The sequence below is a fragment of the Arachis duranensis genome, chromosome 3, assembly GCF_000817695.3.
Source record: "Arachis duranensis cultivar V14167 chromosome 3, aradu.V14167.gnm2.J7QH, whole genome shotgun sequence".
NCBI lineage: Eukaryota > Viridiplantae > Streptophyta > Magnoliopsida > Fabales > Fabaceae > Arachis > Arachis duranensis.
In genome coordinates, this window is record NC_029774.3 from 43833895 (window position 1) to 43887413 (window position 53519).

The following is a 53519-nucleotide window of genomic DNA, read 5'->3' on the forward strand; positions in this document are numbered from 1 at the left end:
GTTAAGTATAACGTATATCTTGGAATAAGGATAGAAGAGAATTGAATAGAAAGTAATAGTAATTGTATTGAAACTTGAGGTACAGCAAAGCTCCACACCCTTAATCTATGGTGTGCAGAAATTCCACTGTTGAAAATACATAAGTAAAAGGTTCAGGCATGGCCAAATAGCCAGCCCTCTCCATGATCAAGAGACCGAATAGTCAAAAGATTAAACTGTCAAAAGATGTCTAATACAATAGTAACTTATCCTATTTATACTAGACTAGCTACTAGGGTTTACATGAGTAAGTAATTGATGCATAAATCCACTTCCGGGGCCCACTTGGTGTATGCTTGGGCTGAGCTTGATCTATCCACGAGCTGAGGCTTAACTTGGAGTTGGACTCCAAGTTATAACGTGTTTTGGGCGTTCAACTCCGGATCATGACGTGTTTCTGGCGTTTAACTCCAGACAGCAGCATGTACTTGGCGTTCAACGCCAAGTTACGTCATCAATTTCCGAATAAAGTATGGACTATTATATATTGCTGGAAAGATCTGGATGTCTACTTTCCAACACTATTGAGAGCGTGCCATTTGGAGTTCTGTAGCTCTAGAAAATTCATTTCGAGTGCAGGGAGGTCAGATTCCAACAGCATCAGCAGTCCTTTTGTCAGCCTTTTTCAGAGTTTTGCTCAAGTCCCTCAATTTCAACCAGAAATTACCTGAAATCACAGAAAAACACACAAACTCATAGTAAAGTCCAGAAATGTGAATTTAACATAAAAACTAACGAAAACATCCCTAAAAGTAGCTTGAACTTACTAAAAACTACCTAAAAACAATGCCAAAAAGCGTATAAATTATCCGCTCATCAGTTGCTCCTCGCTGCCATCTCCTTTGATTCTTGTGCTGCAGAAACTCCATCAAATTCCAACTGAATGCTACCTAAAATAGACAGTATTGCACAAAACTTAACATAACATCCGTAGTGGCTAAAATATAATTAAATCTTTATTAAACTCAACAATTTAGATGCAAATTCACTAGGAAAAGATAGGAAAGATGCTCACGCATCATAACACCAAACTTGAATTGTTGCTTGTCCTCAAGCAACCAAAACTAATATAAGCATAGAATGTCAATTTGCATGCGAATGAGAATTCGATTAAGCTCATGTCTCTTCTTATAGTGGGGTTTATACTGCAATCCTGAATAGTTTTGGCATCTCACTCTCCTTTGAATCAGAAGAATGTTACTGTCATCTGGAATTAGAATCCGGATAATATTGTGAATTCTCTGATCTTTTGTAATTCAATTTAATCCTTGAACACAGCAATTTTTCTTTGGTGCTTTGCACCTTGAGCCTAGCCATGACTTTAAATGTTTTGTCTCAAGGTTTACTTGACACAGAAATATCACAAGCACTTAATTGGGGAACTCTCTTTAAGTTCTAAATATTTTTTTATTATTTTATTTTATTTTATTTTTTTATCCCCAGACAGTGGTGCTCAAAGCCTTTGGCGTACTCTGCAATTGATTTAGACTCTAAATGTTTTGTCTCAAGGATTACTTGACACAGAAACACTACGAGCATATGACTAGGGAAACAACTCTTTAAGCTTTTAATCATGTGTGACCTCCCTAGTCATTGATGCTCAGAGCCTTGGACCTTGCTTTTATTTTTCTTTTGATGTTTCTTTTGCTTCAAGGATTAAACTTTTGTTAATTTCAGAGAAATCATAATTCTTTGATTAAAATTTAAATATGCACTGTTCATGTCATGCATTCAGAATTATAATTAATACCACCACATTTAAGTAAATAAGACTACTCTTAAAATTAACTCAATTTCTCATGCAATACATCACTTCTGTATTTTTTTATTTGAATTCAAGTTCAGTGAGTAATACATAAGACATCTTTTCAGAATTAAAGCAATTAAGAGAAAACTAAACTAGTCCCAAGATTCTAACTAATAAAGGATCATGCAACAAACAAAGTAAAATAGCAGAAAGCCAGAACATAATATAATAAAAGCGGGAGTGAATAAAAAATGAAAGGAACTCAACCACCTTAGTTATCCGAGCGGTCATTTTATTCTTCAGGTTGTGCTCCTTTGTGAAGATGATTCACCTCCCTTAGTGCCATAAAAATAAACAGAAAACCCTTAAACGAAGCGTCAACACCAAACTTAAAGGTTTGCTTGTCCTCAAGCAAAGAAGAACTGAAAATAAAAACAAATAGTAAGAGGAAAGAAGAGTAAAATGATAAAAGAACAAGAGAGAATTAGGATTGCGAGAGAGAGAGAGAGAAAGAAAAGTAAAAACTGTGCGGCGAACAAGTGTAGTTGTGCGGCGAAGGCGATGCGTACGCGTGCAGCACGCATACGCGTAGGTCGCGAATTTTCCTTAATGACGTGTCAGTGTCAGGCACACATCCGCGTGTCCTTGGTTTTGTGCGATTTGCGCGAATCCAGCCGCACGCACGTGCAACTCTCTGTTCGCATGGCTTGTTAACCAACAATTTCATACGACACGTACGCGTGAGTAAATTTGTGCCTCTAGCATGCTTCCATCCCCAAGGCAGCATAACTCTCTGCCCAAATACTCCTTTACGTCGATTTTGTAGGTCACGCGTACGCGTCAATAACGCGCACGCGTGGATGGCGATAATTGCAAACGACGCACACGCGTGGGGTACGCGTACGTGCGGTCATGTTTGTGCGCCAAGCATGGGACCAGTGCCACTCCTGTGCAACTCTCTGTCAAATTTTGTTTTTCACGCACACATGACTAACGCGTTCACGTCAGCGATGCTTGCACGTCGTGTGCTTTTTTTTTAGCTTGAGGTGTTCGATTCCTGGAATAACATAGCTGCATGATCAGAGAAACAGTAAAAACTCAATAAAAATCAAATAAAAAAAGGAAAACTACTACTACGAAAAATAGCTAAGGATACAAATTTATCGGGTTGCCTCCCAACAAGCACTTCTTTAACGTCACTAGCTTGACGGTCAGCTCCTCTAGGGAGGAGGATCATAGGGGCTTAGCTCTTCACCCCTTACTTTGAACTTCTTTCCTGTGTCTCCATAACGTAGCCCAATATGCTCCATAGAGAGGATTCTGATTACTGTATAAACCCACGTTGGATTGCTGGTCAACACCACCTTCATTCTTGGGGAGAAACCTTCAGTGGGGATCTTTTTGTTTTTCTATTCTCTGGGTACTTTCTTCTTTTTGGGAACCTCCTCCTTGGTAGATGATGCATTCCCAATACCAAACTTAGGTTTGATGTCAGGAGGAATTTTATTGATTGTTGCCAAGGGAGGTTTGAGCTGCAGATTCTGCTGTATATCATCACAGGGTTTTTGAAGGGTTGGATCAATAAGCTCAGTCTGCATGCACCTCTCTTCTTCACCTGTTGAATGTATATCTTTGAAAACATGGAAGACTAGTTGCTCATCATGTACTCTACGTACTAATTCGCCCACTTCTACATCAATCAGAGCTCTTCCAGTGGCTAGGAATGGTCTTCCTAGAGTTATAGAGGCATTCTCATCCTCCCCCGTGTCAAGAATCACAAAGTCTGCTGGGAGGAAGAACTTACCCACTTTGATTAAGATATTCTCTACTAATCCGTATGCAGGCTTCATAGATTTGTCTGCCATCTGTAATGCTATCTTTGTGCATTAGATTTATGCTTGCCCCCAAATCACATAGGACTTTCTCAAAGGTTGTGCTCCCAATGGTGCATGGAATTTGAAAGCTCCCTAGATCTGGCATCTTCCTTGCCAAGTTATTCTGAATTACAGCACTACATTCCTTAGTCAGGACTACTGTCTTATCTTCCTTTAAACACTTTTTCTTTGACAACAGCTCCTTCATGAACATGACATAGATAGGCATTTGCTCCAAAACCTCAGCAAAAGGAATATTTATTTGTAACTTTCTAAAGACTTCCAAGATCTTTGAAAACTGCTTGTCCTTGGACTCCTTTTGAAGTCTCTGAGGATACGGCATGTTAGGCTTGTACTCAGGAGCCTTTGGCAGTGTAGGATAAGTGTCAAGAGAGTCTGGGAATGGGTTGTCCACACGCTTTGGAGGGGCGTGCTCTACTTCTTCCTTCTTCTCCTCTAGAGCTTCTTTTTCAACTAACTCTTTATTGACCTTGGTCTCAAAGCTAGCTACTTTACCACTTCTCAGTTGAATAACCTTGCAATCTTTTTCAACTGGCTCCTCATCAACTTGTGCTTCCATACTTGCCACTTGTCTACTTATAAAGGTGATAGCCTTGCATTCCTCTCTTGGATTTGGAATTGTGTTACCAGGAAGGATATTAGTGGTCCTCTGATCAATTTCATTAACTTTGGTGACTATTTAACCCATCTGAATCTCCAAATTCTTGATCGATGCTTTGGTTTCCTGTGCAAAACTCTTCATCATTTTCCAATTAGAATCTTCTTGGGATTTAGAATTTGCCTGTGGAAGTGGTTGTTGTTGATGAGATTGAAATTGGCGGTTATTGTAATTGTTCTGTTGGAAGCAGCCCTAAGAATTATTGTTGAAGTTCTGAGGTCTCTGAGGTTGGTCTCTCCATCCAAAATTTGGGTGATTTCTCCACCCTTGGCTGTAGGTCTGAGAATAGGGATCATTATTGGGTTTTCTAGAAACACTCCCCATGTAATTGACCTGTTCAGAAGAGGGTTGAGCATAATCATAATTATCATTTTGCACAAAGTTACATGTCATGTCATAAGAGACCTCTTGAGGTAGATTTTGGGTGTTGATAGCTGAGACTTGTATGCCACCCATGTGTTGAGTAAGTAGACTTATTTGCTGAGACATAAGCTTGTTCTGAGCAAGAATAGCATTAAGAGCTTCTACTTCCATGACACCCTTCTTTTGAGGAGCCTTAGAATTCACAGGATTCCTATTAGATGAGTATAAATATTGGTTGCTAGCAACCAATTCAATAAGCTCAATAGTCTCCTCCGGTGTCTTCTTCTTGTGCAATGAACCTCCTGCAGAATTATCTAAGCACATCTTGGATATTTCACCCAAGCCTTCATAAAAGATATCTAGTTGAGTCTATTTGGAGAACATGTTCGGAGGGCATTGCCTAGTCAGTAGCTTGTATCTCTCCCAAGCTTCATACAGAGTTTCACCATCCTTCTGTCTGAAGGTCTGAAACCCCACCCTAAGCTTAGTCAGCTTCTTTGGTGGGAAAAATTTAGTGAGAAACTCAGTAACCACCTTGTTCCAAGTATCGAAACTCTCCTTGGGTTGAGAATCTAGCCATAGCTTTGCTCCATCCCTCAGGGCAAATGGGAAGAGCATGAGTTTGTACACCTCTGGGTTCACTCCATTTGTCTTCAAAGTATCACATATTTGCAGAAAATTAGAAATAAATTGATTTGGGTCTTCGTGTGGAAGACCGTGATACTGGCAGTTTTGTTGTACCAGGGTGACTAATTGTGGCTTCAACTCAAAGTTGTTTGCAGCTATAGGAGGCACCACAATGCTTTTTCCATAAAGATCTGCAGTAGGAGCAGAATAAGAGCCAAGCACTCTCCTTTGTTGCTCATCCCCATTCGGATTTGCCACACTGGCATTATCAGCATTATTAGGATCCATAGTGGGTTCTGCAGCCTTGTAAAGTCTTGCCTGTTGTAAACGTCACCTGAAAGTCCTTTCAGGTTCAGGATCAAAGTCTAAGAGATGTCCTTTGTCTCTGTTCCTGCACATAAACAAACAGAAAACAAGAAAAGATGAAAATTTCTACGTCAAAGTGTAGAGAATTCCTAGTGAGGTAACCTGTGTAAAGAGATAAAATAAAAATACTAATTAAAATAAATAAAAAAAAAAAGAAAATCGAGGACAAGGAGAATGGGAAAATTGCTAACGGAAAGACAATAAAGGGAAGAAAAAAAAAGAAATAAACAAAAAATAAATAAATAAAAATTAATAATAATAAAAAAATTAATCAAAAGAAAAATTATCTAATCTACGTAATCAAACAATGAATAATTGTCAATCACAATCAATTTCCGACAACGGCGCCAAAAATTTGATGCGGTATTTTTAACCACAGATTAACCGGCAAGTGCACCGGGTCGTACCAAGTAATACCTTACGTAAGTAAGGGTCGATCCCACGAGAATTGATGGATCAAGCAACAATGGTTGATTAAATTACTTAGTTAGATAAACAGAATAATATGTTGAGTGTTCAAAGAGTATTAAACAATTGTGCAGAAATTAAAATAGTAAAGTAATTGAGTTGGGAATGAAATATGGAGAAAGCAGTTAAGGTTTTAGAGTTATCTATTTTTCCAGATTAACTTTTATTACTAACTATTTTAATCATGCAAGATTTAATTCATGGCAAACTATATGTGACTAGACCCTAATTCCTTAAACCTTCCTAGTCTCCTCTAAAATTTATTAACTGCCAATTCTTTGGTCAATTAATTCCAATTAGAAGGTGATGATCAAATTCTAGTTTATATGCCACAAAAATCCCAATTATCCAAAAATAAGGGGATTATATGTCACGTATCCCGTTAAATACAAACAATTAGAAATTCAGGATAATATGTTTTCAAGCTGTTGTTCAAGTAAAGAGCTTTTTCAAGTTATACAAGAACTCAATTAGAACATGGGTCATACTTCCGTTCCACCCAAATTCATAAAATAAAGAACAAAAATGATTATTGAAATATAAATCAAAACATGAATTAAATTAGAAAGAGCAAATGAATCAATCCATACAAATAGACAGAGCTCCTAACCTTAACAATGAAGGATTAATTGCTCATGGTTCAGAGAAGAAAACTAGGATTGTAAATTGGAATGGAATAATGTTGTGTTGGAATCACCCTATTGGCATTCATTTTATAATTAATCCTAATTAATTTAAAATCTATCTAAAACTAAAATAATATATTTTCCTAGAAATAAGATTTGAATTTAAATTTGAATTAATTAACAAGTCTTCAGTTGATGGGTGTGACCACTTGTTTTGTCCATTCTGCAGCTTCTAATCTGTGTTTTCTGGGCTGGAAACTAGGTCAAAACAGCCCAGAAATCGCCTCCAGCGTTTTTCTGCATTTTCTACACGTGGCGCATGTCACGCGTATGCGTCAGTCACCCGTACGCGTCGTTGGTCTTCTTCGCAAGTCACGCGGACGCGTCAGGCACGTGTACGCGTCGCTGAGCAAATCTTCAAATCACGCGTACGCGTCAGTCACGCGCACGCGTCACCATGGAAAGCTCCAAATCACGCGTACACGTCAGTCATGCGTACGCGTCGCTTCTCGCTGCTATCTCCTTTGATTCTTTTGCTGTAGAAACTCCATCAAATTCCAGCCGAATGCTACCTAAAATAAATAGTATTGCACAAAACTCAAAATAGCTTCCATAGTGGCTAAATTATAATTAATTCTTTATTAAACTCAACAATTTAGATGCAAATTCACTAGGAAAAGATAGGAAAGATGCTCACACATCATCAGCCATTGTTTCTATGACATCTATGGCCTCTTCAATAGTTTTTTTCTTGTTGAGGGAACCTCCAGATGAATGGTCTACAGCTTTCTTTGATTCATGTGAGAACCCTTCATAAAAGATATGCAGTTGCACCCACTCATTGAACATATCTGGGGGTATTTCCTTGTCAAGTCCTTGAATCTTTCCCATGCTTCATACAAGGTTTCACCATCCTGCTGCCTAAATGTTTGAACCTCTGCTCTCAGCCTATTGATTCTTTGTGGGAGATGGAACCTTGCCAAGAATTTATTCACTACATCTTCCCAAGTTGTGAGGCTTTTCTTTGTAAATGATTCTAACCACTTGGATGCTTTATCTCTTAGAGAGACTGGGAACAGAAGCAATCTGTAGGCATCAGGATGAACTCCATTTGATTTTACTGTATCACAGATCCTTAGGAATGTAGTGAGATGCTGATTAGGGTCTTCTTGAGCACTTCCTCTGAAAGAACAATTGTTTTGGATGAGAGTGATGAGTTGAGGCTTCAATTTGAAGTTATTAACATGGATGGTTAGCTTTTAAATGCTGCTCCCACAATTCCTAGGATTGGGATTAATGTAGGAACCCAGCACTCTCCTCTCTTGTCCAGCAGGGTTAGCTGCACCTCCTCTCCCATGATTGTTTACCTCTCATTCGTGATGGTTTTTCATATCATCCTCCATGTTTATATCCAAGTCTTCCTCCTCTTCCTCAGTACCAATAGCCTTCTTTCCTCTTGATTCCCTCCTTAATCTAAGGAAGGTCCTCTCCGGTTCACTATCAAAGGAGGTTAAAGTTTTCCTTCTTCTACTTGTCATACAATGAACAAGTACACGAAATAGCAAGTGCAGAATCCACTAAAACAAAGTATAGTTAGCTTGGTTAGAGCATTTATCAAATGGTTAGTGGGTTAGCTTGCTAGAAAGTAAGGAAATATAAAGAGAAATAGCAAAAATTGTAGAAAGTAAAATTAAACAACTGAAATTAAAATTCAATTAACAAAAGAAAAGAAAAATTCTCAATCTAGTTATCCTCCAATTTAGTAATTGTCAATACAAAATCAATCCCCGGCAACGGCACCATAAACTTGATGCACAAAAATTTGTCTCTCAACAAATTTCCTACCGGCAAGTGCACCAGATTGTCGTCAAGTAAAAACTCACAATAGAGTGAGGTCAAATCCCACAGGGATTGGTTGGTTGATCAATTTTAATTAGAGAATTGTTCTAGTTGAACGAAATTAGAATTTGAATTTAGGTCGCAGAAAGTAAAATTGGCAGGAAACTTAAAGAGCAAGAAATGTAAATAGCTGAAATTACAAGGGAGAAGGGAAATTGCAGGGAATTAAAGTGCAGAAACTTAAATTGCAAAAAATTCAATGGGAATAGGAAAATTAAGCATCAAATTAAAGACAGAGTGTAAAAGAATGGGTAGATCAGAGATGGGGAAGCTCATTGGGGTCAAGAGATGTGATAATTCTCCGGATCAAATTCATTTTCATCTCTTCCTCAATTAATGCATTTATTAATCTCCTTGGCAATCTTAAGTGATTAGATCCCAATTCCTTGGCAATCTAATCTCTCTAAGCATGAACAATTGCCCAATTCCTTGATTTAAGTGCTCATGGGAAGAGATGAAGTATGGTCACTGATTATACCACACATATTCGTAGATCAAAGTGTTGGTAGGATTACATGTCACGGTGTCCATCCAAACCCCAATCTAATCCAATGTGAGAAAGCATTTCTAGCATGATCTCCTCATTCCTCTTCCAAGGTTCAGAGGAGATCCAATTATGAATAGCTTCTTTTCCAAGATAACTATCCAATTGGATGAAGACTGAAAGCTTTCTAGAAAAATCAAGAGAAAAGAAAGAAGAAGAAGAATGAAAACTAATATTGATCCATTGAATTATACAGAGCTCCCTAACCCAATGAAAGGGGTTTAGTTGTTTATAGCTCTCAGAATGGAAAACAAAATTAAAAAATACATTGCAGAAGATAAAGTTACAGAGAAAGGGAAATTGGGCAAAGTTTCAGTATCAGTGTCTTCAGCCCCCTTTTTAACTTAAACTCTAAGCTATTTATACACTTTCTTCAATTGATCTTCAAGTCATTTAGATTGGGCTTTTTGGTCTTGTTGAAGCAAGCAAGAATGGGTCTTAGTGATGTTGAAGAGTGGCAATTGGCAAATCACATTTTTGATCTGCATAGGTGCTAACTTCTACTGTTGCTGTTGTCAATGTTGGCCTCAACATTTGCAAGAAAACGTTGAGTGTTGGCTTGAGAAAGGATTTCTAAAGGAATAAGCGTTGGCGCCAACGTTTAACTTAACGTTGGTGTACCAACGTTTTTCCACCAACGCGTGCGCGTCGCCCACGCGTACGCGTCAAAACAGCATTTTGCGCGTGTGCGTCGCTCACGCGTTTGCATGTCTGGCCAAAATCTGCATCCACGCGTACGTGCCGATGCAATTTTTCCAAATCCAATTTTGGGTTGCTCGTTGGTGCACGAAATTGTGATCTCAATGGCGCCAACAACTTGGTACGCACAATTGTAATCTCAACTCTTTTTCACAACTTCACACAACTAACCAGCAAGTGCACTGGGTCGTCCAAGTAATAAACCTTACGTGAGTAAGGGTCGATCCCACGGAGATTGTCGGCTTGAAGCAAGCTATGGTCATCTTGTAAATCTCAGTCAAGCGGATTCAAATGGTTATGAAGTTTTGATAATTAAAAGGTAAATCAACATAAAATAAAGATAGAGATACTTATGTAATTCATTGGTAGGAATTTCAGATAAGCGTATGGAGATGCATTGTAGACTTTCCGGATCTCAAGAATGTTGCCAATTGATTCTAGCTTATACCACGAAGACTCTGATCTCATGGAATGGAAGGCTCTGTTGTCAGGAGAGACAACCATGCATCATGGACCAGGAATCCAAGAGATATACATTCAAGCTTTTCTCATGTAGAACGGAGTGGTTGTCAAGCACGCGTTCATAGGTTGAGAATGGTGATGAGTGTCACATAATCATCACATTCATCATGTTCTTGGGTACGAATGAATATCTTAGAATAAGAATAAGCGTAAATTGAATAGAAGAACAATAGTACTTTGCATTAATAGTCGAGGAATAGCAGAGCTCCACACCTTAATTTATGAGATGTAGAAACTCCACCATTGAATATACATAAGTGACGAAGGTCCAGGCATGGCCGTGAGGCCAGCCCCTAATGTCTAAGGACTAAAAATGATCCAAAGATGTTCCAAAAGTCCAAAGATGATCTAAGGATAATCCAAAGATGTCTAATACAATAGTAAAAGGTCCTATTTATATTAGACTAGTTACTAGGGTTTACAGAAATAAGTAAATAATGCAGAAATCCACTTCCGAGCCCACTTGGTGTGTGCTTGGACTGAGCATTGAAGCTTTCATGTGTAAAGACTTTTCTTAGAGTTAAACGCCAGCTTTTATGCTAGTTTGGGTGTTTAACTCCAGCTTGTATCCTGTTTCTGGCATTTAACGCGAGAATAGGGCAGGAAGTTGGAGTTTGAACGCCAGTTTTCATCGCCAAAACTTGAGCAAAGTATGAACTATTATATATTGCTGAAAAGCCCTGGATATCTACTTTCCAACGCAATTGAGAGCGCGCCATTTGGAGTGCAGGGAGGTCAGAATCCAACAACATCAGCAGTCCTTTTTCAGCCTCTAAATCATATTTTTGCTCAGGTCCCTCAATTTCAACCAGAAAATACCTGAAATCATAGAAAAATACACAAAATCATAGTAAAGTCCAGAATTATGAATTTTACTTAAAAACTAATAAAAATATACTAAAAAGTAGCTAAATCCTATTAAAAACTATCTAAAAATAATGCCAAAAAGCGTATAAATTATCCGCTCATCACTCGTTGCGGATGTTGGAGGTAGCATTTGGTCAACAACACGTACGCATCGAAGGTGAATTTTGCCAATCTACACGTGCGCACAGCTCATGCGTGCTGGAGGTTTACATATCCACGCGTACGCGTCATCGACGCATACGCATCACCCAAAATTTCTCTAGCTCTAGTTTTTGAAAACATTCGAAGACGTTGGAGGTAACGATGGCTCACCAATGTTCCCTCCAACGTTGGCACTAGAATTATGCAGCAAACTTTACTATCATTCATCCAACGTTTGAGGCACCGTTGGTGGTCCAACTTTGGCCAGCAACATTGCTTCTCCTCCTTCTTTCTATGGCCATTCTTCAACTTCTTTCCATGCCTTTCTTCACCTATCATCAAGCAATACATGCATCAAAGTATTGCTAATATCTTGAGAGATTGAATCATTCTTAGCATACAAGTAATTATGGCATAAATCTCATGAAAAAGCATCAAATTAACTATGTTTGAATGAATTAAGGTGTGTATGAACTTTTAATCCAAATGCTTATTTATGGCACAAGAAAGTGCATAAAACTACTAAAAACAAAAGAAAAAGGCTAGCGAAACTAGCCTAAGATCCCTTGGCATCAAGCGCAAGAGATTCGACCTTAACTAGGATCTCATTCTTAGGGTCATTGCACAACCCGGAAGCGAGTGGATCCCTCGAAGAGCCAAGGCTCAACCCAAAGGCATCTCAGCACAGGGGCTCACTATGGAGGCTTGAGTGCAGGCACAGATCATATCCCACTATATCTTGCCGAGCACTCATAAATCCACCATCACTGCAGACATGGCCATTCTTATTTGGTGCATCCTCACAGAGAAACCTCTCAACTTTCCACGACTTATCCGACAAGCCATGGGGTGGGTGCAAATAGTTGGCAACCAACCTTTTTTCGCATTGGTTATGGACTTGGTGTCTGCGGTGGGAGTTTTCTACCAGGTTCGGGATGTGAAGACCATGATTCCTAGGGATGACGAATTCGTCCCGAATAGAAAATATATCAGGCCTCCAGCATCACCTGTGAGCCGGAATGAAGACCCATCTTTCGAAGCTCCTTCATCCTTTGCTGCACCTTCATCGACACCACATGCACCACCACCATGCACCCACCAGTTGTTACTTGAGCTCATCGAGAAGGTAGCCCAGCAAGGCTGGAGAATTGAGCAGATGGAGCGACGCAACAAGCGCTGCTATGACTACTTGAAGAAGCTCATTGGGTTTACTAACCCACCTATGGAGGAACCCGACATCTCAGACTCTACTTCCATTAATGGCGATGCGAGCGATCAAGATATGGACATGGAGGCGCCCCTGTCCCCCCATCATTTGACCATTAGAAGTGGCGATCCCAGATCCACCTTGTGGATCACTGATGGCAGTATAACCGTGCTAGGCATTAAGTGTGAGGAGGTCGGTAACTGACTTCCGAAGGTAGCAACTCTCTTTTCTCTCAACACCAATATTTTTATTTTTTTTTTTGTTAGATAGGTGGTGCACGAATCCCACACGTTCATACAGCTGTACCAGCAAGTGCACTGGGTCGTCCAAGTAATACCTGAGTGAGTCAGGGTCGATCTTACGAGGATTGTGGTTTGAAGCAAGCTATGATTATCTTGGAGATCTTAGTTAGGCAAATCAGAATTCAGTTGGATTGATGCAAGGGCAATATTGTATAAATTAAAATTAATAATAGGAATATAGTTAAGGATTAGAGTTGCTTTGTCTTTCTGAATTAACTCTGATATTACTGTTTTCTTTGCTTGTGAGTGATTTTCTTCAATGGAAGGCTATATGTGATCAACGTCTTTATTGTGAGGTCATCAATACTCCTCCAGATCTGAACTCCAGCATTAGTGTGGATCCATTCTGATTGAGGGTGAAGCTCGTACAATCCATTCTCCTTAACGATCCTACTCAAAGCGCCACAGACAAGGTCAGATCTTCCGGATCAGAGAATGCTGTATCTTTGGGTTCTAGCTTCTACCATAGAGACCCTAATCTCCTCAGAAATCAGCCGAACTGGTGTCTCGAGAAGTCCCCAATGAAGTCGTGGATTAGCCATCTGAGAGATGTATAATCAAGTTGGCAGTTCAATGCTTTCCACCGAAGTATTCACACGAACCCAAGTAGACACGGGTGTTTGTCAGGCACGTTTGTCTTAGTATGATGAACAGAGCTGATTGTCACTGATCATCCTATTCACCATGTTGAAGAACAAATATACATCTTAGAATTAATCAAACACAGATCGAAGAGAAACAGTAACACTTTTATTAATTTATAGGACTCAACAGGACTCCTCCCCTCAACTTAGGAGGTTTAGAAACTCATATTGAAAGGAAAATACAATGATAAAAATGTGTAAAGTGGCTGAAGATCCTTAACAAAAAGTGATTTTCTACTTTAAATACTAAACTAATGACTAGTACGGGTAAAACAATCTTTTTAGTGCTAAAATTTATTTCTGGGGCCCACTTGGTGAGTGTTTGGGCTGATCTTTGATGAGATCCACGTGCTATGAGGCTCCTAGGGTGTTGAACACTGGCTAGGAGATCCTCTCTGGGCGTTTGGACACTGGGCTCTGCTTTGTGGGCGCTGGACGCCTGGAAGGGGGCAGGAAGCTGGCGTTGGACGCCAGTTTTGGGCCTTCTAATCTGAAACAAAGTATAAACTATTATACATTTATAGAAAGCTCTGGAAGTCAGCTTTCCATAACAGTTGAGAATGCTTCATTTGGACTTCTATTACTCCAGAAAAGCTCTTCTGAGTGCAAGGAGGTCAGATCCAGACAACATCTGCAGTGCTTTCTTTGTCTCTGAATCACACTTCTGCTCCAGCTCCTCAATTTCAGCCAGAAATTACCTGAAATTGTAGAAAAACACAAAAACTCATAGAAGAATCCAAAAATGTGAATTTAAAACTAAAACCTATAAAAACTTAATAAAAACTAAACAAAACACACTAAAAACTATATGAAAATGATGCCAAAAAGCGTATAAAATATTCGCTCATCAATAGGATAACTTGCATGTGTAGTTAGTTACTTGCATTTAGGTACTACTTGGTTTAAGTGATGAATTCTTTTCCAATAAACTTTTTTAGGGTATTTCACTAATTTGAATTAAAATTTTGTTGAACTTGCCTGAAGAAATTTAATTTGGAACATGGTTTTAGAGTTTGAACACACAAGCCTAGTGAGCTTTTTGAACATATTTGATTGGTTGCATCTTATCAACCAATGTTTTATTTTGGTGTGTGTTTTTCTCTCTAAGACTGTGATCTTTGTCTTGCTTGATTCTATATTTTCATTGTTGGATGTATGCATGAACTTATGTGATTGAGGCCTTTGTTTCACTATAGCTTACATACTCATATGGCCTTACCATTTCATCATCCCTTGCAAACCAATGTTGACCCTATTTTATCCCATTTATTCTTTATTTTAGCACATCACTCACTCTAAGCAGAAAATAATGAATGTCCTTAATTTGAATCCTTGGTTAGCTTAGATTAGTGAGAATATGCACAATTTAAGTGTGGAAAATTTGGGTTTGGAGAATTTTTAATTTGGGAATTGGGTATTTTATATTCTTATATGCTATATTCCCCACCATATATGCATATCAAAAAAAAAAGAGAAAAGAAGAGAAAAAAAGAAAGAAATAAAAAGGGGACAAAATGCCCCAAGGTAAATAATTGAATCAATACATATGATTTGTACTCAAAAGATATTAAGGTCCATGAATTTGTGGAGAAATAGTCAATGGGTAGTTAGGATTTGCATTGTAATTACATGGAGTGTCTTAGGTTAGGTGGGAAGTTTAGGCTAATCAAGGATTTGAATTTTAGTCCACATAACCAAATACATTCCTCCCTTAACCCCATTACAACCCTTGAAAAGACCTCTTGATATGTGTATTCGTGCATTAAATTTTTGTTGATTTGTAGAAGAAGAGCAAGCCTTAAAAAGAAAGATTAGTAGAGAACTGAGAGAATGGACCCTAAAACAATAGAGTGATCAGAGTGTATACACTTCCGGTGAAGGTTCGGTGCTCGATTCTTTGTTCCTGGCTTTCACAAGCTTTCTTCTTACAAGTCTACTTGTACTTCATTTTGATATTTGAATTAGTGGAATCTAGTTTATGTTTGTTCTTGGAGAATTTATTTACTTTTAACCAAGTAGGTAGAAGCATTTCTCATGTAGTTGCATTTATATAGATAAGTTGCATTGCATAAGTCTCAATATTTTTCCTTCACTCTTTTGTTTCCCTTGAGCTTAGCATGAGGACATTCTAATATTTAAGTATGGAGAGATTGATAAATCACTATTTTATGGTATATTTGGATTGAATTGAATGGATTTTATCAATTATTCTCACACTTATTCATGTAAATTGCATGTTTTTAAGTTTCCTTCCTAATTTCGTGCTATAATTGAAAACATGCTTCCTAGGCCTTTAAATCGCTAATTTTTAATCCTCTGTTATTATCATCCGATGCCGTGATATGTGCAGTAAGTGATTACAGGATTTATAGAGTATGAATGGTATAAAGGATGATGAGGAAGCATGCTAAAGTGGAAGGAACACAAGAATTTGAATATTTGAGAAGCTGGAGGCGACACGCGCGCATGGTTGAAGTGTACACGTGATCAAGCCATTTTCCAAGCAATGCGTATGCGTGACTAATGCATACACGTGGCTGACGCATACGCGTGACGAGCGTCACGTGCTGCAATTAAAGGAATACGCTGGGGGCGATTTCTGGGCTAATTTTGGCCTAGTTTCAAGCCCGAAAATGTAAACTAGAGGCTGGGATGGAGTTGAGACTGAAGGCACTTTTCACTTTAGCTTAGTTTTTGAGTTTTGAATTCTAGTGAGAGAAACTCCCACTTCTCTCTAAGGTTTTTGGTTTTTCTTAGTTTACTTGCGATTAGATCTGGAGAGAAGTTGTGGTTACCTTCATTTCTAGTCATTTTTCTTATAATTTCTTCTTTAATTTCTCTAGTATTCGTTTCTATTTGGTTACTTGAATTTATGTTTGGATCTTGTTACTATTGGATTTTGTTAATGCATTGAGTTATTTCCATGTTTATTGTGATTGCTTGTTTTGTTCTTGTTGATTACTCTTAGTGGTAATTTGAATTGGATTATTTTCTAGTTTTTATCATGTCTTTTATTTTTGCTCAGCAAGTTTTTGAGGAAATGTCATCCAATATCATGGAGTTGATTTCCTTACTTAATTTGGGGTTGAGTAATTGGAGCCACTTGAATTGTTATATTCAAGTGTTGAAGGGTAATACTTGAATATTGTTAATTAGCTTGAAACTCACCAACTCTAGTTCCTCTTTATGAAGTGACTAGGACTTGTAAGCTAAAGTTAATCATTTCACTTGACTTTCCTTCAATCGCTAGAGGATAACTAAGTGAGAGCAATGAGCTTTTACAATCACATTTGAGCAAGACAATAAGGATAGAAATTCTGGTTCTCACCCTGAACCAAGGCTTTTTACATTGATTAATTACCAACTCTTGATAGTTAACTGTTGCTTTAATATTCTAGTTATTTATTTTTCTTGTTCTCAGCTTCAAAAATCTCCAGAAAAATCACAACCAATAATTTCATGTTGTGTCAACTCTTAGGGAAACGACTCGGGATTCTACACCCGGTTATTGAATTTAATTGTGACACATTTTTTACCTCTGATTAACGAAAATCTCGTCGATTAAGACTATACTTGCGACTTTGATTTGGAAATTTATTTTTGGTAATCTTGACCGACATTTATCCGCTCGTCATGGATGCGAACACCCAAAAATTCTGAGGCAAGATATATCTGGTATTTTATTATACAAAATTTGATAAAGGGAAAGATTGTGTAAAATAATGTTGGAAATTCTTTTTATCAAATGAACTGAACGTGCCATAGCATAATTCCAAAATTTCTTTGGTAATAAGTTGGAGTGAAACATCAGTGCTCTAGTGATTTTCAAAATGTGCTGATATTTTTTCTCAAATATACCATTTTGTTGAGGTGTTTAAACATATGATTTTTTATGTATGATCCCTTTTAAAGCATAGAAAGAATTTAGTTTAAATCAAGCCCATTATCTATTCTAATCTTCTTGTTGATGGCGCCAAATTGAGTTTCAATCAGTTTGACAAAATTTTGAACGAATACAACAGCTTCACCTTTTCCTTTCATGATATAGGTCCAAGTGAACCTGCTTTTATTTTCTATTACAATCAAGAAGTACTTAAAACCAAAAATTAAAATAGTATTTATTGGGCTCCAAATGTCAATGTGTACAATGTCAAATATGTGTTTGCTTTGAGTAATTCTTAGTACAAAGGAACTTCTCTTTTGCTTGGCATAATGACAAGAATCACATGGCTTATTACAGTATTAAAATTGTAAATCAGTGTATGTCTTTGATAAACCCAAATTTTGTGGTTTATCTTGTGCTTATTTTGGGAGATTTTATTACCTTTTCTCACATTTATTTAATGAAATAGCATGGTTTTGTAATTCTCCCTAGATTTGTGCTTAAGTGTGAAAACATGTTTTTTAAGCCTTAAAATAGCTAAATTTAACTCACTTTATTTTCATTCGATGCCTTGCTACGTTTGTTGAGTGATTTCAGGTTCATGAGGCAAGTATTGGATGGAAGAAGTGAGGAGAAAAGCACGCAAAGTGGGAGAACTCATAAAGAAATGAAGGAACCGTAAAGCTGTCAAGCCTGACCTTCTGGCACTCAATCAACCATAACTTGATCTACAAAGGTCCAAATGAGGCGGTTTCAGTTGCGTTGGAAAGCTAACATCTGGGGCTTCGAAATGATATAAAATTTGCCATAGTTTCATCGCGTATAGGAACGCGCACGCGCCATGTACGCATGCGTGCCGATGCTACACGTGGGTCCACTTTAAGCAATTCGTGGCCAGCGATTTCTATAGCATTTTGGGCCCAATCCAACTCATTTTCAATGTTATTTCATGAAGAATTCAAGCTTGGGCAAGGGGGGAGCAATTGTTTTGTTTTTTAGGCATCATGTAGGTTAGTTTCTAGAGAGAGAGGCTCCCTTTTCTCTCTAGAATTAGGTTAGGTTAGGTTAGGTTAATCCATCTTAGATCTAGATATGATTTCTTGATTTCATCTTGTTTCCTTTACAATTTCTTGTTACTACTACTCTATTCCTCTTAGTTTTCTTGTCAATTTTACTTTTATGTCTCTTTTATGTTTATGAATGCTTATGTTGAATTTGATTTACATTTAATGAAATTTAATGTTTGATGTTCTTTTAATTGTTGATTTGAGTTGTGAATTTACTTTTTTTACAATTGGTAGTTGATAGATTTACTATTCTTGCACTTTACCATGCTTTCCTTTTGTACCCACCAAGTGTTTGACAAAATGCTTGGTTGGGCTTTAGAATAGAATTTTATGCTCTTGGCTTGGGAAGGTAATTTAGGAACTCTTGAGTTGCTAATGTCCAAGTGATTGATGATTGGGAGCCATTAACCCTAGATCTCACTAATTGAACTGGTGGAGACCTAGGACTTATGGACTTGGATTGACATAGCTCATTTGACTTTCCTTTATTAGTTAGAGGATGACTTAATGAGGTTGATTCTTGCCAATTCTCATGTTGTGGTTAGTGATAAGGATAGAGATCCTTGACCACCAACCTTTGCCAAGACCTTTTAGCTGTTAGTTTACTTCCTTGTCATTTATCTTTCATGTCTCTTATAAAAAAAACCCCAAAACATACTTTATAGCCAATAATTGAGCACTTCATTGCAATTTCTTGTGAGACGACCCAAAGTCTAAATACTTCGGTTAATTCTTATTTTAGATTTGTTACTTGTGACAACCAAATTTAATTTGATGTGAGAGTTGTTTGTTAGTTTGGAGCTATGCTTAAACGAAATTCTAATTTCTATAAGAGAAATTCTAGACCGACAACAATTTTTGTGTCAGTCTTTTGCATTTCTTTTGTTCTATGATTTTGCAAATTCCCTAACCTAATATGCCATAATGCAGAATGATCAAGAGATGATGACTGAGGTGTTATTACATTGATGCATGCTGAATATGATGTAGCTTGAACAGGTTAAAGATTCTGAAATGCATATAGTCTACTTCTCTATTCAGCTACACCAATTGTCTTCAAGGTTTTCTTTTTCTAAATTGCACAACCATTTTCATCAAAAAAGTAGTTGACATTTAGAGTCTGGGGTTAATTTTGAAACAGAAATCAAATTGAATTTAAAAGTTGGAATATAGAAAACATAAAACAGTTGTAAATTGTTAAGAAAAATGATGGTTCCTGCCAGGTTTGCAACTATTTTTGTTCCATCTGGCATGTTGATAATGACAGGGTTAATTTTGTAGATTCTTTGGAAAGACTTGTGTGAATAGGCTGCATGATTTGTAGCTCCTGAGTCAATGACCTAGAAGGTTGGGCTAAAAACTGATAATGATATGATGTATTATATACCTTTGTTGGATGGGTAAGGTAGTGTTGCTTATCTAATCAATGCTATGTCTAGGTGTCTGAAACATCACCCATGTTCAATTGTCTTTCTTGTTGTAAGACAGAGACAATGATATCTTATAGTGGAGAATCGATCACTCAAACCTCTTAAGAATCTTACCACTTTGGATTCCTCTCTGTAACCCCTCATGATGCTAAGCCCACAAGTACAGATATCCATGCATCTTGAGCAGCTTGGCAAAGGTCGAAAATTTTCTATTTCTTCCCAAATCGTCTTCAATTATGTATAGCAGTCCATCACAGATATCTCTCCTTGCTTGCTTGCAAACATTTCCTCTTCAAGTTCAGCAATTTTGTACATATCTCCTTGGCACTAGCGTTGGTTCAGTTCTTTCCATAGTTCCTCTGCTGAGTTGATCCAAATGACACTTTTTGCTATGTTAAGACTCAATGAATGATTGATCCATGATACCACGTATGTATTGCATCTTTTCCATATGTTATACAAGGGATCTTCTTCACCTGGTCGCTATAGTGAACCATCAATGAACTTGATCTTGTTTTTTCTTCTTAATGCTCTCCACATTACTCTCTCCCATACTTGGTAGTTATTTTGTTCCAACATAATAGGAATTAAAGTTGTGCCTGAGCTTTCTCTTGAATGCAAGAAAAAATAGCTTACTGGATCTAACAACGAATTTTGCTGATTCCTATTCGAATTTGTCTGCATCTGATTTAGATGACTTAGGAGACTCGCCAGTGTCTGCAAATTAATCATTGGATTTTTCTCTGATGCTATTCTTCAATCGGATTGGATCTTCTTCCCAAAATTTGCTAATCGAAAATGTTCACTTAAAATTTTGATTCTTGTTCAAGTGACACAAATCTCATTACTCACTATTGTGTGAATCTCGAAGGAAAAGAACATAAAAATAGAAGAAAGAAGATTTAAGAAAGAAAGTTGAGAGAGAAAGTGGAATCAAGAAAGAAGGAAAAATTGAGAAATCGATGAAACTCGTTAGAATCAAGAAATGACGTGAATCACTCTAATTTCTGTTGATTCAACTTTCGAAGCTCAATTCCTTCCGATTCTTCTCTTCATGTTCACCACACTATATTAAAGTAGTAAAAATTTAAGGAGAGAAATTAAAAAAACGTCACACTCAAAAATTATGACAAAAAAATTACAAACTTTCTTTCTCAGTTTGAAAATAAAATCATATTAACATTCTAACTAACTAATACAATTACAAGCTTAACTATAAATACAACTTAACTACTACTGCATAACAACCTCATAACTAAGTGTGCCATATTAACATTAGTAAACTAACTAATTCTACTAATATAGCTTATTCATCATCCTAACTAATTTCACCCTCTCTCAAATAACACTATATATTTTCCATATTATAAATTATACTAAAACATCATAAAATAAACGAAAATTACCGATAATATTTCAATATAAAAAAAATTAGCCTCAATTTTGACCACCTCCCATAATTCATGTGATATACACAATTTGAAATTACGTTTACAATTTCACGGTGAGCTGCTAGTTTGCTACGTGTCTTTGTAAACGTTGTGTTATTGAGTTATGACATGATTTTGTCGTACTTTTTGACTTTTTCGTTCTCTAAGACCAAGACTCAGACTTTTTTCTTGTCAGATTTACAAAATTGTGACTTCAAATACTTATATTATAAAATACATTTCTTTCCTCTTCCTATAAATGAATACATCACTAATTCACTATTCCTTAATAAATAAATATTTAAATTAATCAACATTTCAAATGTAAATATATCAACCACTGTAAAACAAGACAACCACAATTTCGCTGTTTATTATTTCGTGTATTTTCATTTTGCATGTCATTAAATGCCTAGCCCATGCCATCTCACAATCACAACAAATTGATGTAATTTTTTTGTTTTCAAAATAAAATAATTAAATAAATAATGATTTAAAATAAAAGAAAATTATAAAGATAGCAAAGGAGAAAGACGAAGCGGCAGCAACAAAACAGAGGCTGCAGAAGCTTGAAGTCTTAAAACTTTTGCGAGTGTGTTCCAGTGACCAAATTATGACCGAATTAAAAAACTGACATAAAAACTAGACTCTCTCTGATACCCTTTCTCTTTCTATAACCTTGGGTATATCCCTCTGATTAATTATTAATTATATTATTATTTACTCGTTATTGTTATCGTATAGTTCCACCGCTTCAAAATTTTCACCTTCTTCTCCTTCTCTCTCAATTCGATTCCCTTCACTTCTCCGATCTGACTCGCCGAGTTCCGTTTCTCAGCTGGATTCGGTTCGGCCTCGGATGAGTTGACTCGGAAGATCGCTCCGCGTTTATCGCCATGGTAACTCGTCTTTTTTCTTCTGATCACGTGCCGAATATTTTGATTGGTTGTTGAATTTGCTTTGACTATTGGAGCTGCGTCGTTGAAAATCTTGGACCCGCAGATTATATTTAATTTTGAACTGTTCTTTTTATTATTATTATTATTTTATTTTTATATGTGTGTGCTTGGGATATGTGTGTGATTCTGTTTCATAACTAGCTGCTTTGACATTCGCGTGTTTCCGGCGAATTTTTGAACTTTTTTTTTTTTAATTGAAGAAATGAAGGAAAATTGTGATACTGGATAATTGGATATATTTGCATTGCTAAGTGATCGATGATCGTGTGCGATGTTAGATTGTAGTGACTGGTGAATACATATAGATATGAGAGATGTTACTTTTTGTATATAGTTGAGTATTGTTAGAAAGATTAGTAATTGGAAATAGAATTGAGAGTTCGAAACCTGAGCTTAGACTTTTCCACCAAATCCTACTAATCCAAATGAAGTCGTTGGAGTTGGAGGGAAACTAAAACTTAAAGTAAACAAGTTATATTCACAATTTCACCAACAAGAAGTAACCATTTGAAATGAACTAGTGTTTCATGTGTGATATGGATATAATTTGATGATCAAGATGCAGTTTCAATTTTCCTGAAAGTTACACGTATAAAGCCATAAAGGTGGGCAATAAATTTTATATCTTATATTCCAGTCAGACTAAATTTTAAAAGCTAGTTCGTGTTAGAATGAAATCCTAATCACTTATGAAATATAAAGGTTATCTAGGACTCAAAGGGCAATATTGGATTTTATCATCCTTGCCCCCCAGTGCTCAGGATTAGACAACTACTTAATCCATACAAATTTATGTAGGTCTTCTAGGAATATTAAGCTTAACAGGAAATAATATTATATTATTATATAATGTTTTAAATTTTTCAATATCTAATTTATAGCTTGTATCTAATTCTTTTGAAATTAGTATGTTTCTACTGGTTGATGCTGTCGAACGGCAGCACTGGTTCTCTTGATTTATATGTCCGCTTGCAATGTCTAATGTGTTTGCTGTTGCAGTCTGCATCAGTGAACATCATTGTAGGGTCTCATGTCTGGGTTGAAGATCCCACAGAAGCATGGATTGATGGAGAAGTTTCTAAGATCAGTGGCGAAGAAGTGCATGTTCGCTTGACAAATGGGAAAACGGTTAGTCAAATCACCTATACTCGGTGTGTGAAAATTGTCTAGCAGATTTTTTACTTTATAATTTTATATACTGTTTTTATGTTATTGTATCTTTATATTCAGTACTAATCTGGCTGGGTTAGATAGATCCCTTTCAGGATTTGTGTTTTACACAAGGGCTTTCTTGAATTGCTTAAATGTCTCATTTGCTATATCATCTAATCAATTGTGCCTTGGCTATTTACTTTATTTCTTTATTTCTTTAGTTACAGAAATCCTAACTTATCCGTATATAATTAATATGACTATGTTTTTGTTGTTTAACCCTGTAAATAGAGAAATCAGCATACGGCTTACAATGACAATTTAAAATACCGAAAATCTGGTTTCAGGCTATCAAAACTATCTCCAAGGTTTTTCCCAAGGATAATGAAGCTCCTCCTGGAGGTGTAGATGACATGACAAAACTCTCATACTTGCATGAGCCAGGAGTTCTACATAACTTGGCAACCAGATACGAACTCAATGAAATCTATGTAAGATACACATATTTCCATTATTCTGTTTAGTGCTGAAATAGTTTGTATAACCAACCAACCTGCTTCTCCTCTAACATTGTTGTAGACTTATACTGGCAATATCTTGATTGCGGTGAACCCATTTCAAAGGTTACCGCATCTATATGATACACATATGATGGAACAATATAAAGGTGCTACATTTGGAGAGTTGAGTCCCCATGTTTTTGCAGTTGCAGAAGTTGCATACAGGTAACTAAAGATGCTTGTGTCATTGGCTTTCTGTTACATGGTTTACTTATTTCATATTTAAATTTGTTAGGGCGATGATCAATGAAGGAAAAAGTAACTCAATCCTGGTTAGTGGTGAGAGTGGCGCTGGTAAGACAGAGACAACAAAGATGCTTATGCGATATCTTGCTTACCTTGGGGGCCGTTCTGGAGTAGAAGGGCGTACAGTTGAACAACAAGTTCTAGAAGTATGATGAAGCCTCAGTTTTCTCTGATACTCCATCTTTTGCATGTCTTTCAGGATGTTCAACCTGAATTATATTTCCTTCTTGCAAACTTTATTAGTTATATAGGGATTCTTGCAAGCACGGAAGCTGTTTCATTACCTTTGTTTCTGTATTTTGTTTACTGGCAGTCTAATCCAGTTCTTGAAGCATTTGGCAATGCAAAAACAGTTAGGAACAATAATTCAAGGTGAGACTATTTAACACTGCGTGGTATTTTCAAATAAAACTATGTAAAAAAAAAAAGAATTTATGGGAGGCGATTCTGATTGTTTTACTTTAACAAGTGAAGAGACATTGTATATTTTTCATAATTTTTTACTCTGTTCAAACCATGGTCACTAATGGTAGGCGAATAAGATGGTTCGGATAAGTTCATCAGTAGTTTATATTAGAATTTAGGGTTCTGCTTGTTAGTATTATGTTGCACAATACTATACAGTTGCATAGGGCAGGCAGCCTCATGCTTTAGCTCCCACAATGTGCTGTGTGCAGGGAAGGTTTTGACCTATTATGTGGGTGAAATAGGCATCCTTACCTTGCACTGTTTGGAAACCATGTGAAATATAATAATATAAGTAAAAGTGGATTATATATTTTTTCTTGTTCATAAATCATATTCTATATAACATCCCTGATATTGACATGCAGTCGTTTTGGTAAATTTGTTGAGATCCAATTTGACAACAAGGGAAGGATATCCGGTGCAGCTATAAGAACTTACTTGCTCGAAAGGTCCCGTGTTTGTCAAATCTCAGATCCTGAGAGAAACTACCATTGCTTTTATCTTCTTTGTGCAGCTCCAACTGAGGTTAAAATCCTTTTGCTCGATGCTGAAACATGCTCCCTTTTGCGTTTTCCCCAGTGATTGGATCATATCTTTTTAGGAGTCCTATTTAGTGATTTAACTCTTTTTTTGTAGGTAAAAGAGAAGTATAAGTTGGGAAATCCTAGTTCATTCCATTACTTAAATCAATCCAAATGCTATGAACTGGATGGAGTTGATGATACCAATGAGTATATTGCAACTCGTAGGGCAATGGATGTTGTTGGAATAAGTGAGGAAGAGCAAGTTAGTCCTCTTGAACCAATTTTGTTAATGCAATGAAAAATTTCCATTGGAGGTTGATTTATTGTTGTTAGCTATATGTTTCAGGAGGCAATTTTTAGGGTTGTTGCAGCAATACTGCACCTTGGAAATGTTGAATTTTCAAAAGGAGAGGAGATTGATTCTTCTGTCATCAAAGATGAGAAGTCTAGGTTCCATCTTAGTACAACTGCCGAACTTCTCCAGTACGCCTCCAATATACTAATTTTGTGAATTTTATATTCATTTATGTACTGTGGACTCATTGATATATTCTGGACAGTTTAACATATATAATTATTGTAGGTGTGATGCTAAGAGCTTGGAGGATGCACTGATCAAGCGTGTCATGATAACACCTGAGGAAGTCATTACGAGAACCCTGGATCCTGTTGCAGCTGTTGGTAGCAGGGATGCATTAGCTAAAACCATTTATTCCCGTTTGTTTGATTGGTAATGAAACTGTGAAGACTGTTTCTATTTGTCTGTGTGCAATGTAGTCTCATATAGATCCAGTCTCTGTGTGCAAGAAATAGGGAATTTTTTTTAATTATTTAATGTGAGAGAACTACTACAATTAGCTATAACTCAAGTCATTACATTTTCTAGTCTTTAAACAGTTCTTTTCTTGCATAAGGACTAAATTTTCCTGAATGTGTTTGAATAGAGTATTTAAAATTTTGAAGAATTTAAAATATTATGTAGTTAAATTGTCATAATTCAATTACATGCAATTTTAAAATGGTGACTTCTAGTATGCATATGTTTATGATGGCTATAGTGCCTATGCAAGTATTTTAAAAAATTAAAGTCACATTTTTTTTCCATTTTGGTAACACTTTTTTTTAGAAACACTTTTTAAAAAGCGTTGCTAAATAATAAAAAATGTAACTTTAATTTTGGCAACACTTTTTAAAACATTATAGCCATTATAGCATAGACATACTAGAATCACCCTTTTAAAATATCTTGTTTGTATGTGCAACAAGAAAATGTGAAATGGGATATACATGTGGCAAGTTTCAGAACAATTATCTCCTTCTTACAACCAATCAAATGTTAAAGGAAGAGAAAATAAACAAAATAAAAAATTTTGAGAATTCCCTCTCTTATGAGGGTGCCTTATGTTCTTTGTTTTGAACTAAACAAAATACCTCATAAAAATGCTTGGGATTTGTAAAATTCTTTTTATCAACATCTAAACAAATGATATCCTGTTAAAGGATTTAAAATACTCTTAATAAATACATTCCCTCCTTTAAATGCTTTATCCGAATGCACTCTCATTTTAAATTTGTTTATCTATTATGAATATGGCTGATTAGATACAAGTGTAACGTAAAAGAATGAAATAATTTATCTAATTGTTGGAATAAACTCGCAATAGCTCATTGAACTTTTTTGTTATTGGTTGTTCATGAGGAACATAAGGTTATGTGAATGGATCAATGCTATCTTTGTATTTTATTAAACAAAAAAATCAATGGCTTCTCTAAATTTCACTTCTTCTAGATTCTTATTTGACTTCTCACTGTTGTTTTTAGGCTTGTGGAGAAGATTAATAATTCAATTGGGCAAGATCCAATTTCAAAGTCTATCATTGGAGTTCTTGATATCTATGGGTTTGAAAGTTTTAAGTTCAATAGGTAAGCTAGCTTTCATCTGGGCGTATATTGTTTGTATATGGTCTTGCATCTGATAAGTTTGTTCCCTTGAAGTTTTGAGCAGTTCTGTATCAATTTTACTAATGAAAAGCTGCAACAACATTTTAATCAGGTTTGGCATTCTCAAACCTATTATGTTATGCAATGCAATTCATTCCTTCTCTCGATATATCTCCCCCTGACTTAATGTTGCAGCATGTCTTTAAAATGGAACAAGAAGAATACAGCAAGGAAGAGATTGACTGGAGCTACATAGAGTTTGTTGACAACCAAGATGTTTTGGATCTAATTGAGAAGGTATTTTACATTTTACCACTGCTTACTGCACTGTTATTTTCTTTTATACTGTTTGAAGTATGTAGTTTTTTTATTACCAGTTAACATATGAGTAATAATGTATTTTTTTGAAAAAAAAATATATTGTAAATTCATGGCATATCAAATATTACATAAGTGTTTCTGTAATTTTTCCTCAATGGCATACTTCACGTAAATACCATCTATGTTACTCCCTCACAGGAAGTTCATGCAATGATGCTTGCATTTTTTAATCTTTGCAGAAACCTGGAGGAATAATTGCACTCCTCGATGAGGCCTGGTATGTGGCTGATAGTAATATCTTTGGTTTTCTAAATATACTTTCTGTACTTACTTCATTTAGTATCTTAGTTTTATACTTCAGTGCTATTCCCAATTTGTTTTCACTAGGATATGTAGGGAACATGCATCAGGTATTGCCTGGACATTGTAGTTTTGTTGGACTCATATCAGTTTGGCTTTGACACAGTATGTTCCCTAAGTCCACACATGAAACATTTGCTCAGAAGTTGTACCAGACATTCAACAAAAACAAGCGTTTTATCAAACCAAAACTTTCAAGGACTAGTTTTACCATATCTCATTATGCAGGAGAGGTATGTAAGCTTGTCCTTTTTCTTGATAAACTTTGTGACATGTATTTGTAACTTTTGGTTCAACATCTTTTCTCCTTCAAATTTTTTACTTCTATTTTTATTTTCCAGGTGACATATCTGGCTGATATGTTTCTTGACAAAAACAAGGATTATGTGGTTGCAGAACATCAGGATCTGCTGACAGCCTCAAGATGCTCATTTGTGGCAGGTCTATTCCCCCCTTCTTCACAGGAGTCTTCAAAATCATCCAAGTTCTCCTCAATCGGGTCTCGCTTTAAGGTATTGTTTTACTTGTTACTTCCTTTTTTTGAGATCTTTCTTGAAGCAAGTAAAGTTTAACTTATTTCAGCATTTGCCACTTACTTTTGGAGAAACTCTATTCCCACATTTGGTAATTGTTGTAGAAGGACACAGATAGAGAAATAAGCAAAATGTCTTTGTCATGAGACAATGTTTGCCAATTTTTCATTCACCCAAAGACTAGGAATAGAGACAAGGACGGAGACTCGATTTTTTTCTTGTCTCTGTTTCTCGTCTTCGTAGTTTCTATCCAGAGACACTTATCAAATATGAACTATGATTCCCTTGCATTAGGATGAAAGAATAAATAGATAGGGATCTTATGTTCAGTGTCACGGCCATGTTCATCTAGAATAGATTAAAACTTACGTAGTTAGTAGAAAAACATAGAAAGAAGGATTAGAAGATATCTTAAAATGAGCACAAATATTGTTGACACTAGAACATCTCAATGAAGGGGATTTTAATCTCTTTGACTAGATGCACTAAGTTATTTATGTGAAACACCAGGAGTGATGCCATAGTAAAAAAACTATATCCTAAAGTATGTACGTTGGCTTGATTTTAAGCAAATGCTTGAAACTTGAGCAAATATTGCATTTTACTATCAATCTTTTGCTTTTATGTTGGCAAAATGTATTAATTTAATTTTCACATGATCTCCATAGATGCAGTTGGCCCTCCCTTATTATAACAATGATCATGAAATAAACATGTCATTGCAGTCCTAACAGTTTAATCTTTTAAGTCAACTCAGTTTCTATAACTGCAATTCTGACAGAGAACTGAGAGATCATATTCCAATATTAACTACCAGTCCAAGATATTCATGATTGGAACTTAGATGGTGGATTTTATTTCTGTTGGTTGTCTGAAGTTTCATTAGCACGTACTGAGATCAAACTTTGATTCTACATGCCGTCAACTCTGTATTTTAATTTTTATTTTTAAAGTTCTGGTTTCCCTCATTAAAGAAAGTAACCATGATGATGTAGGGTAGGTGTGCATTCCAATGTTAACCTCATCTGAGTCATGATAATAAAATCCTTGACATCCCTGTTGTAAGTATCTGGAAAATTTTGCTCTTATGTTCTGTGACAAGTGACACATGTTCCTGGAAAGTGCAGCTACAACTTCAGTCATTGATGGAAACCCTAAGTTCAACCGAACCTCACTATATCAGATGTGTGAAGCCAAACAATGTCCTCAAGCCTGCTATTTTTGAAAATCTCAACATTATTCAACAATTACGCTGTGGTGTGAGTATATGGTGTATATTTGTCAATATTAGCTTTCCTTTTAATTAACATGCAAGGAGAAACTTCAGTGGCAGCCATTTACAGTTGGTGTTTGTTTATTTGTTATTTGCTTTAGGGTGTCCTCGAGGCTATTAGAATCAGCTGTGCAGGATATCCTACTAGACGGACCTTTTATGAGTTTCTTAATCGATTTGGTGTTCTTGCCCCTGAAGTTCTAGATGGAAAGTAAATTACACCTCCTAGTTTCTCTCTTTTTTTTTTTCTATCTCCAAATTGGCAAATGATTTCTACATTGTATTTCAAGAAACTTGTCTTATTTTTCTATTTCTAATTTTTCTTTTTCAGCTTTGATGACAAGGTTGCATGTCAAAAGATCCTTGATAAAATGGGTATGAAAGGTTATCAGGTGATTAACTACTACTTGAAAAATGAGTTTCTTAGCCAAGCTATACTATGCTACATAAATGATAATATTCACATATATGTCGATCATTGATTGATCTATAACCAATACATGGTAGTTTGGGTTCCCAGGAAAACTTTTCTGGATAACATCTGGAGTGCCCAAATGTTTTGATATTCTTATGGAACCCGTTGGAATAACTTTCCACTATATCATGTTGTATACTTGTCCAGGGTTGATGGTTGGATAGAGATGTATAAAGTTAATTGCATGATAGAACAGTTCTTATGTCATCTACTAAATTGAAAGTTTTGGTTCGGATATTTCTCCATAATTTCTCACTTTATTAATATCTTATGGGCACTTGAATTTCTAATTGAATTTTTTTTGTTATCCTTATTTCTTGAAGATTAATTTTTGTATCTGGTAAGTTAGTGAACACAAGGAAGTTTATATAGGCAAATGGATTTGTAAACTCCAAAATCACGCAAGAGTTACTGTGGTCTGACAGATAGGCAAGACCAAGGTTTTCCTGAGAGCTGGTCAAATGGCTGAGTTGGATGCAAGAAGAGCAGAAGTTCTTGGAAATGCAGCCAGAATCATTCAGAGACAAATAAGAACTCATGTTGCACGGAAGGAATTCTTTGAATTGCGTCAAGCTGCAGTTTGTTTGCAATCTAATTTGCGAGGTATCATTGAGTTGTCATGCATGTACAATATTAATGCTGTGAATTATGTAAATGTGTTTAGTGTCATTAGGTTCTTTAATCCTTTATTCTTAAAATTGATTCTCCTTTCTTACTCGGTGAACCTACATTTCATATTTCATCTTTCATCAAATCATCATGAATATTCTCTTTGTGGCTTTCAAGAAGTTATCCTGCATTTGAATATTTGGGTTTTCCCCCTAAAGCATATTCCTTTCAGCATATGGGTTTATCTATATGAATATTATGAATATACTTCTATTTCAATATATTCTCATGGTTATTTTCAATAACAAATAGGTATATTGTCTCGGAAGCTATATGAGCAGTTGCGTCGCAACGCAGCAGCTTTGAAAATAGAGAAGAACTTTAAAGGATTCCTTGCCAGGAAATCTTACATAACAGCCCGATCATCCGCAATCACATTGCAGACAGGTTTAAGGGCTATGAAGGCTCGCAAGGAGTTTAGATTTCGGAAGCAAACTAAGGCTGCTATTCTTATCCAGGTGTTCTTGCTGACCTTTGGCATTGTTTATAGACTAAAATTATCATGCAACTTTTTTATTTGTCCTTGCCTTAGTGGTCTCTTGCGATATCTCTTCAGTCTCATTTCATTTTTTTTCCTTTTTATTCTGGTGATGAAAAATCTCTTCAGGCTCATTTAAGAGGGCATATTGCACATTCTTACTATAAAGGACTGCAAAAGGCAGCAATTGTTACCCAATGTGGTTGGAGAAGAAGGGTTGCTAGGAGGGAACTTAGAAAGCTTAAAATGGTTTGAATTGTGCTCTTGTTTTTTATGGTGGTTGATTAGTCCTATACATTGTTTTACAAGATGTTACTGTGGTGAATAACAATTTACATAACTTCATTTAGGCTGCAAGAGAAACAGGCGCCCTTCAAGATGCAAAGAACAAACTAGAAAAGCGTGTTGAAGAACTCACATGGCGTTTACAAATTGAGAAGCGATTAAGGGTAACCACATTATATGATATAATAATGAAATTGTGATTTTTGTCACCCATAAGAACGTGTCAATCTTGTTTTATTTGATAACAGACTGATTTGGAGGAGGAAAAAGCACAAGACATTGCCAAGTTAAAAGATGCTGTGCGTTCAATGCAAATACAAGTAGAAGAAGCAAATGCCATGGTCCTCAAAGAGCGTGAGGCAGCTTGGAAAGCCATTGAAGAAGCGCCTCCAGTTATTAAGGAGACTCCTGTTATAATTCAAGATACTCTGAAGATGAATTCCTTGATAGCTGAAGTCAGTAAGTTGAAGGTAACCAATCTTTGATTATGCAATTAACACTTATATACTTATCATTTTACTTGTCATAAGTGTCCAGAATGTTCCTCATGAGTTTCTTTTTTTAAAGGAAAATGGATGCTTTCTTTAAGAAAGCCAGCAATCTATCAATTGTTAATTGCTTTTCCTCCATGCTGCTAACTTTTTTCTCTGATTGATCGTCTTGTTTTTCCTGAATTCCTTGATCTCATTCACCTCCCACCAAATTTATTGATTATAGTCAGATGGTTCATCCTGCAATGGGTGAATTCAACTAAAATTGGAATCATCTAGCTTCTATTGTTACACTTAGTTTCTATTTGCTTGGGATGCGATGGATTTAAACTCTTGAGCTAGAGAAAAGGGACAGAAGCTGTTATCACTGATTTATATTAGGAACCTTAAAATTTATTATATTGGCCAGAAATGACTGGGAATGTATTCAGTGTCCTGATATAATCTCTTTATATTTCATACAGGAATCACTGCTATTGGAGAGGAAGGATAAAGAAGAGGCAAGAAAGGCTCAGTCTGAAGCTGAAACTAGAAACATCGAGCTGGTTAAGAAAGTTGATGATTACCAGGGCAAGGTGGTTCAACTCCAAGAAATGATTCAAAGGTTAGTAAAATTCTTTAGCTGTAAAGTTCTATACAGTTACTATTGCTTCTTTACTAATTACTTGCAGCTTACACTTCTTCCTGAGAAGAAAAGCTCATTTGGTTGTGCAAAGTTCCCATTCTATATTTCCATAAATTGCATTGAAAATTCGGAGATGGATTTCCATTGTCTAGCTGGGTCAAGATAAGCATCTTGGCGCCTGGTTTCTTATGTCATCACATTTCTTCCATGATAATATCATTCATTGGCCTCTAGAGTTAAGAAAGTAAAAGAGAAAGGGGAAGTCATCTTTCCATTTACTTTTGGCCTTTTAGGGGTGTATACATTTTTGGTGGCATGAAGGTTCATCATTATTCCCTGTCCAATTTCATAGTTATCAGTTCTCAATTCTAGAAATCCCAATGGGCAAACTGCATCTCATTTTTCCAAAGAGTGACTGTTCTAAAAATTATTACTTGCATGTTTAGGATTTTGTTTGTTGTAGATCTTTGCTTTTATCTACTTCTTTCTTGGTATGTCTCTGGATGCATTATGCCCTTCTAGCTCTTTCCATTCACAATAATCCTCCAAGGAGTAGTCTTGTACATGCATTTAAGTTTTCTTCAAAAACACACTCTATGATATAGGTTGGAGGACAAAATCTCCAATGCAGAGTCAGAAAATCAAGTGCTTCGTCAGCAAGCTCTAGCTGCATCTCCAACTGGAAAAGCTCTATCTGCAAGACCAAAGACAACAATTATTCAAGTAAGAAACAAAATGATGTCATTTTGCTTGCGATATGAAGATTTAATATTTTTGTGCACAATATGCAGAGGACACCAGAAAATGGGAAAGCCATAAATGGTGGTGGAAAAATTGGATCGGTGAGATGAACTGTTTGCTTTGATGGATATATCTTTGTCTTCTTTTTTTCTCCTTTTTTTCCTTCTCTCTTTCTTTGGTAACTTGTAACATGTTTTCCATGTGTTTCAGGATTTGACTCTTGTATCAAATATACGTGAACCTGAATCTGAGGGAAAACCACAAAAACATCTAAATGAGAAACAGCAAGTGAGTGGCTAGCTAGATACAACTAAAAATATGTACATGTGATATCTATATAAGATTATCTTTGCAAATTTCAGTCCATTTCTCCATTGTGTCTCCATACTTCTTAAAATTTGACTTTCTTTTTCATGTGATATCTATATAAGATTATCTTTGCAAATTTCAGTCCATTTCTCCCTTGTGTCTCCATACTTCTTAAAATTTGACTTTCTTTTTCAGGAAAACCAGGAGCTGTTGATCAAATGTATTTCACAAGATTTGGGATTTTCTAGGGGCAAACCTGTTGCTGCTTGTCTTATATATAAATGTCTTCTTCACTGGAGATCATTTGAAGCTGAACGGACAAGTGTCTTTGACCGTATCATTCAATCAATTGCTTCAGTTGTTGAGGTAGCTTGCTCATTTCTTGAATGATATAGTACCTTTGCAAGTACTTCTATCTATTTCTGGAAACACTTGAAATATTTAACTAACAGTAGCTTCTGCATTATTGAAGGCTCAGGATGATAATAACATAATAATAGCATATTGGTTGTCTAATACATCTACTTTGTTGTCACTACTTCAACGCACTCTCAAAGCAAGTGGAGCAGCTAGCTTAACACCCCAACGGCGGAGAACGGCATCGTCTTCTATGTTCGGAAGAATGTCTCAAGTATGAAGTAACGGCATATCCTTTGTGGAACTACTTTTGCCTGAATATTTAATTTGGTCATCTTTTCTCTTTTTGTTATTCTTTTCTCCTCCACAATTACAGGGGCTAAGAGCATCTCCCCAAAGTGCCGTGTCAGTTCAAAATAATAGAGGGATTGGCAGATTGGATGATTTGCGGCAAGTGGAAGCAAAATATCCAGCACTTCTGTTTAAGCAACAGCTTACTGCTTTCCTGGAAAAAGTATATGGAATGATAAGAGACAATCTGAAAAAAGAGATATCGCCGTTACTTGGATTGTGCATCCAGGTAGATTGTTAGTAATAATTTATATGAAACATGAAAACAACTACCAGTCAGTTATTGTTACATTTATAATCAAACTTCATTAATGATATAATCAAAACTAGATTCACACCTATAATCAGCAATATGATCATACTTGTTTAACATATATATAATCAAACTTCATAAACAATATAACCAAGCTAAATTCATATTTATAATCAAAATACCAATAAATATTCTAAAATAGTAGTGGCTGATTGTTTATCATGGAAATGGTTGATTATTCCACTTTGAAAATGTTTATTTACTCAGATGCTAAAACTTTGATACTTCTGTTGTGAAAGTTTGATTTTTTTTTTAATTATTTATTATTCTACTAGAAAAATATGGGTGAAACGTGAATATATACAAATATGGGTGATACTTCTTCTTCTTCATCATCTTCATCTTCATCTTCTCTGGTTACTATTTGTAGCAATATGAAATCAAATGAAGTGGACAATTGAATATCATGTTATTTGACTTCTAGTGGTAATCCAAACATGAGAAAAGAAAATTCAATCCTAGACTGACTTCTTTGCATATCTTGAAAACGAAAATTTATTTTATAATGCTTAAAGTATTAGTTACATGCATGCAATGCAAGTAGTGAAAGATGTGGCTAATATTTCCAATTATTTGAGTAACTTATCCAGGTTATTTATTTATCTTTTTATCATGATGAAAACAACTGTAGGCTCCAAGGACTTCACGGCAAAGTTTAGTGAAAGGACGTGCACGTGCTAATGCAGTTGCTCAACAAGCTTTAATTGCTCACTGGCAAAGTATTGTGAACGGCTTAAACAATGCTCTAAAGATAATGAAAGAAAATTATGTGGGTTCTAAAGCTTGGTGATTAAATTACACAGTTTCATTGCCCGAGTAAAATCCTAATTAATCAAGTTTTGGCTTTATAGGTGCCCCCTTTCTTGGTCCGTAAGGTGTTCACTCAGATATTCTCTTTCATTAATGTTCAATTATTCAACAGGTAAGCTCCCTCCGCTGTATATGTATGTGTATCTTCATATTACATGTCAAATTGCTGCAACAAGAATGCTAACATTTTGATGTATTTAATTTGATCACTGCCAGTCTTTTGTTGCGTCGTGAGTGTTGTTCATTCAGCAATGGAGAGTATGTAAAGGCAGGATTGGGTGAATTAGAGAGATGGTGTATTGAGGCCACTGATGAGGTGTGCACCAATCAACCATTTGAGACCATTCCTTCTATTCTATATTTATATCATAACCTGAATTTGTCATGCACAGTATGTTGGCTCAGCCTGGGAGGAACTGAAACATATTGGGCAGGCTGTCGGATTCCTAGTAAGTCAGTTTTACAGAATCTTGAATTCAGATTCAAACAGACAAATAAACAAACAAACAAAAATCAATATTGCTCATCTTCCATTCAATTCTTAATCTCAGGTGTTGCATCAGAAACCCAAAAAGACATTTAATGAAGTAACAAAGGAGCTCTGCCCAGTGAGTGTCCCCTTTCCAATTTATAGCTACCTGTAAATTGATATACCGCAATTTGATTCTCTTCCTACTTATGATATTTTGGTCTTGCAGGTTCTCAGTATACAACAGTTATACAGAATCAGTACTATGTACTGGGACGACAAATACGGCACACATAGTGTGTCTTCAGAAGTAAGTTAAGATTGAGTTTAGTAAGACTGGCATGTTTATAACATTTTAATTTCTAGCTGAATGCACAACTTTTCCCCAATTCATAAGTAGAAACTAGAAACACAACTGAATGCGATAAATATCAACGCGGAGCAGCTCACCTTGTTATGCAGGTTATTACGAACATGAGAGCCATCATGTCTGAGGACACCAACAATGCTGTCAGCAGTTCTTTCCTATTAGATGATGATTCCAGGTATGACATAGAACATAACAATTTACCATTTCATTGCCTATCTTGTTATTGGTAATAACTTTTATCTCAAACCATTGAATACGTGGATGCAGCATTCCATTTTCAGTGGATGACATTTCCAAATCAATGCAGCAAATAGAAGTAGCAGATGTGGAGCCACCTCCAATGATCCGTGATAACTCAGGATTTGGGTTCTTACTGGCACGCTCCAAGTGAAATACAAAAAGCCAGTTATTCTTATTGCCTCTGGTGCTCTAGCTAGTGGCTGTTGTCCTACAATGCACTATACAAAATTTGCAAGTGCTAATACTTTTGTGCATACATATATATAGTATTGTTGTGTGTAAAATTATATTTATTTCACCAACCCTGGCTTCTATTATTGGTTTGTTGCCGGGGTTGATTCTTTTTTTTTTTTAAAAAAAATACCTGCATGTTTCGTCAACAGCAGGTTTATTTTTTATTTTATTATTTTATTTTTGAGAAGGCCATGTCACAATTGAGGTGACATGGCTACATAAGTAGAGGCTGGTCTGGGATACCTGCCTAATTTCTAATTCTTGATGGTATTTCAAGTTATAAGTGAGTGTAACTAGTTACTCTAATAATTTTGGAGGGCATTTTTGTTTATCATTACTTTTCTGCACAGGTGCAATTTTTTTTATTAACTATTTTTATGGCCGAGTTAAATCATAGTTGACTCTGGAACTGTACAGATGATATATCTTGTTGAAGGATTTTGGAGAAGCAACATTCAGGGGACTACGGACTACCACTCTTTTCAGTTTCAAATTTTGCTATTTTCACATGTGACTTATAGTTTGTCTGTATTTATGTCTTGGTGAGTTTTTTTCTTCATGCTTTACCTAATTATCTCATTTGTCAGTTTCCCTTTGCAATTTTACTTCCGGTACATACCAATGAATACCTGTAAGTATCCCAAAATTACACTTCATTCTATTATGGGATTTTTTTATTATTATTTTTTGTGAAATTACATTAATCTCGAAAGATTAAATGATATTTATATGTGAGAATAATGTCATTAGTGGCTAGTTAGAATGGTAGTTCTCTGGGTCGAATAGATGAAAGTAATTAGTTTTTCAGTTAGTGCTAAGCTGGAAAGTTTGTTGCGTTGCAATTTTGGGAGGGCATTTCAGTTAGAAGCTAGACATTACTTTATAGATATTTAAACATTAATGAGAATAGAGTTTTTCCATAGGCAGTATATAAAATAGAGGTGACTTGTAAGCTTTCTTAGGCTTAGAAGTAGCTCGAAGAAAGAGGGGAATGGTGTTAAAGTATTGCCTCTATCTACTTAAGGAGTATGGATTACTTGAAGTAAAATCAGTACCAACTCCAATGGATTACACAACTCGGCATTAAAAGAATTCAGGACTTCTTTATCATCAACATTTGAAGATAGAAGGTTGGAAGACTCTTGTTATTTGACCAATACTAGACCTAAGATTGGATATACAGTTAGAAGATTAAGTCAATTCCTTGACTATTCCATAACAAAAATGCTATTTGTACACCAAAATCAGCCACTAAAATCAGCCACTAGTGTATTTGTGTATAAATACATGTGGTTTAATTTATTTTCAATGTGTATTTGTATTCTAACATGTATTTTATACTAGTGACTGATTTTAGTGTACACGTAGCATAACTCATTCAACAAACAAGCATTTTAGAGCTGCAATTAAACTGTTAAGGTACCTCAAAGGGGCACTGGCTCTTGGATTGATATTTTCATTTCAAAGACCCAAACAGATTTAGAGCCAACTGGTTTTTCAGATAGTGATCGGGAAATATGCCCAAATAATATAAAGTCTTTATCATGTTATTTTTTCTTCTTAGGAGCCTCAGTTGTTTCTTGGAGTAAGAAACAAAACATTGTAGCAAGCTCAGCGTGTAAAGCATAATACGAGGCATCAGTTATAAGAGAAGCTCAATGGATCATCCATATTCTGCAAGAAGTAAACATCAAGCTGGAGAAGCCGACTGCTATATACTGTGACAGCCAGTGTACACTACATATTGACGCCCATCCAGTTTTGTACGAAAGAAAAAATAGAGATGGACTGCCACATAAGTGAGGGATAAATGGCAAGAGTAGGTCAGAAAGCTTTTGCCAGTTTCAATGGTTAATCAAACCACAGACATGCTAACCAAAGCATTGGCCCCAAGTATGTTTGAGCAGTGTCATAGCAAACTGGGAATGGTGAATGGATGTATCTGATTCCAGCTTGAGACGGGGGTATCGCATTATTGGCTTGTTAGAATGATCGTTCTATGGTTACAATAGATGAAAGTGGCTAGTTATTTAGTTAGTGCCCGAGCTGACAAGTTCGTCACATTGCAGCTTTGGACGGGATTTTTGTTAGAAACTAGAAGTTGGTTAGTAGATACGTACATATAGTAGTATGAGAATAGATTGCTATGAAGTATATATAGGATACGTTTCAGTGTCCCACTTGATTAGAGAGAAAAGAGACCAGAAACTTTGAACACCCTCACATCTTCTCATCCCTTCCGTCATATCATCTAAAGATTCAATTTGGTTCCTCATTCTCAGCACCATTTAATTTGTCATGTTTTGCACTAATTTTTATCTATTATATTCTTTCCAAAGCCACATTTCACAAAAGATAGGAGATTAATGTTACATTTTGATGAAATAGAGAGTATCGAGTGGAGTGTTTTCTAAGCTTTATGAAAGGTTAGCATATATTTTTTTAACCTAAAGTTGATTGTCGATCAGCAGAAGAGGGTACGAGAAAATGCCATGTAAACAATTCACTTTGACAATTATACAATAAAGAGATAAATATCAAATGCATATCCGAAAGATTCTAACGCTGATAAATTGGTACTTTTTGTTATTAACAAAATGATTCCTGAAAGATTTTAAAATTTGGCAAAAAGTGATCAATCGTCAATTAAGTTACCTGAAGTTAAGGTTTAGGAGTGGTGTATCAGTTAACAATTATCATAATTACAAAAATTACTTATTTTCAATTTTTACAATTTAAGAAACATTCTAATTTCAATTTTCTAAAAATTCTAGTTTTCTTTTTTCTCTTCTTTCCTAATTCCCTCATTGCACATCCCTAGCAATTTCCTTTTCCTTTTCCCTTCATCACTCATTCTGGTTTCTTTCCCTTCGGTCCCTTTAGGTTTATCTCCATCTCTTTCTGTTGCTACATCCTCGGCTGAGATCTGAGCAATCGGACTCTGGATGAGTAGGATGATGCCTTCGGAACGAGAGCTCCTGGTTCTTCACTTGCTTGTTTTGGTTTTAATTTTAACTCCTTAGACTTTGGAATTGATAATTGTTATTACCACTGTTGTGGATCCCTATTAAAATTCCAAGCAGAACCTTCTGCGTGGCCAAGGATGGCAAATTTGAAGGCAGAGTTGGGGATCACTGTGGAGAAATCAGCGGTGGTTCCATTAGAGAGTTGAGGGGTAAAGTTAAGATCTTTGCATGATTGTATGGACATTCATTTGAAGGAGTTGTTAAGGTGTTAATTTTGGTGCTATTAAGGTAAGGAATTTGAAAAGAACATGAATTCCATATTTTCATGGTTTTCTGAAACTTTAGAGAATTAGGGAGAGATAACTAAGGAAATAATAACAATATAACAGGGAGCAAGTTTTGATTTTTGAGAAAGGGATTGATTGAGTTTGCGTGAAAGAATGAGGATGGAAGTGGATTTTGGCCTTTCAAGATTGGAAGATGCAGAAAGTTTGAGGTGGCGGGGGAGGGGGGTTTGATTAGGGTTTTCATTGACACGTCACTTCCTAAATTTTAACTTCAGGTAACTCAATTAACGATTGTCACTTTTGTCAAATTTTAAAATCTTTTGAGGAGCATTTTGTCAATAACAAAGATTAAGTATCATTTTGTCAGTGTCAGAATCTTTTGGATATCGATTTGGTATATATCTCTAAAATAAAATGATTGAAATTAATAATAGGAAAAGTCCAGGGGCCAGCAGATTTATTAAAATCTGGCCAGCATTTAGTCAGCAAAACAAAAATGAGTGATTCTCCACTGTTGGATGAAATCTCACACCATTAAATATACTATTGATGGCTAATTGATGGCTACAACTCACCAAAACTGCTGGCCCCCTAACACTCCTCTTCATAATAATTTCAAGATACATCTCTCATATTTTCAAAGTAGCTATTGCTATAATTGTCAAAATAAGTTCTTCGTATATATTTAATATGAAAAAAGAGAAAACTTTAGACTAGATAGAAAAAATCTGTCGTTTAGGTCAAAATGCTCTGCTAAGGTTCTGTTTTCTTAATAGTGTCTGTGTCGTTTAGGTCAACGCTTCATTATTAATTTGGTGAACTGTAATTATGGTTAATCTCTCTACCACGTCTCTCATACCTTGCATGGTAAAAAAAAAGAAGCACAATGCAGGAAAGTCCTATAGAGAGTGACAAAAAGAGGGAAGGGCTGATCTCGTTGGAGAAAGAAGACATAAGGAAGGGAGCTATTGCATGTGCGATAGCCTGATGGCAAACTATTTGTAGCAAAATTATTCTCTACGGGGACAATGAAGGGTGCTTTGAAAGACATTTGAGGGAGACCAGAAGGTTTCAGGGTAACGAAATAACCAATTTCACTTTTTTTTATAAGAATTTGGACGTCACGAGGATCAAGGAGTGGTCTCCATGGCTATTCAAGGATTATGCTTTGCATGTTCGGCACTGGAGAAAAGGAGTAATGATGAAAGACCACGAATTCAATAGCATCTTGGTGTGGGTGCAATTTTAGGGCATCCAAGAGAACTTCAAAACTCTGGAGGTTGCCAAGAAGCTGAGGAGGGATTCGCAAGGTGGTGGAAGTGGACTTTTTCAATGTGATGGGAAGGGAGACATGGAGAACGAAGGATAGGGTGAAGGTGCATGATGACAGAATTGTTAGACTCCCTAAGGGTTGCGGGTTCGGATAAAACCATGTTGGATATGATTGTTAGGTATGAAAGGCTAGGGACTGTTTGTACTATAGTGCACAAGTAGGCCATGATTACAAGACTTGTCCTACTTTCATGGAAGACTCTAAGGAGAATCAGATGAGAAAAGATAAAATCGGTAAGTGGGTAAGAGCAGATTAAATTGGTGTAAAGGTTGAGCCAAATGACAATAGCAGAAACATGGGAGAGACTATAGACCAAGTGATAAGAAAATAAGAATGAAGAATGAAAAGATAAAAAAAGATACAGACGAATTAAAAGGAATAACAAAAGACACAGACGAAATTGGAAGGAATAAGAAAAGACACAGCGAAAACACAAAGATAGATAAAGAAGTTTTTCTACTAGAACTTTAAAAAATCTGTTCTTAACAACATAGGTAACAGGAAGGGTTTTTTCTACTAGACTTTCAAAGAACCTATTCTTGACAACTTAGATCAGAGGGCTGAAAATTGTAAGAACTAACACTATAGAATTACCTTAGGTTGGATCCTTTAAATTTCTTCATGTAAAGTAAAACAAATAATTCACGTCATTTGAATACACATTGAAATACTTGCATAAAGCAACCATAAAATTTTATTCATAAAAATTTGTTTAAATTGTCTCAAAAAAAGTGTTTAAATAGGCCTTTAACAGATTAACCTAAAAGATAAAGTAACTTAATTTGAATTTTCTAAAAATAAGATAATTAATTTAAATCAAATTTGATTTTATTGAATTAGATTAGATTTAATTTAAATTTAAAATTTTAAAGATATGATAACCAATTTAAATCATATGCGATCTTATTAGATTAGATCAGATTTGATTTAAATTTAAAACACTTAAAAATACTACTAAACAAAACAAAACCAAATCAAATCTTTTGATAACCCTAACAACAAATCAAATTTAATTCTAATAAACTAAATTCGAATTTATGTCTTCCCAATGAACTTGAAAGAAATTTTTGAGCTTTTCGTTGTCCTCCCTTACCTCAATGGGCCTTATAATTGTTGTTATTTCAGTACTATTATTTTTTAGACGAATTCTTGATCTTCTTGATGTCCAAGGCTGACATGATATAATTCTTCTAGTATTTAGATCTTTGAACGTGACAAGATTACCATTCTACCCTTTAGCTCTAAAATGCCAAAAATACTTTTTTTGAACAGATATCATTCTCTCCCTCTTCAAAAAGATTCATCCTCCAATCTACATATATATCAAAAGGAGACAAATTAGATACACTAAACAGAATTAGACTGTAATACCTACCAAAAATAATTATTTTTGCTGGAATTATCCTTGATAATCTCCGTCACTTGGAATGGACCATCTTCTCTAGCAAGTGTTGTTTTCCTGAATGAGAAGCTCTTCTTCCGTCCAAAAAATTCAAATTAATCTTTGGGTTCAAATATCATGATTTGATGGCTCTTCTTTAACCACTAAATTGTGGCTATGTCCTTCATGTGTATAAATTCAATATTTTCAACTTTTTTTTACCATCTAAAGTAACACCATTACTTAAGGACAAAAACAATAATACTAAAATAGTAAAAAACTTAAAAACATTTAGAGATTCACAAAGATCACAACGAATAGAGTTATAAATATCAGAGTTATGAAAATATTCAATGTCTTGCGCAAAATTATCCAAAATAGGCCTAACATAGAAGATATGCTCATCCAAACCACTAGCATAAATTAGCACATGAACAAACTCTTTAGGAAACAATTCAAAAATATTTGTAGAATATTTAATATTGACTTACAATTAGAAAAATCATTATATTAAGACCTAATTTGGGTAAATAACTTAAATAAGTTCTTTTGGAAAAAGAGGTTAAAGCATAAGGACTTTTATTAATAGTAGCTTATAAATAAGTTATTTTGTATTTGGATTTTTAGTTTTAAAAGTACTTATTTTAAAGTTGTAGCGTTTGGATAAATAACCCAAAAAATACAATTATTTCTAACACAAAAGAATGAATATTAAAATAACAACGATAACAAATACTTTCCAATATTGAATGTTGATTTTACATAACCTAATCACTAATATTGTGTATGATATGGTAGGTGAAAATAAAAAATAAATATAAAATGTGTGTCAATGTATATTTTGTTGCTGTTTTTTATTTTTTTTTTTATTTTTTACTTCTATTAGAACTCTTTTCTCCTTTATTGAGGTCAAGAACTTGTTATAATTAACTATAAAAATAATAGCAAGCTATATAAAAATAAAATCACATGTGAAAAAAATAAATTAAAACTGAAATTTCATACCACAATTAAATACAAATTTAATAATAAAAATAGAGTGATAAAATGATAAAAAAATATCTAGAAGGAATATATGCAGTAGGTTATTCAGATGGAAGATTATCTTAAAAATTGTAATGGAGGATCAATACCTCCAGCAGATGAATCATTACGTGAAAATGGTGATGGAGGGCCTGTACTTCCAACAGATGGAACATTGCGTGAGAATGATAGTGAAAGGCCAGTGCTTCTAGCATACCTTGCGTGAAATTGGTGGTTGAAACATTTTTCACAAAGTCAAGGAAAGTAGATCTTTTTTGTTTTGAAAGTTAAATTTTGTTTAAGGAAGTAGTAGAATGCCTTATCGAAAAGCATATCAACTTCAAAACAAAAAAGATATATTTTCCTTTACTCTATGAAAAATGTTTCAAACACCATTTTCATGCAAGGTCTGCTAGAAGCACTGGTCTTACACCATCATTCTCACTCAATATTCCATCTGCTGGAAGTACGGACCCTCCATCACCATTTTCACGTAGAGGAGTGCTAGTGGGTCAACAACTTTTGTGATTTATAGCCATCAAGTAGTCATCAATGATGTTTTTTAATGGTGTGAGATTAATCACTTTTCTTTTGCTGGTTACATACAAGTCAGAATTTAATAAAATTGCTGCCCCCTAAACTTTTCCTTTCACGTAATGATTCATCTGCTGGAGGTATTGATCCTCCACTACCATTTTCAAGACAATGTTCCATTTGAACAACCTATTGCATATATTCCTTTTAGGTATTTTTTTTATCATTTTATCACTCTATTTTTATTATTAAATTTGTATTTAACCGTGGTATGAAATTTCAGTTTTAATTTTATTTTTCACATGTGATTTTATTTTTATATAGCTTGCTATTATTTTCATATTTAATTATAGCAAGTTCTTGACCTCAATAAAGGAGAAGGGAGTTCTAATAGGAGTAAAAAAAGTAATAAAAAACAGCAACAAAATATATTGACACATATTTTATATTTATTTTTTATTTTTACCTACCATATCATATACAATATTAGTGATTAGGTTATGTAAAATTATCATTCAATATTGTAAAGTATTTGTTATTATCGTTATTTTAATATTCATTCTTTTATGTAAAAAAAATTATATTTTTTGAGTTATTTATCCAAACGCTACAACTTTAAAATAAATAATTTTATAACTAAAAATTCAAACACAAAATATCTTATTTATAAGCTGCTATTAATAAAAGTCCTTATGCTTTAAGCTCTTTTTCCAAAAGAAATTATTAAAGTTATTTACCCAAACTAGACCTTCTACTTCTTCAAAAAGCTGTGAATTCACTTTTTGAAAAGTTAAAAGTTTTTTATAAAATGGTGCCAAACAGGCGTATTATGACTTTTCATAATCCAAAAGTAAAAAAAAAAAGTAGCTTCTGCTATTTCCCAAATGGGCTCTAAATCTATTCACAGAAAAATTAATGATATCTGTACGTATTATAACCTAGGAAAACCAAGCACAAAATTCATAGAAATATCAATCCATGTATGAGTAGGAATAACCAGAAAAAAAGTACAAGATATTCGAGAAAGCTTGAGATTAAACTTTTTTACATGCAATAAAATTATAATAACAACACGCATACATCTATGATATATAAATAACATATGAATTTATTTTTATTCTACTATGAAACTTTAAATCAATATTCCCACAAGCAATAGATATAGAGCAAAAATTAGATTTAGTTACATAAAAATACTTCATATAGTCAAATATTAAGAAGAGTAAAACCCCACTTCGGTCTCTAACTATTTACGAAAAGGACCTGTCACTCCTTGACCATTAGAAAATAACAACGCGATTCTTATCCATTCTCTCTGTGTGACTGAACGGACCTTCTTGTAGGTTTTCAGGTAATTGGTAACCGAAAAAGCCTACGTGTATCGGTCACTTTTATACGTGGACTGACTATAGTTGATAGGACAAAGCCTGTATATAGTCATAAAAAACGTTGCAATTTTGATTCCAGTTCTTGAAAAGAGCAAACGCAAATGTTAATGTGAACCCTAAATATGAAACCCTACCTTTAGTGATGAACATGAAAGAGCATTTATCATGTTCAATCCGTCGTCCATGGAAAGAGAAGTCGATGGGCTCTTCAAGCAAGAACTCTGACAATGTTGACATGGCAAGAAAGAAGTTCACACATCCAACCTGCAAATATGGAGCTTATGCGATTCTTTTTGAATCAACCACATCAAATAATCCAAATAAGTCATTCTTTGATTGCATTTATTTTAAGGTACCATTAGTATTCACTCCATTTTACAATCTTCTCTATAATTAGGTTGATTAAAAAATAATTATTCATAATTGTAGACTCCTTCAATACATTGTAAATATTTTAAGTGGCTGGATGAACTCATAACTGAGTCTGACTATACGATGGTGAAAGTGCCGAAGATGGAAGTTCATGGTAGATTAAAGGAGTCAGAGAATAAAATTAAAGAAATTGAGATTAAGCTATATAATGGAGTTTAAAGAAGAAATTACACAAGACAAAATGGATGTATCATCATGGCATTTTTCATTGCCGTTTCTCTTGAATTCTTTTTTATTGCACTTCAACCTAATAGGATGTAAAAAATTGTAACTTATTTTGGATATTAATATTATAAGTTAGATACACATTAAGGATGGTAACTGAGATGTAAAAATTGTTGGATTTTGATGATGGAAAGATTGTTATGAGTTAAATTGCAAGTAAGAATATGATTTATGTTCTTTTAGTATTTTTCACTGTGTTGAATTGAAGTGACAATTTCTTAGTATTTTGTTATTTGAAGTATGTTTTCATACAATTTCATTGAATCAAGAATAAACCAAATTCAATAAGTAATGTAATCTCTAGCTTGAAATACAAATATTTAATATATAAAAAGTTGCAAACTACTTACAACATGTAACATCTCACAAAGGCAACACCTACATGCCAATACATACTATCCCCCTGGTAACTAAATAAAACAGATAATCTAAAGTGTTTAAGTACTAGAAGTTCCAAAATACTTAACCAATACTATGCATAGTTTGCATTCAAATATAAGTTACAAAATACTATCTGATTTGATCGAGACTATATATCCAAAATACTAGTCATAACTATCTAGTCCTCATTTTTTTCATGGAGTTTTGAAAGGTAGTGCAGTGGAGCCAAATTTCTCAAAGCTTGGTGGTACTCCGAAGCTTGTTCCCTTAATTCCTTGTTTGAGTCCTGGTGTTGGGATGAATTGGAGCATCCTAGCTGTTGTGCTAGCACTAGTTGCTATCTATGTCTCGAGAGAAATTTCAATAGACTTAGTTGATCTTATAGCAATCTTTGGTTGGGTTAATGGGATTTGGTTTGTGGGCATAGTGGGTGAAAGTAACAATCCATGAACTTGAGGTGTCAATGACTTACGAATTGGCTGCTTCTTCTTAAATGGAGCAAAAATCTGTGAATCGTTGATCATATTTTGCAAGACATGATTTCTTGTAGCTGTGGTTGGGTGTTGGATTAAGTATAGCTGCGTTTGGTGCAAGTGATCCATTTCCATTTGCATTACTATGTTCATTGATGTTTTAAGCCTATTTTTTTTGACAAAACATAATGTGAATTAGAATCTGAACATGCCACTAAAAATTCAGTTATAATGTTAGTTTTTCACTACTATTACATCATTTGTAAGAGCAGACTAGGACACTGGAATTTCTTCTCCTGTTTGTTGAAGTGTCATTAGAGTAACATTTCTTAGTAACTTCTTCTTATGCTTCCTTGCTTTGGCCTATAATTTTTGCATAGTATTAGGTATCTTATTTTAAGTCACATTATAATTTAATAACATAAATGAGTTATAAACTAACCACAGGATCTAGTACTGCAGATGGAGCAGCACTAGATTTAGGTGCAATATTAGCTGAGTTATCACCCTGTAAATAATAATAAGACATTTAGAAGACACATAAATTCCTCATTAACCATTTCTAAGACACATGAACCCCTCATTAAATCATTTGCGAGACAGATAAACCCCTTCAATACTCACATTATAAAACATTTAAATTCCTATAAATACTAATACTAGTTTAATTATTATACCTTTGATTATCTTGCCTTCTTCTTCTTTGGTTGCCAATTGGAATTCCTTGGAACTCCCTTACATGTCTTATAATAGTGATCTCTTTTTTTTCACTTGCTACATGTCATCTCAAAGGCTTTCTTTACTTTGTTCCCTGTTAATTGGCTCTCAAACACAGGATCAACAGTTCTTCTCTTCCTAAGACGACCAGGGGATCTCTTGATGGCAGGTGCCACTGACCTAAGAGCATCTGATGTCTCCCAAAATTTTTCACTATTTACAGGTTAAATTGTTATACCATAAGTGGCACACATGGTATCCATGGTAAGTCACTCATGCACAAAATCTTCAGGCTTTAAGTTAAGTTTCCGCAACCTAAAGATTGCAGCAACTGCATGTTTACATGGCATGCCTACAACAAATTGCCTTATTAGAAATTTCAACATTAATGTAGATAATAGTAACTACAAAATTACTAGTACTAGAGAATTACCAGTAAGCTGCCATAGGTTACAAGTGCAGGTCTTTTCTTTTAGATTCACTCCAAGCTTGTTTTGGCGTCTTTGAACCTCAAAGATAACTCTTTCATCATCTCTAGTCCACTCAGTTGTCCACTTAATGCTTTCAGACTTAATGAATTCATCCAACCTTTGCTGTTGCACAGGAGCCAATTTTTCATGATAATTACTTAGCATTTTCTTATGTCCAGCCATTTTTCTCATTATATAATGCCTTAAATCCTCACACATGGTCAAAATTGGCTTGCTCCTACACTCCACAATCTTAACATTCTAAACCTCACACATATTGTTAATGATGTTATCAACCTTTGGATAGTGAGAAAATTGACTTTTAGTCCATGCAGATTCACAAAATATGGAGAGATACTTCCAAGCTGGTTGGTTCACCGATTTTAACTTGTCCATATTCGCATGAAACTCAGGAGTTGTTGTACTCCTTGCACATTGCCACACTAGTCCCTTGGATTGTTTATCTTTTCATTGTTTAACAAAATTTTTCTAGATGTGGACGACACAGTTCCCATGATGCGCCCGTGACATAACTTCTTGAAGATCAACCTCCAATTCTTTTCACACAATAGGCACACAATCATTGGATTAATAATTCAGTTTGGGTATCAAATAAAACAACACATAAAATAAAATTCAGTATCAATACAATAATTAACACATAAATACTTAACAAACCTTCTGTTGATTGGAAATTTCCAACCAAATTCAGTGCATGAGCCTAGGTCCTCATAGAAGGGAGTTAAAAACCACCTTCATGTTTCAGTACATTCATTGTCAACCACAGCATAAGCAATTACAAAGAAGTGGTTGTTATCATCTTGAGTCACGACTGAAAGGAGGTGGCCACCAAAATAACCCTTTAGGTGACAACCATCTAGCCCAATTAAAGGACGACATCTTGCCTTGAATCTATGTTTGCATGCATTTAATGATATGCATAGCTTGTCAAACACAGGTGGTGATTTAAGTTGGGGCCACTATAGCTGTTGACCCTGGATTACTCTTATGAAGCTCACATAAGTAATCTCTAACCTTCCTGAATTACTCCTTTTTTTGTCTATAACATTCTCTCTAGCTGTCTTCAAAGCTCTACTGATCATTTTAGGGTAGGTGTGGACATTATAGTCCTTTTTCATGTGCTCTAAAGCTTCCCTAGGTGATAGTTATGGCTGTGTGACCAACCTCTTCACTAGCTTGCTTGTAACCCATGATCTACTTGCCATGTTGTTTGTAAAATTTTTACCATAAGTGTGCTCCTTAACATATGTTTTAACTTGAAAATACAGTTTCTGGCTGTTCCAGAAAGTTAGGATTAGCCAAGGACAATCCTTTTTAGCACACTTTGCTCTCACTTTATGCTTTGATTTAAATTTAAAACATCTGAAAATACTAATAAACAAAATAAACCAAATCAAATCTTTTGATAATCCTAACAACACATCAAATTTAATTCTAATAAACTAAATTCGAATTTATGTCTTCCCAATAAACTTGAAGAAAATTTTTGGGCTTCTTGTTGTTCTTGCTTAGTCCAATGGGTCTTATGATTTTCGGCATTTCAGCACTACTATTTTTGAGACAAATTTCTAGTCTCATTGATGTCAAAGATCGGCATAGTATAATTTATACAGTATTCAGATCTTTGAACGTGACAAGATTACCATTTTATTCTTTAGCACTAAAATACCAAATATACCCTTTTGAACACATATTACCAAGGTAGTGGGGTTGTGAGGCGTAAAAACTTCCTACCAAATTGTCTGATTGAGAGATTTTCAAACCTCATTGTTAAGAACGGCAAGAATGAGAGAAGATACAAACTATCACAAAGGAAACAGAGTAACTCAAATACAGATCTTAAGTAAAGAAAACCAAACTAAATTTGATAAGAGTAACTCAAATACAGATCTTAAATAAAGAAAATCAAGCTAAATTTGATAAAAGCCCTAACGCGTCATCAAATACAGAAGGTATCCTCATTGAAATTCAAAACATTAATGTCACTACTTTTGTTTATTCAATCCAGTTTAAGAGGATGAAAAGGATGGCTTGTAGTGGGTAGGAAGGGATGGAGAATGTTATCGGGGCAAAAACGAAGGGCTGAAAATGAAGTGGATGGAGTTTAAGTGAGTGATGCTAGTTTTAATAAAAATAGGATGGAGGATTATGGAGGGTGTTAGCTATGCAATGGCACCCAAAGCACCATGAGAGTCCTTACATGAAACTATCGAAAATTTGGAGAAAATTCTAATAGTCCATAATTTGAAAGGGATTTTATTAGCATGGAAGGAGTATATGGAAGTGAAAATATTAGGGCACAATTCTTACAACATATCAATTTTAGTCAAAGATGCTACAAACAATCAAGAATGGAGATTGGTGGGTGTTCATCTCAGCACTTTTGAGCATACCCAATTAGTGCAATACCAGGAATTAGCAGCTCTTCTTCTATTTGAAGGCAATGTAGTAATCATGGAAAAGTTCAATACAATCAAGAATTAACCCCAGATTTACGCTTCTATTGAAAATATTAATTGTTTTATTGATGATAATTATCTCGTAGATCTTGGTATGAATGAACAACACTCTATTTAGTCTAACCAAAGGATGGCAGGAGAGCTAATTAGAGAGCAGTTGGATCGAGTCTTAGATGGGATTCAATAAAGGGGTCTATATGATACGGTTGTGGTGAGGAAATTAGTGATAACAGTTTGGACCATACTCCTCTATTGTTGGATATCGATCCCCCAAAATGGCCTACTAAGAGGCGAATCAAGTTTTTGGAGAGGAGGTGTGGTGTAGAAGAGATCCGAAAGATAATTTTGGAGGCATAGAGGACGGCTATTGAAGGTTCCCCTATGTATTCACTGGCTTAAAAACTAAAATTATGTATACATAAACTGGTGTAGTGGCAACAACATAACTAAACCAACTCCAAAAAAGCAATTGAAAATATATGTAGAGAGCCAACAAAAAAAAGAGGGTTGAATGTATGATGGGAGGTGTGATAGATGAATTGGAGGCAAAATTGGAGAATAGTACAACAAAGAAGAGAGTTACTAGAATAAGAAATCAAAATGAAAATGACTTCGCGAGGGGGACTGAAATACTAAGTACTTCCATCATAAGTTCCAGTCTAGAAATTAGAGAAATAAAATCTGGCGATTAGTTGGAGCGATAGCATTGCTCAGGTAACGAAAAACTATTTCAAAGGAATATTTTCAGTCACTAATCAGGAGGACTTGAACCCTCTATTTGAGGATTTTACACTTACAGTTACAACTCACATGAACCGTAGATTTCGGAAACCAATGATTAAGGAGGAGACCAAAAGAGCCACGTTCAGTAGTTGTGCTCAGAATTCTCCGAGGGATGATGGTTTCGTAGCCAAATTATTCCAATTCTAATGGGAGATAACATGAGAAAATATTTTTAGAACAATGAAAATTTTCTTCGACAGTGGTAGAATGTTAAATAGTTTTAACCACATTTAAATATGCTTACTCCAAAAGATTCTAGATGCCAAAGATATAGATATGTCACAGATTTGACCTATTAGTCTCTCTTCAATTTTTGACCTATTAGTCTCTCTTCAGGTGTTCGCTGTCAATCATCTGCTCTTTACGGAGGATTTTATCATATATAGTAAGACTACAGAGAAATTATACAATAATATTTTGGAATTGCTTTATGCATACAAAGCAATCAGTGGCCAGAAAGTAAATCTCAACAAGTCTGTAGTTTACTTTAGTCAAAATACACTCCCTATACTCAGACAGCAATTGGCGGATAAAACTGAACATAAAGCATATTGGAGCTCAGGATAAATATCTTGACTTACCTTCAATTGTTCACAGATTAAAAAAGAATACTTTTGGAATTATCAAAGATAATGTTCAAAAAAAAAATTCAGGCTTGAAAAAGGATTCTTTTATTCCTGTGTATACTATGTCTTACTTTAAACTGCTAGACATTTTTCTAGATAAAATTCATAGAATATTAAACAGTTTTGGTGGGGCAATGGGATGAGAAACGGAAGATGGTATGGATTAGTTGAAGCAAGATGATCAAGCCTAAAAGGAAGGAGGATTAGGTTTTAAGAACCTGAACGCTCAAAATTTAGCATTGTGAGAAAATAATTTTGGAGATTGACTACCAATCCTAACTCTCAGCTCAGTTGTATATTGAAAGGAAAATACTTCTGATATAATTCACCACTAACAATTCAAAATGGGGTTCACTGGTCCTGGAGATGGCAAAGTCTATTAGAAAATTGCAAGGTAGTGGAAAAAGAAATGCATTGGAGTATTGGGTCTGGGGAAAAGGTTAGCATTTGGCAAGACCCATGGTTTCCCCTTTACCCATTTCAAATTACTACCAATAACAATCTGAATACAGATATATTGAATTAAGAACTTACTAACGGTAGAATGCAGGTGGAATCATGACATGATTACTGCTGCTTTTGCCTTAGAAATTGCTTCTCGAATCCTGGCTACATCTATGAACAATGAAGGCAGAAACAATAATCTGGTCCTAGAACAAGAAACAACAATACAATGTAACATCAGGTTACTTAATGGCCTATGGGTTTTCACATGCCTCAATCAAGTATTTTCCCCAAATTATGCATAATACAACCATATGAAAGAGAATTTGAGTCCTAAAAAGTCCTTCAAAAATCAAAATATTTGTTTGGAAAGCGTTGCATGAAAAGCAACCAGGGTTGAGCTTGATTCATTAAAGGTTTCCTTCGACCTCCCTGCCGTCTCCGCTGCGGAAATAAAGCAGAATCAATAAACCACTGTCGTTAATGATGTGGCCCAATTGGAGATGTCTATAGAATGTTGGTGGACGAAATTGTGATTCCCTTTTTTCTTGTAATTGGATTTATGCTCTGAGGGCATTGTTTATTTCCTTCACAATCT

The 53519-nt window shown here is 35.2% G+C and overlaps 1 protein-coding gene and 1 non-coding gene across 3 annotated transcripts; both read left to right on the plus strand.

Annotated features, from left to right (window-relative positions):
* The first annotated feature begins 7632 nt into the window (after positions 1 to 7632).
* LOC127746225 (small nucleolar RNA R71) lies at positions 7633 to 7739 on the plus strand. Its single transcript, XR_008007845.1, has one exon. It is a non-coding gene; the product is annotated as a small nucleolar RNA R71 (small nucleolar RNA).
* A 14225-nt stretch (positions 7740 to 21964) lies between these two features.
* Positions 21965 to 37658, plus strand: LOC107479061 (myosin-17). Of its 2 annotated transcripts, XM_052258609.1 has the most exons (40): positions 21965 to 22107; positions 22263 to 22323; positions 23383 to 23511; positions 23883 to 24026; positions 24115 to 24260; positions 24331 to 24487; positions 24655 to 24713; positions 25175 to 25334; positions 25446 to 25595; positions 25680 to 25816; positions 25917 to 26063; positions 27155 to 27256; positions 27329 to 27386; positions 27470 to 27571; positions 27835 to 27872; positions 28062 to 28188; positions 28297 to 28467; positions 29616 to 29747; positions 29863 to 29972; positions 30093 to 30153; positions 30662 to 30839; positions 31158 to 31363; positions 31513 to 31632; positions 31734 to 31832; positions 31917 to 32138; positions 32624 to 32763; positions 33390 to 33507; positions 33576 to 33626; positions 33736 to 33813; positions 34030 to 34200; positions 34307 to 34465; positions 34568 to 34771; positions 35487 to 35624; positions 35707 to 35777; positions 35882 to 35981; positions 36058 to 36114; positions 36217 to 36273; positions 36364 to 36444; positions 36597 to 36679; positions 36772 to 37658. In XM_052258609.1, exons 2-40 carry the CDS (start codon positions 22321 to 22323, stop codon positions 36893 to 36895), a joined length of 4590 nt encoding a protein of 1529 aa, XP_052114569.1. In that variant the 5' UTR covers positions 21965 to 22107; positions 22263 to 22320; the 3' UTR covers positions 36896 to 37658. The 2 variants fall into 2 exon arrangements, 1 of the variants encoding a protein (XP_052114569.1); XR_002372227.2 differs by lacking the exon at positions 21965 to 22107 and having other exon boundaries at positions 22118 to 22323; positions 36580 to 36679; positions 36772 to 36919.
* The last annotated feature ends 15861 nt before the right edge of the window (positions 37659 to 53519 follow it).

Bases quoted from the DNA above. Each gene is read 5' to 3' on its own strand.
- LOC107479061 (XM_052258609.1), top strand. The intron at 25,335-25,445 runs GTTAAAATCCTT...CTTTTTTTGTAG, and splicing joins TTTGTGCAGCTCCAACTGAG to GTAAAAGAGAAGTATAAGTT. The intron at 27,873-28,061 runs GTATGTGGCTGA...GCTTTGACACAG, and splicing joins GCACTCCTCGATGAGGCCTG to TATGTTCCCTAAGTCCACAC.